The sequence below is a fragment of the Mytilus trossulus genome, chromosome 12, assembly GCF_036588685.1.
Source record: "Mytilus trossulus isolate FHL-02 chromosome 12, PNRI_Mtr1.1.1.hap1, whole genome shotgun sequence".
Taxonomy (NCBI): domain Eukaryota; kingdom Metazoa; phylum Mollusca; class Bivalvia; order Mytilida; family Mytilidae; genus Mytilus; species Mytilus trossulus.
In genome coordinates, this window is record NC_086384.1 from 43164091 (window position 1) to 43236179 (window position 72089).

The following is a 72089-nucleotide window of genomic DNA, read 5'->3' on the forward strand; positions in this document are numbered from 1 at the left end:
AAGAATAATGCTTATTTGGGCCCTTTTTTGGCCCCTAATTCCTACACTGTTGAAACCAAAACTCCCAAAATCAATCCCAACCTTTCTTTTGTGGTCATAAACCTTGTGTCAAAATTTCATAGATTTCTATTAACTTAAACTAAAGTTATAGTGCGAAAACCAAGAAAATGCTTATTTGGACCCTTTTCGGCCCCTAATTCCTAAAATGTTGGGACCAAAACTCCCAAAATCAATACCAACCTTCCTTTTGTGGTCATAAACCTTGTTATAAAATTTTATAGATTTATATTCACTTTTACTAAAGTTAGAGTGCGAAAACTAAAAGTATTCGGACGACGACGACGACAACGACGACGACGACGACGACAACGACGACGACGACGACGACAACGACGACGACGACGACGACGACGACGCCAACGTGATAGCAATATACGACGAAATTTTTTTCAAAATTTGCGGTCGTATAAAAACCACTGCACTAGAAGCATATTTTATTAGACTAATAATGGTCTATATATTCAAGCAGTTACATTTATTTCATGTTTGAAACGGTGCAAATTGTTAATTTGATTTGACTTTTACTAAAAGAAGCATTGTAGCAACATGAGCAAAGGAGAAGAATAATTGTGGTCTAAGGCCAGACACACGAAAATAATTGAATTTAACAGAAAGGAAACAAATGTCGGACTTTGGAAAAAGGGAGAGGGGTTTTGATACCTTTTATGAAATTCTTCATACATAATATCTTTTACAAAAATCATCCTACAACAGTCCACAAGCTGTATATGACCGCGATTTCGCGGGTGTGTTCTAGTTTTATAATAAAACCTACAGGGCAGGCTCCATAGACCCTGTATCACTCACATGGTTTATTTTCATGTTTTGTCTAAAATTCCAGTCAGTTTGTTAAAAAAAACCTGTTTTTTCAGTACCAGTATGTTTTAAATATCTTCACGGAGGGTTCACAATTGAACACTAAAGACAACATTTATTTTCATGAATTTTAATACCAAATGCAATAATAGATTTGCTAAATTCTATAAAGAGGGACATAGTAATGACAACAAGCATTCTGTGAGTATTGCATGGTAATACATTCTAGTCCCCTAACGGTTAAAAATTCATTGTATTGGAACAAAATTCTAACTTGATCTAGTTCTTGTTTTAATGTTAACTATATACATGTCACAAATATCATGTCAATATCTTCAAGCATGACGAAAAAAGTGTTGAAAACTGATTTTTTAATCAAATTTTCTAAGTCCAAGGACTATAACTCTGCACAAAATCACCAGACCAGAACAAAATACAAACTCGATCTGTAAGTTGTCATGATAAAAACAATATACCAAAAATCAAATCAATATCTTCAAGCATGAAAAACAGGTGTGGAAAACTGATTTGCCAGACTGACGGATGGACAGACAGACAGACAGAGGGAGTGCATACCAAGTCTTCTTCAACTGCGTTGGTCTGGGACTTATAAAACAGCTTTAAAGAGATTAACAGTAAAGTTCAAAAAAAACACCAAATAAAATAGGGTGAGCCTTAGAAATTTTAATTATCAATAATGCAATCTAACAAATTCAGTCATATCTTTGGAAAGAATATTTTCAAACGGAATTTTATGTTTCATAACAGCTCTTGCTGCAAGGCATTGCAGATTTCTATGCGACAACAAGAAAGGTTCCAGTGAAGTGCCTTTTGCAAGTTGTAGTGGTGTTTCATCTTCAAAATTGGCCATGTCCACATGTGCACCGGCCTTCACTAACAATTTAACCATTCGAAACAGTTCACTGCTTAAGTATTTCTTGACCACACCATGCTCATCATCCAAAACACTTGTTTGAACATCTCTGTAATATTTACAAAGAATGTTTAATGGAGCATCAATAAATTTTTCAGGGTATTTATTGAAAAACTCATTACAATCCTCAGGAGTGACACCATATTCGATTAGTTTTTCCAGAATAAAAATCCAAGCTGCATATCTGAATCCATGGACTTCAACATGTTTTCTATCACTAATATAATAGTTCAACTGCAGAAGATGACTATAAGTTTGTTTGACGGTTCGCTGTAACCATTCGGTAACATACGGTAGAGTTCTGCTGATAAAAGAGATTTCCATCAGTAAATTTTGTACTTGAATCTTCTCGTTATCTGTTAAACTTCTAGATACAATGTATGAAATAAATAAAATAGCTTTCTTTCCAACATCATTGGCTTCATCTTCATAATGAACATTACAAATGTTACTATCCCTTTTTAACCTGTTTTTTTTAGCCTTGTTTTCGTGTTCCAACAAAAAACGCAATTCTATCAAAAGGAGATTCACAAATTTCAAAATATCTATGCTTGATATTTTATCAATATTTCTTTCTAAAATTATTTCTGAATAATATCTACTATAATGGTCAAGAGAAATCCCATCAAGCCCTATTTCAAAATGGTTGATCATAATCTGTCTTCGAAAGAAATAAAACTGCATTGTCATGTTTATAAAAGCTTGATCCTTTTCTTCTTCAATCCAACATAATTTTTCTTCCAATTTTAAAGCAGCCATAAAAAAATGATGAGAAGTAGGTCCCATAACTCTTTCCATTATTCTACAGGAAAAAATGTTTAATAAAGGATTTGTTCTGGAGTCGGCTGATACAAGACTTTTAAAATCTGTAATACTTTTGGGTTCTTCTATAATCCAGGGAATGACAGACTTAAATAAAGGAAGCTCTAAAGCATGAACAGATCTCATTTCAAGAGCTCTTACAAACATTTCTTCATTAAATGTTTGGGCTACCAACAGCTCACATGTTAGTATTTTGGTCAGTGGATCAAGGTTAAATCGATCATCCAACCAGCGTTCAACAAGCCATGTCTGTTCAGTTAAAGCAGCATAATAAATAGGACTGATACCATTTTTATCTCTGGTGACAATGCTAGCGCCATTTTCCTCGCACCATACCAACATATCTAAATGTCTTTTATCTGAAACATTTCTCAATTCACCACTTCGTCTTTTCATTTTTTCAAAAAAACTGTCACCATCTTCCAAAAAATCTATAACCGAATAATCTGGCCTACAGTAATCAGAATAAAGAACAAACCAATGCAATGCTGTTCGACCATTGTCATCTCTGGAATTAATATCCACATTTTTCTCTTTCAACAGAAAATCTGCCTTTTGCCTGTTATTGCATTCAACCATCAAATGTAATGGGTATCTAAACAAAGTAATATCGGCTTTCCATATGTTTTCAAAATACATATTCTCATCTTCATTTTCTTGTACTAAACTTTTAATATATGCATTATGACCAAGATGACTATTTAAACGTGCTCTTAAAGATTTAAAATATACAGTCCCAATATCAGTGCTTTCAGTATAAAACTGGTGAATTAAAAACTTCTTTTCAAAGTCTGAAATTTGTTCCAAATCCTTCAGAATTTTTTTATTACTGGTACCTCCATTATGTAAATGTTTGAGTGTCTTCATCATTGGATTTATGCCATCCTTGTATGATGATTCTTCAGAAACAACTGTCTCAGACACAAGTTTTCCGTTATTTTTGTACTCGCTGAAAATACTCTCTAGTAGAGTATAATCCACCTTGTGTTTTTTTAATTTTACATCTTTAAGTATGCCTTCCATTTTTTACAGCTGTAGACTGAGAAAAAAATTTCTTGGAAGTTCAGTCAGATCTACAAAAAAAAGTTAATCAAGTAAATAAACTCATCATAAATACCAGGACTAAAATTTAGTATATGCCAGACGGGTGTTTCATAACATATATATCAACATGAAGTTTTTCAGGTAATGTCCTTATATATATAAAAATTAATCATGGTAAAATCGTTTAAAAAACAAATTAGACTAGCTAAACTTTACCAATTTTATGACCAAAAAGTATAAATGATACATGTTTCTAAATCCAGCAGTATTCTAATTTTGTCTAAAAACATAAAAAAAAAAAAAAATTCTTTCTATATCATGGGGCATAACTCCAAAATCTAGTCTACTATAAAATAGGTCAAAGAATAACTAAACATATATGAATTTGATATTTATAACATTGACAAATCTAAAAAGAATTGGTGAATGGTGAAACTCAAATGGACTTACAGCAGTTACCCTAATGCTAGAAAGTTAAGGTGTCACACCACCAATTAAAAATCCCTATCTGTTCAACCAAATTTTGCAATTTTCACAGCTTTCTAAATATTTTACCTTAAGTGTAACTTCATAGAAACCAGGTATATCCTTAATTGTACATGTATCAGCTTTCTACATGCCAATTTTCACCATACCTTTAAAGCCTTATAAAAAATTAAATGACCTTCAAACAGAGGTACTCCAAAAAGAAAAACCTGGTTTTCTGGAAATCTAAAATTAGTATACTATGGAGCGCATTAATCCTCAATTTTTAATGCAAACTCATAGACAAGTAAATTTTGGCTCAAAATGATCTAGATATATTTCTCTTTCACCAAAAGTTTCATTTCTGCAAATAAGTTGGTTAGTTAAAGTAAACAAGGACACCAAAAGCACTATTTTGTGTCAGAGTAGGGCTACTTTTACATACATTCTAAATTGGAGGGAGTAATTGGTGGTCTGATACCCAAAGAGCAAAAAAAGTTGATCAGAAATCTTTTGTTTTGTTTACTCTTAATCCTTAGTCAATTTGAATTTAAAAACATCCTTTCTGAGCATAATGCGACTCATATTACAAATTTCACAGCTCAATTTAAACTGACTGTAATGTAAGCCTTTGATAGAAAATACTTGAAAATCTCATTTTGGACTAGAGAAACATAAACTTTCAATATCAAGATCAGCTTTTGTTGATTTATCCTTGTTTGTTCTACTGCTTTAAAGACTTTCCACAATTTTTACAATGAGTTTAATTAATCAAAGTGATGGATATCACTCATGGAAAGATTAGAACAGTAGTTTGAATTATTTTATATTAAGGTAGGGTGGGGGAAAATGAACATTTATAAAACACTATTGCTGAAAATTGCATTTACAGCAGGTCTTTAGAAGGAAACTTGCTTTTCCAGTATGAGGATAAAGGTGCTCAAATTAAATAATATGGGTCTCTAAATTTGCACAATTTTATTTAAACTGCAGTTTATATCTAATTGAAATTATGTTGCCAGTTCTGAACATGTTTCAAAAAAACAAAAAAATGCAAAAATTCCTCAAGTAAATGTAACCAAATATCCTTGTAAGACATAAATTTAGACCAACAGCTAAAAGCTCTAAAGTGCCAACAAAAATAATCTAAAAATGTTGTTTTGGGGCATTTTTTAATTTGAAACAGAGGTTATATGGCATTGAAAATTAAAAGTTTTAGAGTGCCTTTTGATCAAATTTTAATGTATTTTTCAACACAGGGCATTTTCAATTTTATTTTTCAACGTAAACTAATTAAAAAATTTGTAAGGGTTCCGCAGAACCCAGTGTCTCGCCTACTTTTGCTGTAAATCACAGGCTCAACAAAATGAGGAAAAAAATCATTAAAATTATTCCTCTTGATATTATCTTATGAGAAGAAGCTTCTGTCCAAGTTTGGTACAAATCTATGATAGTTTAATGAATATAATAAATGTTTTGAAAACTTTAACTGCAGACTGTATGTAATTTTAACTGGAAGAAAATTGAAGTCCATTTAAAAGTAAAATACAGAAAAAATGAAGTTATGTTTTTACAAAATTTACTTCTGGATACTATCTAATGATCATAAATAAGCTTCTGTCAAAGATTGGTACAAACCCAGGATAGTTTAAGAAAGTTATTAAAATTTTAAAAACTTTAACCACAGAGTGAATGTAATGTTACCCCGCAGAAAAACTAAGTCCATTTAAAAGTAAAATACGGAAAAAATGGATTTATTTTTTTTACAAAATTTACTTCTGGATGCTATCTTATGATCATAAACAAGCTTCTGTCCAAGTTTGGTACAAACCCAGGATAGTTTAAGAAAGTTATTAAAATTTTCAAAACTTTGACCACAGAGTGAATGTAATGGTTCCCCCCAGAAAAACTAAGTCCATTTATAAGTAAAATACGGAAAAAATGGAAATTTATTTTTACAAAATTTACTTCTGGATACTATCTAATGATCATAAACAAGCTTCTGTATAAGTTTGGTAGAAATACAATATAGTTTAAGAAAGTTATTAAAATTTCAAAAACTTTAACCACAGAGTGAATATTTGTGGACACTGCCGCCGCCGACACCGACGACGGAATGTAGGATCGCTTAGTGTCGCTTTTTCGACTAAAGTCCAAGGCTCGACAAAAACTAATGTTATTTAAATGTGGATTCTTTCTTGATTGCAAAAATATATATTTACTTCTAATAAAAATTCAAATGACTAAAACAGACATAATGATTGATGGGAAATAAACTAATAAACAATGGGTTTTTATAATTAAAAGTTTATAAATTTTAAAACTGTTTCAAGCCAATTCCTGATAAAAAAAAGTGAACTAATCTAAATTGTTGATTAATTACAGATGATTATTGGAAATTTATCAAGTTAATTATAGGCCATACTTGAATACCTTTTATATATTCATATTTATAGTCATATTTCATTTTTTTAAGATCTTGCTAATCCATTAATCATTTATCTTTCAGATATAATTTATAGAATTACTTTATGTAATGTAGATCAAAAGTAATTGGCAATAATTAAATCTATCATCCTTATAAATATCAAACAAATAATACACACATTTGTGTAATCAATTATGAGGTCAAATACTTGTGTATTAAGAATTAGATGAATATTGGAGTGGTCTGTACAATTATGTAAGACTGATGTAGATAGGTAATGTGGTCAGTTTGATTGGCAGTTTAGGAGGTGGGGCATTGTAATTAAAAGTCCACCTTGTCTCTGATTGTTTAGTGATAATGACAGCTGTCAATCATACTAGATGAATCAATACCAACTTACCTAATCAAAATGTTTTTAAAAAAGCCTGCACATCAACACACATTAATGACATACATTCTTGAATGAACTGCTCCAATAATATACCCAGTTTTTTTCAGTTTATTTGTGTATTATGTGCACATACACGAGAACTATAGGGAACTATATTTTAGTGTGAATACATTTAGTAACAGTAGCTAACCTGTCCTGTTGTTAGGGAGGGTGGTGCCTAAGTAACGATTTAGAACAAGTTCTAATCTTTCCAAAAATCCAAGGTATTGAAGAGTGAAGGAATATTGACCCCCCTTTTTTACAACTGGTGTCATTTAACTGTTTTATTTACTATCAGTAAATACAATTTAAAGTATAAAACTTTCATTTGGGAAAATAAATGAGATTTTTGTGAGTTTATGCAGTGTTTATATCAGGCTTTATTAACTGCCATATACATGGTATGCCACAATGATACAAGGGGTAAAAATCAAATAACTTCATCAAATCTTCAGGACGACAATTTTTTGGGGGTAGTAATCAACCTATATTTAAATGTTTAACACCACAGAAACAATTTACTGTGCATTTATAACCATTTATAACATTTTTTATATGAAAGAATCTTGTCAGGGTGGGAAAAGTTTAACTTCATAGAAACCAGGTATATCCTTAATTGTACATGTATCAGCTTTCTACATGCCAATTTTCACCATACCTTTAAAGCCTAGTTAACTGACCTTCAAACAGAGGTACTCCAAAAAAAAAACCTGGTTTTCTGGAAATCTAAAATTAGTATACTATGGAGCGCATTAATCCTCAATTTTTAATGCAAACTCATAGACAAGTAAATTTTGGCTCAAAATGATCTAGATATATTTCTCTTTCACCAAAAGTTTCATTTCTGCAAATTAGTTGGTTAGTTTTAGTAAACAGAACACCAAAAGCACTTTTTTGTGTCAGAGTAGGGCTACTTTTACATATGTCCTAAATTGGAGGGAGTAATTGGTGGTCTGATACCTAAAGGTTTGGTTTGCTTGCTTGCTTTGTTTGTAATAATGTTTACTCAAGCATTGTAACTAAGATTGACATATCAAAACAATATAAAAAGGCAGGGTTTGACTTTATACATTATATTAAAATCTGATTGGACATTTTCAAATAATCAAATTTACTTATATACAGATTTAACTTCGCCTAATTCAATTGTGGTCTATAGACATTATTTTGCATATGTATTAAAATCTACATGACTGTTCATTGTAGAAGTGATAAATATTGTACCTTCAAAATCTATCAGCAATTAAATGTCTGGAAGTGAAGAAAGGGTCTCTAAACTTATTGAACAAATTTCAAACTCTTGATCCTTCTGAACTGGTTCCTGGAATAATACAAAATCCTTCTGAACTGGTTCCTGGATTAATACAAACGGAAGTTATCAGAACTAAAGAGCCTCTAAAAGCTGTAATTGTACATCTAACTATCTAATAAAAATATGTCATTTTGGTAGTTTTAAATTTTAACAGCAAAACTAGAGGCTTAAAGGAGAATTTATAACTCACACTGCATTTTGCATAAAATTGGGAAAGAAATTTAAGGACAATTTAAGTCACAAAGGCTGCCCTGGAGTTGACAGAAGATTTCAGTCATGTTGATAAATCTGAACATGGGACACAGATGATGCCTTGCTTGCATATAATATAAAGTTATAAAAAGACATAACTGAAGAACTGTTAAAGTGACCCATATTTGTACTCGATCTGAGTTTTGTGGTAATAAGTATTGAGTATAAGTTTTAAAAAATTTGGTGGAGGCAAACTTAAGTTAAAGAACAGAAACGAAAAATTCAGCATTTTTTTCATTTGTAAAGGGGCACAACTCTAGAATTGTTAAAGTGACGTCACCAAAATTCAAATATGATCAATTTTCAGTGGTAAAAAGCATTGTGTATTAGTTTCATGACATTTGGTTGAGGCTAACTAAAGTTAGAGCAAGGAGACCAACTTTTGGATGTACGTATGGATGTACAGACTGTCAAGGGCAAAACTTAATGCCCCCCTCTATTGTGTGGGCATAAATATAAACAAGGAATTATTAGAATCTGAAATAATTTTGAATTTTTAAAAAATGAGAAGAAATGAATGATAAACAAACTACTTTAAATAGTAAAAGCTTCTACAAGATGTTGACTTATTTTACTGTATATAAATGTAGTTGTCGTTTGTTGATGTGGTTCATAAATGTTTCTTGTTTCTCGTTTTTATCTGTAGATTAGACCGTTGGTTTTCCTGTTTGAATGGTTTAACAGTTTACACTAGTAATTTTTGGGCCCCTTATAGTTTGCTGCTCAGTGTGAGCCAAGGTTTCATGAGGTAGTCTACCTTTACCTTTAATGGTTTACTTTTGAAAATTGTGACTTGGATGGAGGGTTTGTCTCATTGACACTCTTACCACATTTTCCTATATCTACATTTGTATGAATCTTTTTTTCTGATCATTTTTTTTTTCATGTTGGAAGTTTATCTCTATCTATTATATTAATCAAAGAATAAAGGAATAAATTCAAACAAGAGTGCACCTACTGAAAATGTACTTCTGTCAATGCTTTTACACCCCCAATGAAGTTACAAAAAGAAGCCTTCAATTCTTAAATAAACCACAACTACAGGGACAGAGCCAACAAATCTCTGGAAATGAGATAAGCCAATGCTTATACAACTGGATACCAAATGGCATTGACCTACAACGAGTGATTACCAATGAACTGACCTAATGACAAACTTATACATTGCTGCCACCTAGCTGCAGAACCGTAGCTCTAAGGTCCTTATGTTATTTTTTTAACTATTTGCGGACCATAGTTACGCAAATAGTAACCAGATGCTCCGCAGGGCGCAGCTTTATACCACCGCAGAGGTTGAACCCTGAACGGTTGGGGCAAGTTTGGACACAACATTCAAGCAGGATCCAGCTCTAAATTTGTATTGTGATTAAATAGTTGACACAGCATAGGTTTCTGACACAGAATGAATGTGTTCTAATGATTTAAAAAAAAAAAAATTCTCTAAGAGCAATTCACTATGCTGTTGAATATTAATCCTCTTAAAAAAATGTTTGAAGCAATTTTCTTTTTATTTATGAAATTTCAAATGAGAAAAATTGAACTCAATTTTTTTAATCACATCCCCCTTTCCCTTATTCCATAACTAATATCAATTAAAATTTCTAATGGAGTTTGCAACAATAACTACTCATTTAAATACATCATAAAATATTAAGATGTAAAAAAACTGCTTGTTATCACTGAATGGTAAAGATTGTTTTAATTTATCAGTTGGTAGTAAAAAATGAATATGCATTGTATATTGTATATAACAAAGATTTAGGTTGATTCTGGACAAAGAAAGATAACTCCAATTAAAAAAAATTCTTGCTATTGCACAATTTAGTGCAATTAGATATTTCTTGCTTACTATTCTGGACAAAGAAAGATAACTCTAATTAAAAAAATAATTGCTATTTCACAATATTGTGCAATTAGATATTTCTTGCCATTGCGCAATACTGTGCAATTGAAAAGAGTTGCTATTGCACAATACTTAATATAATAATTTTAGATCCTGATTTGGACCAACTTGAAAACTGGGCCCATAATCAAAAATCTAAGTACATGCTCGGATTCTGATCATTCAGCATATCAAAGAACCCCAAGAATTCAATTTTTAATGAAATCAAACTAAGTTTGATTTTGGACCCTGATTTGGACCAACTTGAAAACTGGGCCAATAATCAAATTTCTAAGTTCATTTATAGATTCAGCATATCAAAGAACTCCAAGGATTCAATTTTTGCCAAAATCAAACTAAGTTTAATTTTGGACCCTTTGGACCTTAATGTAGACCAATTTGAAAACGGGACCAAAAATTAAGAATCTTCATACACAGTTACATTCGGCATATCAAAGAACCCCAATTATTCAATTTTTGATGAAATCAAACAAAGTTTAATATTGAACCTTTTGGACCTTAATGTAGACCAATTTGAAAACAGGACCAAAATTTAAGAATCTACATACACAGTTAGATTCGGCATATCAAAGAACCCCAATTATTCAATTTTTGATGAAATCAAACAAAGTTTAATTTTGGACCCTTTGGGCCCCTTATTCCTAAACAATTGGGACCAAAACTCCCCAAATCAATACCAACCTTCCTTTTATGGTCATAAACCTTGTGTTTAAATTTCTTAGATTTCTATTAACTTATACTAAAGTTATGGTGCCAAGACCAAGAAAAATGCTTATTTGGACCCCTTTTTGGCCCCTTATTCCTAAACTGTTATAGACCTCAACTCCCAAAATCAATACCGCCCTTCCTATAGTGGTCATAAGCCTTGTGTTTAAATTTCATTGATTTCTATTCACTTAAACTAAAGTTATTGTGCGAAAACCAAGAAAATGCTTATTTGGGCCCTTTTTTGCCCCTAATTCCTAAAATATTGGGATCAAAACTCCCAAAATCAATCCCAACCTTCTTTTTGTGGTCATAAACCTTGTGTTAAAATTTCATATATTTCTATTCACTTTTACTAAAGTAGGAGTGCGAAAACTAAAATTATTCGGACGACGACGACGCAGACGACGCAAACGTGATAGCAATATACGACGAAAATTTTTTCAAATTTTGCAGTCGTTTAAAAATTAGAGAAACGAATTCTTACATAGTTACTCATGGATTATCAAGTTAATCCAAAATCAATAGCAAAATTATAAATTTTAAACTTTAAAATTGATAACTTAAATATCTTGATTGGATAAATCCAATAATCCACTGATATCAATGAAAGTCAATCATTATGTATCAACCTCATCAAAAGTCAATTATTGTATAATAATGTTCACACATGTAAAATTGAGAATGAACATGGGGAATGTGTCAAAGAGACAACAACCCGACCATATAAAAAACAACAGCAGAAGGTCACCAACAGGTCTTCAAAGTAGTGAGAAATTCAGCTGGCCCCTAAACAAAATACCAGCTCAGTGATAATGAACGTAGTAGGATTAATTACATACATTGAATACTGGCAAATCACTCAATTCTGTGTAGTTTCTCTTGTTCTGGAGAAGAATATCTCTGATTTTTCTAATCTCCCAAAATTCTTCCTTTTCTTGCACTGGTTCGACACTACAAAAAAATATGGTCGACTATATATATATAATTGGCATGTAGAGTTTTGTGAAAGTAACAGTTTTTTTACCTGTTTGAAATGGATTGTACGTCTCTACAACATTATATAAATTGTATGCGACCGTCAACCATCCTCATTGATTTCATTGAAAGTGCATGTTTTTTTGTTGTCATTTTGTAAACCGCATGTTGTTGCCCTCATCCAATGAAATAATGAAATTTGAATCAGAAGCAGATTAAAAAAAAATCGTAAATAAAGAAATTCTTCTTTGGACTCCTTATTCAAGAGATTCTTTTTTTGATGGGAGTTACCAATATTTCAGTATTCTTTAATTTTTAAAGGCCATTTTCTCAAATTCTTAGTGTGTTTTGCCCATTTTTCTCTTATCCTTTAAATTTTAGAACTTCACCAAAAAAAATTCTCTATTCTTTATCTTTTATTCCATTTTTCTCTATACTTAAATATTTTTTGGCTATTATTCTCTATTGTGTTAGCAAAAGAAACGTACAGTGCAGTCCAGTGTATCAGCGCACCTAAGACTTATGATTTCACTTCATTCAACTGATAAAACTTTTATTTCATAAAATCTTCTGTTTGTATGGTTTCACTCTCAAGATTTTACGTAATGCGTGTCCAAAACTAAGGAATCCCTGTTCTGAGAGTTCCTCCAATGTCTGGTGATTGTGTGCATGCCTTCCAAATATAGCTTATTTTGAATAAAAGAAAGATTTTCTACTACGACTATAGCTGAATTTGAACAGAGCACACTGCCAAGGATGCAGAGCAAAAAGTCATTTCAATCTGATATAAATTTGACTAAAATAAACAAATTTTATCTGATGATGAAATTATTCAGTGGCGGATCCAGAGGGGGAGTTCCGGGGGTGCGCACCCCCCCTTTATTTTTGCCGATCAATGCATTTGTATCGGGACATATGTTTTGCACCCCCCCCTTTGCCCTGGGTTAGCACCCCCCCCTTTCGAAAATTCCTGCATCCGCCCCTGTTATTCTAATGGAAATTGGCCAAATATTGAAAATCATGGGATGAGTCTAACGCATGAACTTATCTATTAAATTCTTTTTTAACCCTTCATCATATTCATCATGTTCGTCACCCTTCACAAGGCTAAAACATTAACAAGACCAATTTTATTTGTGTTACGGTGTTGAGATGACGAAATCAGCTAATGCACAGTTTCATAGGCCGTGCGTACACCTGTGACTCCAATGTTCTCCATTATATAATAGGCATAACTGGTTAAAAAATACATCCCACTTATTTATAAAAGTGAAACTTAAGGGTACCCAAATTGCACCGAGTACCCAAATTGCACACGGTCTATTAAGAAAAGATAGCTATTGGAAAACATATTCTAGAGACTAAACAATTTGTATTTTTATGATTTGATACTATGCACGTCAAAACTCTTTCAACATAGGTAAACATATTTAGATATACACAAAACGTTCACAGTATTTATCAACAGATGGACTGTTTACTGAAAAAGCAAAATGTACAAAAACGTCACCATGCGACGTCATCAAAACGTCTATCTTTTTAAAATTAGCAAATGCAATATATTATAATAAGTATCCATTTCGTAAAATATGAAGAGTAAGCATGGACTAATATATCCAAATTCAAGGCCGTAACTACCCTTGAGGCAAGTGAGGCAATTGCCTCACTAAAATTTCGACACTGATTTTTTTTATACATATATATATATAAATATAATAGTCATTTGTCATGTTTGTTGTTCTGTCTCAACCTTCATTTCTATAACTTGTCATCATTCCTTTTAAACTATTCTTCCTGGATATAACTCAGCATCTCAACGGTCAATGTTTGTCGATTACATTAACCTAGTAACGATAATCATCATGGACCTCTAGTTAAAAACAGGCTCTTGCAGAAAAAGGAAAAGCGACACTGAAGACAAAGAAGAAATAATTCTAGTAAACTATCTTTGTGAACAGAGTCTGAGTATTGCATATAACTTCATTAGTATGATCCGAAAACGATAAGTAGACTGACAAATCAAGTACTGGTCTTTGGAAGGGGGCAGTCCTGTCTGCCTATTCATCTCTCCGTTTCACCAACTTTTGACAAATCAAGTACTGGGCATCGCAAGGGGCAGTCCTGTCTGCGTATTCTCTTCACAAACTTTAATCTTTCTCTTTACAGATAAATAAAATATGAATAATATGAAACATGCATATATTAGTTTTTATCCATGTTTCTTTAACCTTAAAAATTGAAAGAATATTCGATATTCCAATTTGATATTATTGAGGAATGGTAGAACCTTTAACACAGGATTTCGTCTTTACTTATTCGGGGCTACGGAATTTCGTTTCTTTATATTCAGGGTTTCTGAATCGGACACCCCAAACCCCTTACCCCTAAATTTACAGATTCTGGAACTAAAATACCAACAACTAATTACAGAAATAATTACGGACCTACATGTAAACGTCAAAAAGTCCATTCCAATTCCCCTTGTACCCATATCGGATATACTTACTCTTTAGATAGAATCATATACCTGAATCTTATTCTATCCCTAGTTTTTCTACTCTTTGTCAGCATAAAAGTGAGTTTAATATTTTGTAATTGCAACTGTATGGTGGTGCTTACAGGAAAGTTTAATTTCCTTTTGCAAACAAAACTGTTACTACCGATGCTGCTACTGAATTGCTGATGGAGAAGGAATTGGAATAAGACATTGATCATTGTGTTGATGATAATGTGCTAACTTGAGAAACACAGACTGACCTGAAACGACTGAAAACTTGGAAAAGAGCATGCATGAGTGGTGAGAGATTGTGCGGTCTTGCCATGCTACGTGCTACATGTGCATCGCGATAAGTATATCAGCAGACCAAATTATGATTCTGAAACGATGAACCGGCAATAGAAAAATTTGGCAAACTCTACTAAATCGATGTGTGTTCTATGTTCTGGCAGCAGACTCAAATCAGTGATATTTTGATGATTATCTTACATATAAATTTAAATAAAGTTTTTTAAATATTTCGTGTTAGTAAAAGTCTTAAATTTATATAAAAAGTGTCCAAATTCAATACACTATCAAACTCTCTAAAAATGCCTAGAATGCAGGATTTTGCACCATTCATTTCATACCCTCCAAAAAAAAAAAAATTTTGCCTCACTAAAATAAGATGCCTAGTTACGGCTTTGCCAATTGTTCAAAATATTTGAAGAAATTAAACAAAAGCTCGGTTATAAGACTTTTGACGATGTGAATTTAAGCATAGATGCAATTTGGGTACTCCTCTCGTTACAGAATCATGGGTAGTTTGGAGGTTGATTCAAACCCATTTTTGTATGACTCAATATGGATCAAAAATCAAATGTATTGTATTATATGTCTCTGCTTTGATTAACTATAAAATCCTTTTATGATATTATTATTTATTCAAATAATTTGAGTACATGTACCTTTGAACTGTATTCTTTTTCAGAGCTTGTGAAGAGTTTGGTACGAATCTTTCGTGACTGCTTATTTCAAGTATGTGTTGTTTATTTGTTGTTTTGTTTATCTTTTCGTTTTGTACAAGCACTGGTTTGTTGTTGGATTTGCGCTTCAAACTGAGTCCTTTCGGTCTTTTCTTGTCATTCACTTCCATCTGATCAAATTATCTCGTGTTGAGAGGTATGCGAAATGTAGTGGGGAGAGAAACTGATATTTCGTGTTCAACTATATATATATTCCTATATATTTTTAAAAAATATATCTTTATTTAATGAATGGCTAATATTTATTTTGAATTTATTGAACCATAAAATCAATTTTTGACTCTTTGCATTGAATAATCCGCGAAGCGGATTATGTAAAATGTAAAGAGTTAAAAATTGATTTTATGGTTCAATAAATTCAAAATAAATATTAGCCATTCATTAAATAAAGATATATTTTTTAAAAATATATAGGAATATATATCAATTAAGCATAAAATCAATTTTTAACTCTTTACATTTTACATAATCCGCTTCGCGGATTATTCAATGCAAAGAGTTAAAAATTGATTTTATGGTTCAATAAATTCAAAATAAATTATTGCCATTCATTATAAATAAATTTCTATCATAAATAAGGCTCAAAGAACTTTTGATAGTATTTATATTAACAATATAACAACGTACACACGTGTTGACGTATGAATACACAATGTCAGAGTGGGCGTGTCCCATAAAAATTGACAACATTGAAAATAAAACGAATACTTTCAACCAATCAGAAGACAGTAAATTCACCAAATTTATTTATTGATCTTTATTGCAAAATTACACCCATGAGGGTCAAGCAATACAATGAAACAACAATTTTATACTATACAATGCAATACATTGAAATACAATGTAATACAATGAAAAACAAAATAATACAAGACAATATATGGAATAATAGAACATTAGAGTTCAATTATAAATTTGACCAGGGGCGGATTTAGGCGGGGGCGTGGCGGGCGTGCGCCCCCCCTATAATTTGCAAAGCATGGGTTGACTTCAACATATCTAAGAATCAGAAGAGACCATTCAATATTTTTTAACATTCAAAGTATCATGAGTATATAAAAACGTCAGTTTAACAGAATCAACGTAATTACTAATCAACTGACCGTCTGCGCTTTATTAAAGTTCTATAAATAATTTCAAAGGAAGGTGTCAAACGCGGAGCTGCGTTTGATGACAAATATAATAGGTTTTAAGCAATTTAAAGTAAAAACAAATGTTGCATTGTATTTGCGGTTTTTATAATCAATTTGTTTGATAATCGAAGTTCCAAAACATCCCTTACTCACTTTCACGATTTCATCATGACACGGTCAAGAAAACAGTCGGCAGGTGAGATTCCTCTATAATATCTGTAATGAAAGATAGAAAAACTGTTTCAAGCGAAAGGTTAGTTTATTAATTTGAATTTCTGTGTCTATATCTATTTCTCACTTGCAACCTAAATATTTAGCCGAATTATGTACCATCTTACTGTATGCTTGAGATCCCAAGAAAATAAACATAACTGCGTAAATGCATCTCATTCTGAAGTTAGTTGTTTGTGGCGAGCCGACCACAAAAAAGTCTGGCACGACCTCCGATAGTCAAAAAGTAAAAAACAGAAAGTATGAAAGGACAATTAAAAATTGCTGGTAAAAGTAGAAATTTTCGTTTGAAAAACATTTTGGTCAGGTGAGCAATTGTGATCTGTCTCCGGTCTCAATTTGCGTCCGTCTATCTGTATATTGTTGCCATGGGTGGACTAAGTCACTAATTTTACCACATTATAGTTAGGGATATCTACATTTCACCCTTTTAGAAGAATATTTCAATAATTTGACCTAAAAAAACCTCAAAATATTTCGCCTCGCTCCGCTCGGCTATTCTAAAAAATTTGCGCCCCCCTAACTGGAAATCCTGGATCCTCCCCTGTTGACATACATGTCACAGAAACTGAATACTAAATTGAAATCCTCAGATGAACTTGTATACCAACAAAAATAAATTACAATTTTAATATTTTATCATAATCTACGTAGGTCCAGTAAGACCCCTTTTTGGTCCCAAAATATAGCAGTTTTACAAAATTGTTAAAATGTAATTTTTAGTTATTTAATGGACAGTAGAATGTCTCTGCTACATAAATGTGGGTTATTTTTTACAAATTCAATACAATGCACCTGAGACTACCATAAGTCTCAGAATGCCGTGATATATATTGGGTATTACTCTCAGTCTAGTATGACCAGGTTGTTGGTCACTTCTGTCATGTTCATTAGTTTCGGGGAAAACTAGCGGTAGTTTAGATAAAGTCCAAGTCGCTGGAAAGTTTACATATTTATTTCACATCCATATATTTCAAATATCAAAACATAACTGAATAACAACATAAAAACAAATATAAAATACAAATACAAAAGACTGATTGACATACGGAAAAGGAACCAATCAGACCCGACAATTGTTCGTTCAAAGTTCACATTTAGGATTTTGTATATTTTTATAATATTTGCTTTTTATCAATTATTCCGAGTCCTCATTGCGTTTTAATAATTTATTAGTTTATTGTATTTTACGCTATTCAAAAGTTACTTGTATTTTACACTTAACTATAATCCTTTCATTCAGATTAATTATCAAAGATTTATATCCGTCTTTATGATAAAAGTTTCTGTAACAAAGAATAAAGATAAATTGACACTAAGTGATAACTGCCGAAAGCCATTCTTGACGAAGCATGTTTTTAATCTGTAATCCCCGCTTTCGGCAAAACGCGAATTAATTATTTAATAAAAAGATATCTGATTGGTTCCTTTTCCGTATGTCAATCAGTCTTTTGTATTTGTATTTTATATTTGTTTTTATGTTGTTATTCAGTTATATGTTTTGATATTTGAAATATATGGATGTGAAATAAATATGTAAACTTTCCAGCGACTTGGACTTTATCTAAACTACCGCTAGTTTCCCCCGAAACTAATGAACATGACAGAAGTGACCAACAACCTGGTCATACTAGCACCAATAAATCATGCTAAATTACTGAAATCTTCATAATTCAAGCATTTTAGTTAAATTTTAGACGGTTTCCGGGTAAAACGAAAGTGGCCGCATTTGTGTTCTTCCTAAATATTGAAATGTAAGTTGTATTTGATGATAATACATAACATATATAAAGGTTGAGTATGAACACGGATGCGGCCACTTTCATTTTTGACCAAAACCATCTGAAAAGTGACATTTTTCGGCATATTTGGTAGATTTTCGGATCGTTTTTAATAACTAAATTAGTTAAAATCTTTCACATAATTTAATTGAATCAAATGAAATAGACAATTTTTATATTAAACACATCTGTATATAGTCTCTGGTTCTGGGAACAGTATACCTATGTATATGTTCCAATCCTCGTCTGTTTTAGCATAAAATCGTTTTGGACCGCGAAAACAACATTACAAGAATGACTGGTTGTTTCTTTTTAACGCTCGGTGGAGCTTTAATTGAACTATTTTCAGAAATATTGACACGGTCCAGTACTTGAAACTAATTCGATTTGTCACGTACAGTTGAAGTTTTCGTTCAAAATGTATAGGTCCAACTTTTAATTTGTTTCATAAAAATAAAATGAGTCAATGTATAAACAGACATATAATATGTATTATATGTCTCTGGTATAAACAAATATATTGTTGTATGAATAAGATGCTTGATGATTTTAAATGTCAACATTGTGATATTTGGTCAATCTGATTAAAATAACATTTCTTCTAAAATAAAAACGCCCATAGTCATCATAGTCAAAGCCTATTATACCTGATAAACACTTATAAAAATAACACTTTAATATGCTATGAGATACGCACACGACAGTGCAATATGCTGAGCCGGTTAAATTACTTACTTATGCATTCGTCTCAACTTGACTCGGCCGATTCCGTACCCTCATCTAACAAGAGTAACGGATTCTACTGATCATGAGGATTGCTGAATCATTACTTAAGCATACTTTTGAAAGACTTGTAGCTTGATAATTAGCACGGTGACCCATACTGTTTCTTATATTTTTGAGAGAAAAAAAACATAGTAAAATCTTCATTTTGGCAAAGTATAAGAAAATTCCCCGAGGAAAATTCTTTCTGAGAAAATATATACTGATGATCCACCTTAAGGTCGAGTGACTCTTTATAACAAATGAAGTGTGGGGATATAAATCAGGGGCTGGTTATAAGCGGATGGGGGACTGGGGCCCAGGCCTTCCCTCTTTCGTGGAAAAAAAAGGTTGGTTACATGGGGAAGTTCCACTGATGTATGACTGGAGCCCCCCCCCCCCCCCCCCCTTCCCCATTTATGTCAGTCAGCGCGCCCCCTTATGCAAAGTTCTGGGTCTTACTGTATATTTTGAGTATTTGAAGCTGGATACTTCCTATTTTGAAAGTTTCGTATCGGCATTTGCATCAACTTTGACTCACATATATATATATTGAGGGAGAAAGACATGATTTATAGATTATCGTTGATCATCTCAACGGGATTGATTTCCTCGCTTGATCTGGTAAGACGAAATTGTGAAAAGAATTGAGTTAATTTCATTGATAACGGCCACTTGCACCATTACAGTTTTCATAACTCTCGACTGTGCTGAGAAAAAATATTATTATACAGTTTGTATTGTCAGGTTATTTATTAAACATAGTACTGATTTTGACGTTAATTTTTAAGACATTTGAAAGGTAGAATGCAATTGTTGTAATATTTTACAGCCAACTCCATTGCGTGTGTAGGCAAAGGTAATTTATTTGGCTAGCTTGCTTGTTAGTTGAAACTTATATATATAACAGATAAATTGGTGACATTGGTTATCTATGATAGTTTACCTACTAACCTAACCTTGTCGTGAATGACTTCATGGTTCAGCTAAAAGGCAAGTTAACCAAATATATTACATTTGGCTACACACCCAATGAAATCGGCTATAAATGAAACGTCCCTGTTACTGCTCTTATGTTGTTGATAGTTTACATTCGTAGTACAAATGTCTTTTGTACAACTGTTTATACGTCCATTTAAAATTTGTCTTTATATACTGCTTCACCTTTCTAACTTTAAGCAGCTTATCTTTTTCGTAGTGGTAAACAATCCCGAAATCTATAAGTATTTATTATATGTATTTTTGAATTTCATCTTTGTAAAAAATAACAAAGGAAAGTTTTAAGATATCGCGGCACAATCCAAAGGCCAGCAAAATAAAATCAAATAACAGTGGTGTATGAGGCGCGGATCCAAAGGGGGGGGGGAGGGGTCCGGTTGTTGGAACCCCCCTTTTTTTGGACGATCAATGCATTTGAATGGGGACATGTACTTGGAACACCCCTCCCCCCTTTTAAAATGGCTGGATTCGCCCCTGTTTATAGGCGTCACAGCTCAGGGAGCTACCGTTTGATTTCAGGCTACGGGGAGGCTAGGATGAAATTCAACGAGTCAAGTTGAAAAGGGAGGACAAGTGTTTGGACTTAAAAATAAAAAAGGCAGAATGACCAACTTGACAAAAAAGAGATGATGACAATTTAGATCAATTTATGCAAAATAAATTCAGGATTAACTAAAAAAAGTAAGAAGGCAGGACCGAATAGAGTGAAAAATAAAAAGGTTAAGGCAGGACAGAGATTGCAACTAAAAAAAATTGATAAACCTTGTAATAATTTATTTTATCTTCCATGTATAATTACTTAGTACACAAAAATAGAGTGAACCATGAAACCTTGAAAAGGGAAATAAAAGCAATTTGACATATTTCGTCATGAGTGGATTGATTATTGGTTGCCTGATGTCCAGTGACAGATATTTCATGCATGTAAGCTATTCACTAGACTACCTATGGGTACATACCAGGGACATATCCCTCCATTTTTAAAGTGGTTCCAACCCAACATAGAATAAGGAGGGGTTCAACTGTATGCTCTCATTCAAAGCATTGATCACCCCCCCCTCCCCCCTAAATAAGCGTTTTCCACCATCCTCTTTTGGGATCTGCCACTGCAAACTATCTATATGTTTTGAAATTAATCATAGATATAGGAAGATGTGGTGTGAGTGCCAATGAGACAACTCTCCATCCAAATAACAATTTAAAAATTAAAGCACAGCTTTATACACATATACCAATAAACATACTTACATAAAATGAGTTACAGCTAGTCAGCCAAACAGTATTAATAGACTAATTACAGGATTAATCAAGTTGTAAATAAGTGCTGAATTGGATAGTGTATAGAAAGGTATACTGTAAACCAACTTATTTTCGCGAGCGATTTATTTTCGCTAATTTCGCGAGCATTAAAAAAACGCGAAAATAAATCGCCGCGAATAAGTCCATAAATTCTAATGGGGCATGTAACAAAATTTAAGATGAGAAATTGACAAACTTTATTACTGAAAGGAAATTGAAATAAAAACACAAACATCATTATGTAAACAAACAGATTAGACGACATAATTATTCAGGTAAGTCATGCCGCAGGTGTATACATAATCAATTATTTATCGACTGTCAACATTCCACTTCTCACCCAACCGTTACGGATTACACCTTTTTGATCTTTCACCTTTTGAATGGCTTGAATAATCCAATTAGCGTGTATTGGCTTTATGTTTGACAAATTCAAATTGATTTCAACGTTTTTGACAGTTTTACCAGCTTTCAATTGCGTACCAACTTGTTGTGCATACCATGCAGTGAAACACGATTTCACTACCTCCTTAATCTGATAATTACCAGATAAATCAAGGGGTTGAAGCTCTCCATTACACCCTCCTGGAACATATTTAATTAGTATGCCTGCTTTCTGTAACTTGTTAATGAACGATTCAACACGATGAGCAGCATAAACATCAAATATTGCTAGAGCTGGTTGTTTAAGTGGGAGATTTAAACGGTCACGTTGTTCGTGAATTAGTGTCAATAAATCTCAACATAGTTTGTTCGTTTGACCAGTGGTTTTCGGAATGATGAATATCCCAACCTTTAGGAAATTTCACAGGAGGGTGACATTGATCAGTTTTCCCTTGATACAGTAGTTGAGGGGGGAGTAAATTCCCTGCCATGGTGCATGTTAAAAGAGCCGTAATCTGGCGTTTATCCTCGAGACCAGTAATTTCAACTTGCTTTAACCCTGTAAATACAAAGGAGGGTCAATTTTAATTTCATTTAAATGGAGATGGATTTTATGTTTATTTTTTTGACGTTTATTGTTTTATATAGTGAATTATCATCAATATTATTGATATCGCGAGAAACAAAAATTTTCAACAAAATATTTTTTTTGTTTGGCCTGAATTGATCGTTACTATAAAAATAAAATAAAATAAGGCATAACAAAATAAAATAAAAACCTTACCTTCTTCCTCCATTGTCCAATTCCCACATGGAATTATACTGATATTTGTTTGGTCAAAGTTCATCACTTATTCTTCGGGAATGTTATTTTCAGTTATAATTTTTGAAACACTGCCGAGATATTCTACCCTAAGTTCATCAAAATTAGCAGGCACTTTGCGTGCTGCTTTTGACCTTTCCGTTTAACGAAACCGATTCTCCTAAGAAAAGACTCGGCCAAAGATCTATGAAGAGAAATATGTCCACCGTTCTCCTGTAGCATACTTCTGCACTTATGCTCCAAGATTCTCTTAGCACAGGCTATCAAAATTTGTTTGTTTACTATTGCACCCAGTGCACGAAGTTTTTTGACGTAATCCACTACTTCTTCGTCGTATTTTCCAAGTAATTTTGGGCGACCTTTCGGACTTCTGCTCAATTCCACAATTTTTTTCTCTGGGGTTTTGTTCATTTCATCGATATATTGTTTTTTCATAGATCTAACAGTACTTTCATTTATTGTTTTATACAACAATTTAGAAAAATGTTTTGCAGCTCTGGTATTCCCATGTTCGCAAGCATATCTTGCTATTTTAGCTCTCTGCTCGGATGAACAATTTGAATATTCGCCACTTTTTCTTTTTCGGTTAGGAGACTGCAAAACGTCTTTAACTGACGAATTTGCAACGGTGACAGTTTTCGCTGTTTCAGCGTCTTTTTCTACATTAGGATCGGGCAGTAATGAATCAAAAGAATTGTCTAATTCTCCACTTGTAGTTTTTTGTTTGATTAAATATTGCCGTAAAGACATCCTTAAACTGACAATTAAATTATAAGAATAAAAAATTTAGGAGTTGTACAGGTGCGTGAATTCAGTTCGGTCAAGTTTTAATTAGTGACAATAGACGTAGGGATTTTTATTGACATTTTAAAATACACTCTAGGGAGAGTGTTAATCGCGAAAATAAGTAGCCGCGAAATTGAATTGACTTCCGAAAACGCGAAAATAAGTAGCCGCGAAAATAAGTTGGTTTACAGTATACTAAGAAAATAAGAGCTTGGTGCAAAGCCCCGCGCTCTTATTTTCATAGTACATACCTTTCTATACACTAACCGACACATATTATGTAATTCTTAATTAAAGTTCTCTTGACTATGAAAAAGCACTTATACTATTGTACATGTACATTTGTGTATGTCGTACTTGCTTAGGGCATTTTACGATCTTATATGATCATAAGGTAGAACTATTCATTGATAATTGTTTTTCGACTATAGCTGGACGTAAAATATGCGACCACAAACACATGTTTTGTTTTTTCTCCTTAACATTTGTGGAAGATTGTCATTGGATTTCAAGGTAGTAGACCTTACTCACGATCACAGCAATACGACAATATACTGGCCCGGAAATCCAGAATATAACTTTACAATCCTAGCTCGTGGGAATACGAACGGCGAATATTGGTAAGTGAAATAAAAATACATTTTAACTTAAACTTCTGGCGCTAGTATTGAATGTAACATGAATGCACGAAAATTTTCGGGAGAAAGGTGGGAGGTTGTGCACATAATACATTGTATCTCAGGCGGATACAGTAACAGCTAGTACAACATACGAACGAACTATAAACTCAGATGAAAAAGTCTTATCTCATCAGATGAATACACATACAAATACATCTAACAAAAACAGAGTGGACGTTCCCGGCCACGTCCACTCTGTTTTTGTTAGATCGAGTTACTTGTATACATCCCGAAAAATAAAATGACGTGACTAAATACATATCTAAGAATCAGTATAGTAAAGCATAATAATTGCCATATATATACTAATATTTTGGGTTGTCAGAGATTCGGTCTGATGTGCACTAGTTTAAAACTCGTGCACATGATTTGGAAACTCGTTCGCACGTTTAGCTCGTACGCAAAAGAAAGCGTATACAAAAAAGGGTAAATACAATGTTGGGTCTACGTCTGTGAAGGAAAGTGCGTTCAAAACACTTGTTAGACCATAAAAATGAGAATGAAAATGGGGAATGTGTCAAAGAGACAACAACCCGACCAAATAAAAAAAAACAACAGCAGAAGGTCACCAACAGGTCTTCAATGTAGCGAGAAATTCCCGCACCCGGAGGCGTCCTTCAGCTGGCCCAAAAACAGTCCATGATTAACGGAAATGTTCTTTCTTTCGACGAACCATCAAAGATTGGAACAGTCTCCCTCCTGGGGTAGTGTAAGCCGACCATACATGTTATTTGATCATATGGGTTAAATTGAAGCAATCTTATTTTTAGTTTTACAAATTTTTATTGATAATTTATTACAATAAGATAGATAAAATGAACAAGCGAACAATTGAAATTGAGATATTTGTTTAATTGTATATCTGAATCCTATTTTGGTACTCTCGCCCAAGGTGACACAATTCAAGTAACGTAACATTTTTAGCATTTTCATGTATGCAGTTCATGCATGTTCTTTTGCATTTGCATTTTGTTTGGTAAAGTTTCTAAATATTCTAAAACAATTGAACTCCAACATTATAGAGGGCCCTCATGGGGTTTTTGATTATGTGATTACTTGGCCGTTTTTTTAATGATTATTTGATTATTAAGCCAGATATTTCATGATTATTTGATTTCCTATGACTGTATTTTAGTTTATGATTATATGATTACTAAAGATAAGCAAATATTTAATGATTATGTGATTATATTGGCAAAAAAATGGTGATTATGTGATTACTAGGACCACCACCCCCCCCCCCCCCCCCCATGAGGGGCCTCATTATATTTACTTCCGATATCTTCAATTTCAGTGTTCATAATACAATTAGTGTAGTACTGATCGACATGCTTATTACAAGAGATTAACATATTTAATTAGCGTAAATTAATAAAGTTTTTGTTTCAATTACAATTGAACATTTTTATATTAATTTGATAGTTAAGTAATGTTGATCTGCTGTATGCATTTGTATCTAATAAACTTGACCAACGTTTTAATATTAGTCAAGACCGTACGCCCACGGTCCGACCGACCGTATGAGTATTTTGAAAAAGTACGCATACGGTCCAAATACGCATACGGTCTGGAACATACAGTACACATGGTGTATATAGTCTCTGGTTTTGGGAATAGTATACCTATGTATATGTTCCAATCCTGGTCTGTTTTAGCATAAAATCGTTCTGGACCGTGAAAACAACATTACAAGAATGACTGGCTGTTTCTTTTTAACGCTCGGTGGAGCTTTTATTTAACTATTTTCAGAAATATTTATACGGGCCATTACTTGAAACTAATTTGATTTGCCACCGCACAGTTGAAGATCGCCGTTTTCATTCCCGTTAAAATTGGGTCCAACTTTTAATTTGTTTCATACAAATAAAATGAGTCACTGTATAAACAGAGACACATAATATTTTAACAGAGACATAAACTATGTATTATATGTCTCTGGTATAAACAAGTATATTGTTATATGAATAAGATCCTTGATATTTTAAATGTCAACATTGTGATATTTGGCCAGGCTGATTGAAATAACATTTCTTCTAAAATAAAAACGCCCTTATTCATCATAGCCAAAGCCTATTATGATCTATTATACCTGATGGACACTAATAAAAATAACACTTTAATATGCTATGAGATACGCACACGACAGTGCAATATGCTGAGCCGGTTAAATTACTTATGTATTCGTCTCAACTTGACTCGGCCGATTCCGTACCCTCATCTAACGAGAGTAACGGATTCTACTGATCATGAGGATTACCGAATCATTACTTAAGCATACTTTTGAAAGACTTGTAGCTTGATAATTAGCACGGTGACCCATACTGTTTCTTATATTTTTGAAAAAAACCTAGTAAAATCTTCATTTTGGCAAAGTATAAGAAAATTCTTTCTGAGAAAATATATACTGAGTGACAGTTTATATCAAATAAAGTGTGGGGATATAAATCAGGGGTTGGTCATAGGCGGATCGGGGGACTGGGGGCCCGGGCCCTCCCCCTTTCGTGGAAAAAAGGTTGATTACATGGGGAAGTTCCACTGATGTATGACTGGAGCCCCCCCCCCCCCCCCATTTTATGTCAGTCAGCGCGTCCCCTTATGCAAAGTTCTGGGTCTAACTGTATATTTTGAGTATTTGAAGCTGGATGCTTTCTATATTGTTATTTCGTATCGGCATTTGCATCAACGTTGACTCACATATACATTGAGGGAGAAAGACATGATTTATAGATTATCGTTGATCATCTCAACGGGATTGATTTCCTCGCTTGAGCTGGTAAGACGAAATTATGAAAAGAATTGAGTTAATTTCATTGATAACGGCCACATGCACCATTACAGTTTTCATAACAATCGACTGTGCAGAGAAAAGAAATTATCCTACAGTTTGTATTGTCAGGTAATTTGTTAAAGATAGTACTGTCTGATTTTGACGTTGATTTTCAAGACATTTGAAAGGTAGACTGCAATTGTTGTAATATTTTACAGCCAACTCCATTGCGTGTGTAGGCAAAGGTAATTTATTTGGCTAGCTTGCTTCTTAGCTGAAACTTTAAGTCATTATTGGGTCAGGTATACTACCCTTCTTTCGAAATTGCCTAGTCGAACAGTTAGAAAGATAAATTGGTGACAATGGTTATCTATGATAGTTTACCTAACCTAACCGTGTCGTGAATGACTTCATGGTTCAGCTAAAAGGCAAGTTAACCAAATATATTACATTTGGCTACACACCCAATGAAATCGGCTATAAATGAAACGTCCCTGTTACTGCTCTTATATTGTTGATATGTTTACATTCGTAGTACAAATGTCTTTTGTACAACTGTTTATACGTCCATTTAAAATTTGTCTTTACATACTGCTTCACCTTTCTAACTTTAAGCAGCTTATCTTTTTCGTAGTGGTACACAATCCCGAAATCAATAAGTATTTATTAAAGCCATGCTGCAGTGGATATAGTAAATCGTGAATGTCTAGATGTTTCATTATGGATGATACAATTATATGTTCTAGTGATTTACTAAGGATACAGGTTAGAGAGATGGGCCTGTAGTTTTCAGGTTTAGATTTTGCTCCCTTTTTGAAAACTGGTGTAACCAAGGCCTCTCTCCAGTCGTTTGGTACTGTTCCTGTATTTACTGATGAGTTAAATAAGTCAGATATTATAGGTGAGATTTCATGATGAACTTCTTTCAGAAAATGAGGTGATATTTTGTCTGGACCAATTGCTTTTGATGGGTTTAGGTTTTTTAGTAATTTAGATGTTCCTTCTGGGGTGATGTTTATTTGCTTCATTTCTAATTTGTGTGTTGCTGATTTTAATGATTTTAGTTCACAAATGTGAGATAATTTCAAAGGTTTAGGTGTGGTAAATGCTGAGTGGAATTGATGGTTTAGTGCTTCAGCCTGATCTTGGGGGTTTGTTTTTGTTATACCATTTACCTTTAGTGGTGATACACCTATATTTTCACTTTTTTGTTTTTTTATGAATGACCAAAATTTTTTGCTTGGTTTACTATCTTTTAGTTTACTGTCTTCAATTATAATGTTTTCTATGTAGTTCCAATATGATGTTCTAAGCTTTTGATGTACTTGGTGTTTTAAGGATCGGTGCTTTTTGATTGTATCCGATTTTTTTTTCTGATTTTGTTGCCTTTATTTTCTTATGTATTCTGTCTCTTTTTTTGATTAGTCTCTTTATTTCTGGTGTTAGCCAAGGAATATCTTGTTTTTGTTTCATTATTTTTGATGGAACCATCTGAAAAGTGACATTTTTCGGCATATTTGGTAGATTTGTCCTATTTAAGCTTGAATCGGATCGTTTTTAATAACTAAATTAGTTTAAATCTTTCACATAATTTAATTGAATCAAATGAAATAGACAATTTTTATATTAAACACATCTGTATATAGTCTCTGGTTCTGGGAACAGTATACCTATGTATATGTTCCAATCCTGGTCTGTTTTAGCATAAAATCGTTTTGGACAGCGAAAACAACATTACAAGAATGACTGGTTGTTTCTTTTTAACGCTCGGTGGAGCTTTAATTGAACTATTTTCAGAAATATTGACACGGTCCAGTACTTGAAACTAATTCGATTTGTCACGTACAGTTGAAGTTTTCGTTCAAAATGTATAGGTCCAACTTTTAATTTGTTTCATAAAAATAAAATGAGTCAATGTATAAACAGACATATAATATGTATTATATGTCTCTGGTATAAACAAATATATTGTTGTATGAATAAGATGCTTGATGATTTTAAATGTCAACATTGTGATATTTGGTCAATCTGATTAAAATAACATTTCTTCTAAAATAAAAACGCCCATAGTCATCATAGTCAAAGCCTATTATACCTGATAAACACTTATAAAAAAAAACACTTTAATATCCTATGAGATACGCACACGACAGTGCAATATGCTGAGCCGGTTAAATTACTTACTTATGCATTCGTCTCAACTTGACTCGGCCGATTCCGTACCCTCATCTAACAAGAGTAACGGATTCTACTGATCATGAGGATTGCTGAATCATTACTTAAGCATACTTTTGAAAGACTTGTAGCTTGATAATTAGCACGGTGACCCATACTGTTTCTTATATTTTTGAGAGAAAAAAAACATAGTAAAATCTTCATTTTGGCAAAGTATAAGAAAATTCCCCGAGGAAAATTCTTTCTGAGAAAATATATACTGATGATCCACCTTAAGGTCGAGTGACTCTTTATAACAAATGAAGTGTGGGGATATAAATCAGGGGCTGGTTATAAGCGGATGGGGGACTGGGGCCCAGGCCTTCCCTCTTTCGTGGAAAAAAAAGGTTGGTTACATGGGGAAGTTCCACTGATGTATGACTGGAGCCCCCCCCCCCCCCCCCATTTATGTCAGTCAGCGCGCCCCCTTATGCAAAGTTCTGGGTCTTACTGTATATTTTGAGTATTTGAAGCTGGATACTTCCTATTTTGAAAGTTTCGTATCGGCATTTGCATCAACTTTGACTCACATACATATATATTGAGGGAGAAAGACATGATTTATAGATTATCGTTGATCATCTCAACGGGATTGATTTCCTCGCTTGATCTGGTAAGACGAAATTGTGAAAAGAATTGAGTTAATTTCATTGATAACGGCCACTTGCACCATTACAGTTTTCATAACTCTCGACTGTGCTGAGAAAAAATATTATTATACAGTTTGTATTGTCAGGTTATTTATTAAACATAGTACTGATTTTGACGTTAATTTTTAAGACATTTGAAAGGTAGAATGCAATTGTTGTAATATTTTACAGCCAACTCCATTGCGTGTGTAGGCAAAGGTAATTTATTTGGCTAGCTTGCTTGTTAGTTGAAACTTATATATATAACAGATAAATTGGTGACATTGGTTATCTATGATAGTTTACCTACTAACCTAACCTTGTCGTGAATGACTTCATGGTTCAGCTAAAAGGCAAGTTAACCAAATATATTACATTTGGCTACACACCCAATGAAATCGGCTATAAATGAAACGTCCCTGTTACTGCTCTTATGTTGTTGATAGTTTACATTCGTAGTACAAATGTCTTTTGTACAACTGTTTATACGTCCATTTAAAATTTGTCTTTATATACTGCTTCACCTTTCTAACTTTAAGCAGCTTATCTTTTTCGTAGTGGTAAACAATCCCGAAATCTATAAGTATTTATTATATGTATTTTTGAATTTCATCTTTGTAAAAAATAACAAAGGAAAGTTTTAAGATATCGCGGCACAATCCAAAGGCCAGCAAAATAAAATCAAATAACAGTGGTGTATGAGGCGCGGATCCAAAGGGGGGGGGGGGAGGGGTCCGGTTGTTGGAACCCCCCTTTTTTTGGACGATCAATGCATTTGAATGGGGACATGTACTTGGAACACCCCTCCCCCCTTTTAAAATGGCTGGATTCGCCCCTGTTTATAGGCGTCACAGCTCAGGGAGCTACCGTTTGATTTCAGGATACGGGGAGGCTAGGATGAAATTCAACGAGTCAAGTTGAAAAGGGAGGACAAGTGTTTGGACTTAAAAATAAAAAAGGCAGAATGACCAACTTGACAAAAAAGAGATGATGACAATTTAGATCAATTTATGCAAAATAAATTCAGGATTAACTAAAAAAAGTAAGAAGGCAGGACCGAATAGAGTGAAAAATAAAAAGGTTAAGGCAGGACAGAGATTGCAACTAAAAAAAATTGATAAACCTTGTAATAATTTATTTTATCTTCCATGTATAATTACTTAGTACACAAAAATAGAGTGAACCATGAAACCTTGAAAAGGGAAATAAAAGCAATTTGACATATTTCGTCATGAGTGGATTGATTATTGGTTGCCTGATGTCCAGTGACAGATATTTCATGCATGTAAGCTATTCACTAGACTACCTATGGGTACATACCAGGGACATATCCCTCCATTTTTAAAGTGGTTCCAACCCAACATAGAATAAGGAGGGGTTCAACTGTATGCTCTCATTCAAAGCATTGATCACCCCCCCCCCCTCCCCCCTAAATAAGCGTTTTCCACCATCCTCTTTTGGGATCTGCCACTGCAAACTATCTATATGTTTTGAAATTAATCATAGATATAGGAAGATGTGGTGTGAGTGCCAATGAGACAACTCTCCATCCAAATAACAATTTAAAAATTAAAGCACAGCTTTATACACATATACCAATAAACATACTTACATAAAATGAGTTACAGCTAGTCAGCCAAACAGTATTAATAGACTAATTACAGGATTAATCAAGTTGTAAATAAGTGCTGAATTGGATAGTGTATAGAAAGGTATACTGTAAACCAACTTATTTTCGCGAGCGATTTATTTTCGCTAATTTCGCGAGCATTAAAAAAACGCGAAAATAAATCGCCGCGAATAAGTCCATAAATTCTAATGGGGCATGTAACAAAATTTAAGATGAGAAATTGACAAACTTTATTACTGAAAGGAAATTGAAATAAAAACACAAACATCATTATGTAAACAAACAGATTAGACGACATAATTATTCAGGTAAGTCATGCCGCAGGTGTATACATAATCAATTATTTATCGACTGTCAACATTCCACTTCTCACCCAACCGTTACGGATTACACCTTTTTGATCTTTCACCTTTTGAATGGCTTGAATAATCCAATTAGCGTGTATTGGCTTTATGTTTGACAAATTCAAATTGATTTCAACGTTTTTGACAGTTTTACCAGCTTTCAATTGCGTACCAACTTGTTGTGCATACCATGCAGTGAAACACGATTTCACTACCTCCTTAATCTGATAATTACCAGATAAATCAAGGGGTTGAAGCTCTCCATTACACCCTCCTGGAACATATTTAATTAGTATGCCTGCTTTCTGTAACTTGTTAATGAACGATTCAACACGATGAGCAGCATAAACATCAAATATTGCTAGAGCTGGTTGTTTAAGTGGGAGATTTAAACGGTCACGTTGTTCGTGAATTAGTGTCAATAAATCTCAACATAGTTTGTTCGTTTGACCAGTGGTTTTCGGAATGATGAATATCCCAACCTTTAGGAAATTTCACAGGAGGGTGACATTGATCAGTTTTCCCTTGATACAGTAGTTGAGGGGGGAGTAAATTCCCTGCCATGGTGCATGTTAAAAGAGCCGTAATCTGGCGTTTATCCTCGAGACCAGTAATTTCAACTTGCTTTAACCCTGTAAATACAAAGGAGGGTCAATTTTAATTTCATTTAAATGGAGATGGATTTTATGTTTATTTTTTTGACGTTTATTGTTTTATATAGTGAATTATCATCAATATTATTGATATCGCGAGAAACAAAAATTTTCAACAAAATATTTTTTTTGTTTGGCCTGAATTGATCGTTACTATAAAAATAAAATAAAATAAGGCATAACAAAATAAAATAAAAACCTTACCTTCTTCCTCCATTGTCCAATTCCCACATGGAATTATACTGATATTTGTTTGGTCAAAGTTCATCACTTATTCTTCGGGAATGTTATTTTCAGTTATAATTTTTGAAACACTGCCGAGATATTCTACCCTAAGTTCATCAAAATTAGCAGGCACTTTGCGTGCTGCTTTTGACCTTTCCGTTTAACGAAACCGATTCTCCTAAGAAAAGACTCGGCCAAAGATCTATGAAGAGAAATATGTCCACCGTTCTCCTGTAGCATACTTCTGCACTTATGCTCCAAGATTCTCTTAGCACAGGCTATCAAAATTTGTTTGTTTACTATTGCACCCAGTGCACGAAGTTTTTTGACGTAATCCACTACTTCTTCGTCGTATTTTCCAAGTAATTTTGGGCGACCTTTCGGACTTCTGCTCAATTCCACAATTTTTTTCTCTGGGGTTTTGTTCATTTCATCGATATATTGTTTTTTCATAGATCTAACAGTACTTTCATTTATTGTTTTATACAACAATTTAGAAAAATGTTTTGCAGCTCTGGTATTCCCATGTTCGCAAGCATATCTTGCTATTTTAGCTCTCTGCTCGGATGAACAATTTGAATATTCGCCACTTTTTCTTTTTCGGTTAGGAGACTGCAAAACGTCTTTAACTGACGAATTTGCAACGGTGACAGTTTTCGCTGTTTCAGCGTCTTTTTCTACATTAGGATCGGGCAGTAATGAATCAAAAGAATTGTCTAATTCTCCACTTGTAGTTTTTTGTTTGATTAAATATTGCCGTAAAGACATCCTTAAACTGACAATTAAATTATAAGAATAAAAAATTTAGGAGTTGTACAGGTGCGTGAATTCAGTTCGGTCAAGTTTTAATTAGTGACAATAGACGTAGGGACTTTTATTGACATTTTAAAATACACTCTAGGGAGAGTGTTAATCGCGAAAATAAGTAGCCGCGAAATTGAATTGACTTCCGAAAACGCGAAAATAAGTAGCCGCGAAAATAAGTTGGTTTACAGTATACTAAGAAAATAAGAGCTTGGTGCAAAGCCCCGCGCTCTTATTTTCATAGTACATACCTTTCTATACACTAACCGACACATATTATGTAATTCTTAATTAAAGTTCTCTTGACTATGAAAAAGCACTTATACTATTGTACATGTACATTTGTGTATGTCGTACTTGCTTAGGGCATTTTACGATCTTATATGATCATAAGGTAGAACTATTCATTGATAATTGTTTTTCGACTATAGCTGGACGTAAAATATGCGACCACAAACACATGTTTTGTTTTTTCTCCTTAACATTTGTGGAAGATTGTCATTGGATTTCAAGGTAGTAGACCTTACTCACGATCACAGCAATACGACAATATACTGGCCCGGAAATCCAGAATATAACTTTACAATCCTAGCTCGTGGGAATACGAACGGCGAATATTGGTAAGTGAAATAAAAATACATTTTAACTTAAACTTCTGGCGCTAGTATTGAATGTAACATGAATGCACGAAAATTTTCGGGAGAAAGGTGGGAGGTTGTGCACATAATACATTGTATCTCAGGCGGATACAGTAACAGCTAGTACAACATACGAACGAACTATAAACTCAGATCAAAAAAGTCTTATCTCATCAGATGAATACACATACAAATACATCTAACAAAAACAGAGTGGACGTTCCCGGCCACGTCCACTCTGTTTTTGTTAGATCGAGTTACTTGTATACATCCCGAAAAATAAAATGACGTGACTAAATACATATCTAAGAATCAGTATAGTAAAGCATAAAAATTGCCATATATATACTAATATTTTGGGTTGTCAGAGATTCGGTCTGATGTGCACTAGTTTAAAACTCGTGCACATGATTTGGAAACTCGTACGCAAAAGAAAGCGTATACAAAAAAGGGTAAATACAATGTTGGGTCTACGTCTGTGAAGGAAAGTGCGTTCAAAACACTTGTTAGACCATAAAAATGAGAATGAAAATGGGGAATGTGTCAAAGAGACAACAACCCGACCAAATAAAAAAAAACAACAGCAGAAGGTCACCAACAGGTCTTCAATGTAGCGAGAAATTCCCGCACCCGGAGGCGTCCTTCAGCTGGCCCAAAAACAGTCCATGATTAACGGAAATGTTCTTTCTTTCGACGAACCATCAAAGATTGGAACAGTCTCCCTCCTGGGGTAGTGTAAGCCGACAGTTGATGCTTTTAAAGCCTCGGTGACAAGGCTGAACTAAATTAAAAAAAGGGAGGGGGGGTTCGTATGCGCTCTGACGTCATTACAGAATAATCAGTTAGTTGAGTGTGGCCTTTATCCGGTAGAAGTAGAATGCTTTAAAGAGTCAGCATCTAGAATCTGTAACTCAACAGGAATAGATATTATGAAAATGTAAAATTATGTTTATAACAAAGTTGCCAGTGGAACTTCGGTTAGGCGGAACAACTATACGATCCTATACGTTGATAACCCATCCTGTATTGTTAGTTATGTAGACTGAAGGTTATCTTTAGGGGTTTGGCCATGGAGGAAATGGTTACACAATTTACAAACATTATTTGTTTTAGAAAATACAAAGTTTCTATAAATATATAGAATCAGTCTTTTTAATACTATTTCTAGGTATGAAAGTAACTACATTGGAACAGCAGAACATGGTGGAACACATCTAGATTCACCTGCACATTTTTACAAAGATAGACTACGGACACACAGCATTCCGATAGAAAAATTGGTCGGTCCTGGAGTAATAATTAACATTAAAAATAAAGCTGCGGCAAATGCCGATTATCTGGTATCGATTGAAGATTTGAAACAATGGGAAAGCATTTACAACCAGATTCCGGAAAACGCCATTGTAATTATGAATTCAGGCTGGAACGACCGCTACCCGAACGCATCCCTTGTGTTCAATACAGACAGTCCCACAGATCCAAGGACATTTCACTTCCCCGCCTGGCATGAAACAGCAATCGAATGGCTTATCAATGAACGTTCTGTAAACATCGTTGGTGTAGACACACCTTCAAATGACTTTGGACAATCTAAAACATTCCCGGTTCATATTCTCTTAGGTCAAGCCAATATTCCGGGTGCAGAAAATGTCGCAAATCTTGACGCTATACCAGAAGCAGGGAGTATTATTTTTGTTGCCGTGACCAAGATATACGACGGAAGCGGAGGCCCTGCAAGAGTATTTGCAACTATTCCCGTCAATGACACAAGTTTTGGATGTTCACACAGACTTAGTTTTGTATTGTTGATTTGCGTCTTTTGCCTTAATGTTGTTTATTCATATCTTTTGAACGACTCGAGTGATATGTAATTCAAAGCATGTTGTAATACTCAAATTTCTTTCGACTTTCTTTTCGGCCCAAAAAATGAATTGTAATACATAATAATCATGGGAGGCTTACTAGAAATTGTTACAAATGAATTGAAGACTAATTGCATCAGATGACACTTACAACAAAAAAGTGTTTGACAAAATCTTAAAGTTATTCTAAAACGGTGTGTTTGACTTCCATTTTAATAATACATTTTTCAAAATAAGTTTACTAGTATGCTTAAATTTTACTTTCATGTTGTGTCAAAGAAAAACAAATGTATAAGAACGAAGTAATTTCTGTACCAGGTTATGGTTTTCTAAATGATGAATAATTCAGGCGCGGATCCAGAGGGGGGTTCCGGGGGTTGGAACCCCCCTTATTTTGGACGATCAATGCATTTGAATGGGGAAATGTAGTTGGAACATCCCCCCCCCTTGTCCTGGGTAAGGACCCCCCTTTTTTTTAAATGGCTGGATCCGCCCCTGTAATTTTATGTCAACATGCAACTTTAAAATACAAAAATAATTTAATCTGAAGCGAGATTGGTATATCCTTTTGATTTGTGCATCTAAAAGTAAAGAAGTGTACTCGAACATGCTTGAATGTAACAAAAGGTTCTCTTCGGAATAAGGTTGTAACCGATTTCCCAAATTTAAAAAAAATGTTTTGATGAAGTCAGGGTTGTAAATTAATGCCTTTAATATATCAATCTAAAGATACGTGGAATTCTGTCAACGGTAATAAATAATATATGCATCCCGAAGAATAACAGAGTTCACACGCTAAAATGTTTCGCCTTCTTTACTGATCATTGATATTGTGTTGATAGTCCTTAATATAAAGCTTTACTACGATTATCACAAAAACTTAACATGATTCAAGAAAATGAGGTGAAGGTTATATAAACCAAACAAGAAATACATATGTACAAAGATACCTTACAATCATTCAATACACTGAATAAAGTTGACCTACTGCTTATAGTGTCAGATGAACCATGCCAGGCAGACATGTACAACTTACAATTCTTCCATACAACAAGTATAGTCGACCTATTGCTTATAGTTTAAGAAAAACAGACCAAAACATAAAAACTTAACACTGAGCAATAAACCATGAACATGAGGTCAAGGTCAAATTAAACCTGCCACATTGACATGCACTACATAAAATATTTCTATACACCGAATATAGTTGACTCATTGCATATAGTGTTAGAAAAATCTCAAAAACTAAACTTTGACCACTGAACCATGAAATTGAGGTCAAGGTCAAATGACACCTGCCAGCTAGACATGTACATCTTATAATCATTCCATACACCAAATATAGATAGCCTATTGCATACAGTATAAGAAAAACTGACCAATCTCAAAAACTAAACTTTGACCATTGAACCTTGAAAATGAGGTCAAGGTCAGATGGCACCTGCCAGCTAGACATGTACACCTTACAATCATACTAGATACTAGACCTATTGTATATAGTATCTGAGATATAGACTTGACCAACAAAACTTAGCCTTGTTCACCTATCCATGAAATGAGGTCGAGGTCAAGTGGAAACTGTCTGATGGATATGAGGACATTGCAAGGTACACGCATACCAAATATGTCTTTTTTGAATTGAATATTTCGTTTCACACAATTTATGACACAAGAGCCTCAGGCGTTTGTGGGAAAAGCGAGACGTAGCGATCCTCCATTCCGTGGACAAAAAACGACATGCATCACAGTAAATCTCGCAAAATCTCACCGGTGTCTTCCTCGAATGCCAACATTTTATATGATACCTATTCCTCGAATGCCAACAAAAATATTTTAATAGATGTTTATATAATAACAATAGGTGTTTTTAGAACTATCTAAATGTTTTTAAAAGTATAAAATAATTAGTGAACTTGATAAAATTGCAACATTTTATTACTTTTTGATAAGAAAAATGGTAGATTTTAAGGTTAAAATTATTACATGTAGTAGAATTTTGAATAAATAAATAAAATTAAAACGTTTTTACAATTCCTTGCTTTCTATTAAAAAAAGATAATTTGGTAATGGAGGTGTTTATTTACATAAGACTTATTAGTTTTGAATATTTTATAAGTAAATAAAACTATACGAAGATTTTAATTGAACAATTTGTTTAACTTTGAAAATCATCAGAATTAATTGATTTATAAGTAAAGTTAATAATTTCCAAGCTGGAAATGTTACAAGGTTTAAAGAAAATCCATAAAATAGGGTAACAAGAATTCTGATGATTTGTGACCATAACGAATCACCTTCACAATGTTATTCTATGAAACCCTACAATAGAAAATTCTAAAAGGTTCTGCGGAACTAGATACTAGCTTTTGATCATAAACAATGTTCTATCCTGGTTTGGCAGTAATCAACTACAGTTTGAGAAAGTTATTATCATTTTTAAAGCTTTTACCAAAGAATGAATAGTTGTGGAGGCTGCTGCCAACTAAGACGGACTGTATCGATTTTGCGACAAAAGTTGCAGGCTCGACAAAAAGGGAGAAATATTAAAAACAAGAAAAAAATCTGAAAAAACTGAAGAAAATAAAACATAGTAAACTAAAATTTCAAGAAATTCCATCAAGTAATATGGGAGAATATTACAGCACACACAACTATATAAAAGTTGAAAAATAAACTTTGAAGTCCAAAGAGAATTTGAGCAAACTGGATTTCATGACAATATGCACATGTTGACTTTGTTTCATTTTAAGATAACAAATCCATATTTATTTAAGTACAAATGCAGTAACAGCAACACATGATTTTCAAAAACTTGAAAAAGATGAACTTTTTTTAGCTACCTGTATTTACCTATCTGTTTAATTAGTATGATTGTTTTGATAAGCATTCATTTTTGTTGTAATAACTACTTGCACCTATTCCTTGAACGCCAACATAATTTTACAGGTAAATTGTCGGTAGATCAAAGGATGTTGGCATTCAAGGAATAAACCATCTCACCATATGCAACTTATTTCGGTGTCTTCAACCTATGCCAACATTTGATAAAAATATATTCAACCTATGCCTACAAACAAAATACAATAGGTGTTGTTATAACAATTATTAATTAATTAAAGGTAAAATACATTCAGCATATTTAAGCATTAAATAATACTCTTTAAAAATTCACAAACACAAATATTTAGTATATATTTGCAAAATTGTGTTGTAGTAAAAAATGGAGTAATAAAAAATTCTAAATAGACAAAAATTGTTAAAAAAAAAACCTTGATACTAGCAAAATTAAGTTGAAATAAATATTAAATCATTGTAAAAATGAAAGACTATTTTTTTTTTAAATTGATCACATAACAATACTTGGGAAAAAAGTGACAAAAAAATGTTTCAATTGTACAATATTTTTTTCCCCATTATTTTGTTGTTTTAAATATGAAACATACTTTTAACAAGCAATAGAATATACAACTATAACATACTTCAACAGAAACTTTTTTTTAATCAAATTAATTTTGCAATATAAAATTAAAAAAAAAATATTAAAAAAAATGATTTTCTGGTTCATTTACAGGCGGCAACTTTCCAAGCGGACATTGCACTATTTATCAACTTTGTTTTACAGATAGTTTAGAAAATTTAAGTACTATGTGTTTTTTTTTTTATTCATTACATATTGAGTTGTGAGCTTCTGTCCAAGTTTGGTACAAATCCAGGATAGTGTAAGAAATTTGTTAATTTTTTAAAAACTTTGACAATAGAGTGAATGTAATGTTTCCTGACAGAAAAACTAAGTCCTTTTATAAGTAAAAGACTTTTAAAAGCAAAATACGGAAAAAATGATTTTTTGTTTTACAAAATTTTCTTCTGGATTACTATCTTATGATCATAAACAATCTTATATCCAAGTTTGGTAGAAATCCACAATAGTTTAAAAAAGTTATTATTAAAATTTCAAAAAACTTTAACCACAGAATGAATATTTGTGGAGGCCGCCACCGCCAACAGAATGTAGGATCGTTATGTCTTGGTTTTTTTACTAAAGGATAACAACATGACACCTGTTGCTTGTGCAGACGCAGCATTAATTCATATATCTTAAAGTATGACTTTTGAGGCAATCATATTAGTGAAATTTGTCTAATTCTCTGAATGTGTTGGAATTAATAATGAACATTTAAAATAAATATTTTACATGAGTCAGTATCTATGAAATTCATGAGTTTCAATAGTGGTGTATGCCTTTTTAATTTAAGGAATCTATTTTACATAAAATTGAATATTTTTATCATATATTTCTATATTATTCATAAAAATGGCACTCATAGATATTCAATATGACTGGATGATTGTTTCTTAAATAAAAATTCATAAAATCCCTTTTCCCCCATTATTTCATTATACTAATTTTAAACTTAGTCCTTTATGAAATAGAGATCCTCAATACAAACAATTACCTACATTTTCACTATTACTTGTAAAAAAAAAAATATATTGAGTATATTTTACATAAAATTGAATATTTTTATCATATATTTCTATATTATTCATAAAAATGGCACTCATAGATATTCAATATGACTGGATGATTGTTTCTTAAATAAAAATTCATAAAATCCCTTTTCCCCCATTATTTCATTATACTAATTTTAAACTTAGTCCTTTATGAAATAGAGATCCTCAATACAAACAATTACCTACATTTTCACTATTACTTGTAAAAAAAAAAATATATTGAGTAAACATCAATGCTAGGTTTAAACTGGTTGTAGATTGAATAGCCCCTAATAAATTTATGTTTTTATAACACTTAATCTGTAACAAATTATTCAACCTATGCCAACATTTTTTCACACAATATTATACCTAAATTTTAAAATGTTGGCATTGGTTGAATGAACTCTTATTTCTGTTCAGAAAACGCTTAATCCCACTTAACGTATAAACTGTATAAATCCATAACCAAAATACAAACGTTAGGTAGTTTTTAAAATAACTGAAACTATTTCAAATTGCTTGGGCATCAAGGATTCGACACCAAAACAATGTGGGAAACAAAGATGCGACACCATACCAATGTCTTGTTTGCCAGCGTCCTCATCAGCTTCAGCGTCTGCATATGTGGAGGATCACTGGATTTTAAGGTTGTGGACCTCACACACAATCACAGCAATACGTCAATTAAATGGCCCGGAAATCCAGAATATAATTTTACAATCCTATCACGTGGGAAAACAGCCGATGGACTTTGGTAAGCGAATTTAGAAAATATATTTTGTTTTATTTTGACGAGCGTGGAAAATTTCAGAAGGGGTATTTGGGGGGGGGGGGGGGGATTGATGAAGACATTTGAAGATAAATGTATACTTCATGTCCTTGTGTAAATGTGTTATCAAATATTTTGCTTTGTGACGTCTGCAAGTTTGCTTTTAACATCTGACGGATCCAGAACTTAATTATAAGGGGGGGGGGGGGGAGGCGCACTGACTGGCCTTAGGTGGACCGCTCCAGTCATGCTTCAATGATTCCCTTTATACCCAACCAAAATTTTCTCACAAAAGGGGAGGGGCTGAATCCGCCTATGGCTCTCAATAGAAACCGTGTGGTCATGATGTTACCAAGGAACGGATTCATGCGAAGGCTTAGCAGGCATGTGCCCCCTTTATTTTTATTTTTTTTACATAAAACGCCAAACAAACATCAGCCTCGCTCCGCTCTGCAAAATTATTGAAGTCTCGCCTGCCGCTAACTCAGTTCATGGATCTATCCCCTGATTAGTAATTTTAAAATATAAGTTGTCACCTTGGCTTTCTGGCGTTAATTCCTGATTGTCCAACTTTTTAAAATTTAGAGTTCTGATTGTTGCATGGAAGTTCTAGTATATACTTTTTTTACTATTTTAAATCAGATTCATTTCACTTTTTATAGGTTAGAAATGAACTATTTTGGTACCGCGGAACATGCTGGAACACATCTAGATTCACCAGCACATTTTTACAAAGATAGAAACCGAACACACAACGTTCCGCTAGAAAATCTGATTGGTCCAGGAGTAATTATTAACGTCAAAAATAAAGCTGCGATAAATGCCGATTATCGGGTATCGATTGATGATTTAAAACAATGGGAAAACATGTACGGTAAGATTCCGGAAAACGCAATTGTCATTATGAATTCAGGCTGGCACAAGCATTACCCGAACGCATCCCTTGTGTTTAATACGAACAATTTCACCGATCCAAGTACATTTCACTTCCCTGCCTGGCACGAAGACGCCATTGAGTGGATTATCAGTGAACGCTCAGTGAACGTCGTTGGTGTTGACACACCGTCAACTGACTTCGGACAAACTAAAAACTTTGCAGTTCATACCAGCTTAGGAAAAGCCAATATTTCGGGTGCAGAAAATGTTGCAAATCTGGACGCTTTACCAGAATCTGGAAGTATGATTTTTGTTGCTGTGACCAAGATTTTTGATGGGAGCGGAGGTCCAGCAAGAATATTTGCAACTGTTGCCATCAAGGATACGAGTTTTGAATGTACACACGGACCCTGTTTTGTATTGTTTTTGTCCGCTTTATGCATAATTATCCCATTGTTAGCTCACATGTATCATAGGACCATGTAGACTGTTGTCATTACTTTGCCGCGGAGTCCTTCCGCCCTTCGTCGTGTTGTGTATATGTATATGGTATATGTATGATTATATGATTTTTTAGTTAAGAATGTCTGCTTGTCATGTTTTGGAATTTTTGCCAGATTTTCGGAATCCTCTGGTTTTATCCATTTAAATGCCTTAAAAAAATTTCCCCATGAACCCCCATTTTTCTTTTTATAAATCTTTTACATGTATAATAATTATAAGTCATTTGTATAAGTCTTATAAAATGTTATTTATTTTTAAATAGTATTTGAGAACTTTAACTGGTTAATGAAAAAGCTATGAAAAATCCAGAGAGAACATTTTCCCGCCAAAATTTCAATGGCTAATATCTCGAAAACAAAAACATTGACCCCTATATTTTTTTTTGTTGCTTTTTTTATTCCTCAATTTATTCCCTATCAATACATACAAGTTTTATGAAAAGTTATTTATTTTGAAACTGAGCAGCGATTTGTGTCCCTTTTGTATAATGATGCATTTGTCATGTGATGTTAACAAACGTATGGTGGCATACTACGGAAGCGTATATTACCCTCGTTTTAATACTTATAATCAAAGATGGCGATATAACTTTTAGCGAGAAAATGCTTTATTTCTCATTACTGCGATTTATTTTTTTCGACAAAATGCCTAACAAGGCATTAAGCCGATTTGTTTTTTATCGCCTTAAAAATAAATCGTTTTAAATAACGCGACATATTATCAAAACGAGAAAAAAAATTACGATTAATTTATAAGTCAATAAAAATATCATGCAATAATAATAAATTGCCTTTTTTTCTTATTACTGCGATTTATTTTTTTCGACAAAATGCCTAACAAGGCATTTAGCCGATTTGTTTTTAATCGCCATGAAAATAAATCGTTTTAAATAACGCGACAAATTATCAAAACGAGAAACAATTTTACGATTAATTTATAAGTCAATAAAAATATCATGCAATAATAATAAATTGCCTTTTTTTCTTCGATATATTGTTTTATAAAGCAACACATTGTTTTAAATTAAGGCGAGCAACGGGAAAGTTTACAGCTAAATCGAGATAAATGTGGCACGATTTTAACCTGTTCATTTTCATTTTGACTTTGGAAGGATCAGGGGTGGTGTTCTCGAAAGTATCCTAAAATTCGTCCAAAGTCGTAGATAAGACCAATTTTAGGACGGACTTAAGACCAACTTAGGACACTCTTAAGTTGTGTCTCGAAGCTATCTCAGACGAATCTTATGTTAGGACGTCCTAAACATATCCTAAGTCGAAATTTTAATTTGTTAAAGATATTTGTTGATAAAACATTTATTAATGACGAAAATATTTAATAAAATCGTTTACGAATTTTATAATAACATGTACAGAATAAATTGCATAATTACCAATGTAATTATAAAAAAAATAGATTGTTATTTAAACTGGAACACAATTTGTTTTGAAAAGAGAATAAAATTGTTAGTATAATCGTATCGTGAAACACGAAGTTAAAAGTTTAAAATCATGCACATTTTCTTTATATACGAGTTAATAACTGGCCGATGGTGCGTTTCATTTCATTTTCATTTTCACGTAAAATAATGAGCAAAAAGCGAAATACAAACTTTATTACACTAGGATAAAGATAGGATGCTCTTAAGACACCTTGTTGGGTGTCCTAAAGTTAGGACGAAAAATGAGATATATCATAAGTTAAGAGAGCTTCAAGAACACGACTTAGGACAAAGACTTGTCATAAGATAGACTTAGGACACGTCCTAATCCTAAGATAGCTTCGAGAACACCACCCCAGGTCGCCATCACATTTGAGCATTTTATTTCAAGCAAATTGAGGTAAGATAAGAAACAATTTATTAAATGATATCTCGCCGCGATATAGCCTTGTTGTGCTCATGTGGCGTTAAACAAACAACAATCAATCAATCAATCATTAAGTTATTGTTGTAAAAAAACTTCTATAAAAAGGCTTTTCCACGTGTCTGCCGTAGTATACACACGTTAGGGGAATTTTGTTTTTGATGCAAAAAAAAACACAACCCTTTTTCTCCAGCTGTGAAAGTAAAATGGTCGCCTCATAAAATAATCAGGTTTAACTATAAATTAACATAGGGTGTCACGAAATTTACGTTGGAGAGAGCCAGTCGAGTTCTGATTTTTTTAATTCACAGTTGCGGCAAAATAAGATCCTTTGATGTTTTAATACTGAGTCACTACGAGTTCATTTGAACTATATAGACCCCCTCCCCCTATATAAAGTTCCAATGACTGTTCTTGTGACTCTTGTTACTTCGAAGTGTTCAGCGAGAAAAAAAATCTCGTGCAGTACTGAAAAAATGACGGGGCAGATTAATTATAATTGTTCGGTTAATATAAAAAAGAAGATGTGGTGTAATTGCCAATGAGACAACTCTTCACAAGAGACCAAATGACACAGAAATTAACAACTATTATAGGTCACCGTACGGCCTTTAACAATGGGCAAAGCCCCTACCGCAATGTTTTTGTGTGTGCAATAAACAGTACAAAGACGACAAATTTTGTCAACTGTTTTCTGTTCTTTAGTCAGGTTGTTGTCTCTTTAGCACATTCCCAATTTCCATTCTCAAATTTAGTAAACAAAAATTTCCCTCTATGATCTATCCTTATTTTCCATATTTTTTTTACAATAAATACTGACATGACGTATTGTTAACTTCGTATTAAAAATAAGCTGTTTTAGTCCGCCATACCAGGAATAAATAAATGACTGTCTAATCATGTTGAATATTACAGCCATCGGATTTGACTATGTACGTTCAATCAAAAACTTTGATTACCTTTCTTGCTAGCTGAAGCGTAACATCGTTCTTAGGTTTACCTTTACTACCCTAATTTGAGAGTGGACTAATCAATTTATCGTCTTTTGGACTAAACTACTTCAAAATAAGGGTAATAAAGGTAAACCTTATAAGCTAATAACGACTTTACGCTTTAGCTAGCAAGGTTGCTAACAAAAGATTTTGTTTGAACCTGTACATACTCAAGTCCGATTGCTGTAATGTCTGTATTATAAGCTAGTTTAAAAAATGAGGGAAATTTGATGTCACACGCCAAGCTGACAAACTATGGCACTTTATAATGTGATTAAATCTTTTGATCTGTTCTTGTATTTTACAGGTCAGCTTAGAGATCCCTTGCAATTACTGTAAGTATAATATGTGTATGAACAGAGATGTGGTAACGTTATATCATCGTATATGGCAAGCAGTTCTCGTCAAAACTATGTTTAAAACATTTTTCGAAAAATTAACACACTGAGAATTAAAAAAAAAACACAGATTAAAAAACCTGAAAACACACACTAAGAATAAAAACATACACATTGAGATATCAAAAAGACGCACTGAGATTACAAAAATATAAATAACACACAGTGAGCTTTGAAAATTACACACTGAGACTTCAAAAATTACACAATGAGATTTATGTACATGTTGTGTGCAAGTTGTAAAAAGTAAAATAACAAAAAATCCGAATTCCAAGGACAATTCTAAAGAGAAAGTCCTTATTATCACATGACAAAAACAAGGGGATGGCTCATACACATCAAACGAATGGAGAGCAACTGTCATATTCCTGACTTGGTACAGGCATTTTATAATGTAAAAAATTGTGGATTAAACCTGTTTTTAAAGTTTTAAATACATACAGATGCATTAGAACTCTCGAGTTTCCTAATAATGTCAATTAAAGATAAAGGAGATTTAGGGAAATTCTTCACATCTTTACTAATCGTAACTTAAACAGACCTTGGACTGCTGATGACATAAACTTAATCGAAATAACAATTTGAGCCATGAACTCAGGCTACAAATTAAAAGCGAGTTCTGTCTCCTAGTTGTTTAAGATTGTAATAGATACAGATTAGATATGCAAATTAGATCTGTGCGCAGAAAAAGTGCGCACAAATCTCATTGTGTAATTTTCAATTCTCAGGATGTGTTTTTCAGTTTATTTCATCTCAGTGTTTTTCTTTCTAATTCTCAGTGTGTAAATTTTTCGAAAAATGGTTTAAACATACTGAGTTTTGACGTGAACGGCTTGCAATAAACGTGGCAATTATGGGTATCCCATACCTTGTTTCCATATCAAACGTGGAATATTAGTAAAATTAATTAACATGAAAAATATACATAATTAATTTATCAATATCTAAAATTGGTGAATGTTGCATACTCATTTCTGAGTAATTTACCTTTGAACCATGGTCTCCAATCATTGGAGTTTTTTAACATAAAGTGTCTTGAAACTTTATGTGAGTCACTGAGTGGCTTGATATATATTTCAGTGCAGATATCTAGCTTCTACTTCTTTTAAAAACAGCGACAAAAAGACTCAAGTCAACATCATTGGAGGTTTTATTATGTTATATTTTCCATTTGTAAACTCAGTTAAAATGTCAAAATATATCTATAACTTTTGAAGCTATTGATACATTTTAATTTTGTTTTAATTTATAAAATGGCAAATATAACAAAACAACGCTCTTCGGTCTTCACCTGAGCACTCGTACATATAGAATAAAAGTATATTAGATTCTTGAAAAAATAAGTATGACATTTATAAAATATAGGTGTTTGCAATAATTCACTTGTTTAATATTTTCAGCTAGTCTATTAGACCTTCCTGAAGAATTAGTGATAATGGTACTTAGTTATATTCCTGTGTCGGAGTTACTTTATACAGTCTGTAAAATATGCAGAGGTCTAAAGGATGTTGTGCGAAAAATGCAAAGCTTGTGGACTATTGTAGAATTTGACGATTCCTATACTATAGACATTGCAATGATGGAAATGATCGTGAAAAATAATCAGCTTGTATGTCTCAATCTAAGTAACCAAAATATTACTTTTGGGTCACACAGATTTACCAAATTGATGCTAAAGCTTACTCCTACTATTCAAGAATTGTATGTAGCAGAAACACCGCTAAACAATCTTGCATTTGTAATGTCCTTGCGAAATTTAACCACCCTTGATATAAGTGGGACATCAATAAATGATAACCAAGTAGTAATATTGTCACATGCTTCACAACTGAGACACCTTTATATTTCATTCACTAAGGTTACTGCTGCAACCATTGCAGATTTGTCTCGAAATTTCAAATTTCTTGTCATTTTTGATGCATGCCAAATTTATTTTATGTTTACTGATATTTGTTTGATTGTATCATCATGTGAGCAACTTAGATTTTTACATGTTTCATTCTTTTCACAGTTTGACATAGATCAAGCTGTTCAGTATGTAAATCAACAGCTTTCAATTGAAAGACAATTGAAGCTGACTGTATTTTAAGTTATATATTGTCGCATATATAGGGTATGAACTTTAAGTTTATATATGTACAGTGTATAGACATATTTTGACAACAAATAAGTAAAACTACGCCACTACTCGGTTCAAGTAGAAAAATATGTTTTTTATGACGTTTTTAGACACATATCTTCTTGCACCAGTTGATACAAGTTTATCTTTTAAAACGTATCAACCCTATGTTCTTACTTCAAATCCTAGCATTTAGTGCTGGTCGTTTTGTCCTAAAACTGCAAATACAGATACTTGAATGGTTCAAACAATATTTTTATGTTTACCAAAATACTAAAATCATATGATATGAATCAAATATCATTTTTTGCATTTATATTTTTTTTTAATTGTCGAAGTTCAAATTATTTGAAAATATTTTTATATGGGTATTTATCTGTGGTCACTACGATAAAGATATATATGTGTATAGTGCATATATCTTAAATGTGTTGCATCAAATTTGGAGAGAGGAAATCTCTTATTTTTTAATTTTATTAACAAAAATGCATTGTTTGAAAGAATTCACGGCAATTTTTGAAAGCGTGAAATAAATTATGAAAGTGCTGCTCAGAGTAGGATTGGGAATGATAATCTAAAATTCAGATTTTCAAGATATTGTTTCTCCTTTATTAGTTACAACTGCATTTACTGGTAGTATTAAACTTCAGGGATTTTTTCTATATGTTTGTAAGATGTATGTAGATATGTTTGCTGAATTTGTAAATAAACCAAAAAGGTAACTTCCATGTTCGTTGGCTCATATTTTGTTTTCTGCAAAAAAAGTTGTGAATTTGCGATATCTGCAACATATTCAGAAAATAGTAATGTAGAAGGAACTGATAAATAAACAAGGTCATAACGAAAGTATTCAAGTACGTGCAGTTGCGTCAACAAAAAGTCATCATGAAATGTACAATACAATATGAACCCCTAATTTAAATAGAATGAAAAGTTGAACTTTAAACTGGCTTTATTCTCAATCTGTGACCTCCAACATGCTTGCCTCATTATAAGCATGTTTTAGTTACGATTTTGCTTTTGAAGTATATAACCGTTTACTTTTTTTTTCAGAACATATTATAAAATGGCTGACACTGTAAATCCTTTGCGTTACCCAGGTGACACTGCTTCAACGGATGAGTTAGTTGCTTATTATTTTACTTCTTCATATACGGCTAAAGAAATAGCTGGATTTTTACTTTTCGTTCATAATAAATTTGTTAGTGTTAAGACAGTCTACAGAATGATGAAAAGACTTCGACTGAGAAGATATGGTGCAGAGAGTCCATTGATTAATATCGTTCAAAAGATAATTCAACTGCACAAACAAGGATACTCTAATATTGGATATAGAGCAATGTGGAAAATACTTAATTCTTGCTGTGGCATCAATGCTACTCAGGAAACGGTGAGAATTGCACTGAAAGCTATACATTATGATGGTGTAGTTGCAAGATCTCGACGTCGACTTGTGCGAAGAAGATATTGTAATCTAGGACCAAATTTTTGTATTCACATAGATGGATATGATAAACTCAAACCCTTTGGAATATCAGTGCATGGAGCAATCGATGGCTTTTCTCGAAAAATCATTTGGCTAACTGCAAGTCATACGAATAAAAACCCACGTAATGTTGCGCTTAATTTTGTAGAATTCCTTAGACAATCCAAGCGTGTTCCACGATTGGTTCGGTCAGATGCTGGTACGGAGAACGTTATTATAAGGTCGATACAAATAGCGTTACGTGCAGTTCACAATGATAACATGTCAGGGTACAGAAGTTTTTCTGAGGGGCGATCAACTGGGAATCAAAGGATTGAGATGCTGTGGAGTTTTCTGTGTCCTTACTTCACCACATTCTGGAGAAATATGTTTAAAGACATGATAGATAACGGAGAGCTCAATAACACAAATCCAGTTCATCTAGAGTGTGTACGTTTTTGTTTCCTGCCAGTTATACAACAACATTTAGATATTTTCAAAAATATGTGGAATAGTCATAGAATTCGGTCACAACGTCAAGTTGATCAAAACTATGGCGTCCCGGATGTTATGTACAACCAGCCACTACTTTATGACGCTGTCGACTATTCCTATGACATACCATGTGACGAAAGTATCTTTGATGACATTACTAGGCTCTACACCAAACCAATGCTGCCCAGAGGCTGTTCAGAAGAGTTCTGTCAATTCATCCAGCAAATTACAAATGTGAATCTGGATGATTTCAACGTCGTGGACACACCACAGGAAGCAAAAACACTATTTTGTATGCTTACTTCTGTTCTCCCTTGAGATACGAATCATAAACCTTTACTATTTTGAAAAAAAAGTGTTTATGAAAGCTGTGTTTTGCTAGGTTTTTGATTATTGATTTTAGTTTATTTCTCATCAACGTGTGAAAATGTTCGAGATATATATGAATTCATGGGTATCGACTTTTATTATTCTATCAGAAATCAGTTTATTTTGGAAAATTGTTAACCAACCCACATTTCTGTTTTCAATAGTGAAGAATTAAGTAAACTTATATTATCGTTATGAAAATTATTTGTTATTTGCCGCTGTAAGTAAAACAGCAATCAATTTAATAAAGACATATAAATATATAACAAAACAGTTATCGTTATGCCACAGACCGTGATGACGACAGCCTAATACATTCCATAATGTACAAATTGTTATATAATTAAACAATATACTAGGTGTCTAAATCGCTCATTCGATGAATCTCTGTTATTGGGCTGTGAAATTGAGGCCAAGATAAGGTCACACTTTAACGATTTCCGGTAATCTAACTTTACTCATAGGAGCCTGAATCGCTAACCTGGTTTTCAAAGCTATATATATATATATATATATATCAATTTGCAGGAATTGACCGAAAAGCAACAAGAGTGGACACACTTATATTTCTCGCCTGTTCTAATATTCTCATTTTGATTTATGTTGATAATACAAAAAAAAAAAATTTCTTCAAGCATTACTTTAAATTAACATGTAAGTGATAAATGTAATGCATTAAAGTCGAACTAAACCCTTTCACACAGACATGTAGGCTTTACAATCATTCCTAACATCGAATTCCGTTAGCATATTGCTAAAATTTTCTCAGAAACAAACCTCATAGAAAAAAATGAACCATGAAATGATGTCAAGGTAAAATGACACATGCCGGACAGATTGGTACACCCTACAATTATTAAATACGCCATACATAGTTTGACTATCCTAAAGTATCTGAAAAACAGACCAATTCAAAGAAATCCAACATTGGCATATGAACCATGAACGTAAGGTAAAAGTTCGACGAAACAAAAATATTAATTTTAAATTACCCATTTAGGTTGCAAAATCCCGGCAATTTTACCAGGAGTAACGAGAGTTATTGCCTGTTTTATATATACTAACAGCATTACATTTTTATCCTATTAAGTATGCAAAAACAGCGTTAAAAATACACAATTCCAATACTTGAAATTCAGCTGATTGGTTGATCTGTCGTGATCCCAAAGATTCACAAAGATACATATAAATACATTTCCTCCGCTGAAATGTAACTCCTCAGTGAAGCTATTGTAAAGGTAATATATTAATGTTGACGTAATCTTCAATATCAAATGACGCTGAAACTGTATACCAAGAGAAGAGAAGACAATGAAATGGTTAAAAAAAACATGAATGAGACTTCGTAGACTTGAACCATTGTGCACCTCTTATTGGATCTGCTTATCCTTCCGGAGCACCTGAGATCACCCCCAGTTTTTGGTGGGGTTCGTGTGTCTCAATCTTTATTTTTCTATGTTGTGTTAAGTGTTGTTTGTCTGTTTGTCTGTGTCTGCTTCTTTTTTAACCATGGCTTTGTCAGTTTTTTTGTTTTTTTTAATTAATTATGAGATTCAACGTCCCTTTGGTATCTTTTGCCACTCTTTTTCTTATTTCGTTTTAGTTCAATATAATTTTTGGGATTTCTATTTAAAAAACATGGACTTTGCCATTGCCTAAAAATGAGGGTACCAATGTTGTATCCGCAACTTCTCCTGAACCACTTAATATTATTTGATAAAACTTTCTCAGATTCTTCATGATGTAATGCTATTGAGCACCTCCTATTTTGTTTTTGCTCAAAATAATTTTTGGGTTTTCCCCTGCAAAACCATAGACTTTTCAATTGTCCAAAAAACAATCAATACCCAGGGATTCTTACATAAGGTGTAATTAAGAGTAAAATTCAAATCGGAAAGTCCCTAATCAAATAGCAAAATAATAAGCTAAAACACATTAAATGAATGGATACCACCTGTCATATTCCTGAATTGGTACAGGCATTTTCTTATGTAGAAAATGGTGTGAACTAAACCTGGTTTTATAGCTTGCTTAACCTCCCACTTGTATGACAGTCGCATGAAATTACATTATATTGATAACGATGTGTGATCAAAACAAACAGAGATAAAAGAAAAAAATGTCCAAAATAGGGGTACAGCAGTCATTATTGTGTTATAATCTTAATCACTATAAAAACAAACAACTATGTCATCAAAGAAGCGGGAAAAGACATACAGACACAGCACACCAGCAAAAAATACAAGCATACAAATTTCACCAAAGCACAACAACACTATATGACGGGATGTATAAGTACCGAGCCACGTCAAATGGCCATTATCAAAAATTAACTAAACAGTGAAGGTAACAATACACAGTTAGAAGATTAGTTTCGCATTTTGGCCATGTGTAAGCATAAAAGATTTTGTACAATAAAATTGAATTTAGATAGTTGAAGAATAATATAGCCTTCCAATATAAAAAAGAATATATGGTGTAATTGCCAATGAGACAACTCTTCACAAGAGACCAAATGACACAGAAATTAACAACTATTTGTCACCGTACGGCCTTCAACAATGAGCAAATCCCATACATCATAGTCAGCTATAAACGGTCCTGGAATGACAAATGTAAAAAATTCAAACGAGAAAACTAACGACCTACAAATAAATGTACAAGAAACATATATGTAACACAGCAACCAACGACAACCACTGAATTACAGGCTCCTGACTTAAGACAGGAACATACATACATAATGTGGCGGCGTTAAATATGTTAGCGGGATCCAAACCCTCTCCCGAACCTGGGACAGTGGTGTAACAGTACAAATAAAAATCAGTTGACAAAGGCTTAACTCGTCAGATGGATACACATAGAAAAAACAAAAAAAGAGTGATAGTGGCTGGGCACTTATACATCCCAAAAACAAAAAGGCCATTAGTAAAGATCTGAGAGTACTCACAGTAACTGACAGTAGCTTTATATGTCTAGAATGTTTTAGCATGTTTTATATGCTATTTTGATTTTCACATCCGTACCGCCCATAGGTCCGGAAATTACTGTAGTATTTTTCAACAAAAATTTTACCCTCGATCTTTTCAATCGACTGTACCCAGTCTATATATATATGTTAGGTGACCAGAGGTAACCCCAGTTTATATCCATAAACGGTGACCAGAGGTAACCCTAGTGTATATCTGTGTCTATATCTAGATCTGTGTAAGGTGATCATAGGCAACCCCATTCTATATCAGTGGGTGTGTTTGGATATACGCCTGAGGCGGCCTATGGTTACCCATAGGTACCTATGGTTTGATATTTTATACACAAAATATCAAACCATAGGTACCTATGGGTAACCATATGCCGCCTCAGGTTTATATCCAAACACACCCAGTGTAAGGTTACCAGATGTAACCCGTCTATATATGTGTTAGGTGACCAGAGGTCAACCAAGTCGATATACATGAAAGGTTACCACATGGAAACTAATGTCTATATCTGGGTAATGTGGCCGGATACACCACAAGTCTTTATCTAAAACTGTGTAAGGTGACCAAAGACAACCCCCAGTCTATTTCTGTTTCAGTGAGAGACCAATAGATTTTTAGGTGGCGGTAGGTTCGGATGAAATTTGAAAAAAGTCGGGACATGATTTTTGAGTTAAAAAAAGGCAGGATGAGCAACTAAGTAAAAAAGGTTTAACTTATTAAAAAGGCAGGACCATTATAGTTTAAATAAAAAAGGCAGGACAAGAAGAAAAGAAGATAGCAACTAAACAAATGCAGGACAAAATGTTTCATCCTAGCACACCCAAACCCACCCCACGGCCCCACCGCCCTGAAAATCAAATGGTAGCTTCCCAAGGTGACAAAAGGAAACCCAAGTTTATATCTGTGTAAGGTGACCACAGGTAACCTAAGTATATATCTGTATTGAGTAACCAGGGTTTATCTTATTTTATATATGTATCACTTAACCAGATTTTGATAAGATGTTTTGATATAAGACCAGACATAACAATATATCGTCTGTTTCTGTGTCAGATGCCCAGATGTTGCCAGTCCCCCCTTTATTGTTAAGTTAAATGGTTGTTTTAAAATAATTTGCTGTTTATATGATGAAATTAAAGAAAATAAATATATAGCTGTGTAAGGTGGCCAGAGGTAACCATAGTCTGTATGTGTTAGTTGACGCTTTGTAATCAATACTTTGAAACATCATTTGGTTATACCTTTCTCGTATGATAAAATGGTTATCGTTTAAAGGGATATACAGACATTGGCTGGTTATCTGTTATCTCCAAACACCGATTATTTTTTACATTGCCCTTGCTAATACACCGATATTGACATCGGTTACCTCTGGTCACCTTACGGCAGAATTCTATTTTTAGAACCTTAATATTACTACGCAAATAGCACTTTTTCAGAGGTGACCTGTGGGCACCTTTCAGCGTAACTATTATACACGTGTATAACTATTGGAAATCTATGGACGATGCTCTTTCCATAAATATACTTAACGATTGAATGCTTCTATTTGTAAATGCATTGGATTGTAAAATGCGTATATTTTGTATGAAGCACGCTTCCTTCTATAAAAATGTGCGCACGGTCAACGCTTTTACAACTCTATAGAACTACTAAAAAAAGCATTCAATACTTCTTATTACATTTTTTTTGCTCGGATCATGAAAGTACAATTTCTATCAGGTTCTTTCTTTTATTTATCTGTGCACTTTATTGTGGAAGCCAATAGCCTACATATACATTCATGTGGAAGGTCATGACATCATGAATGTTACATTTCATTTTGAAATGAAGGTTAATTTCAGAATAATTATAAAAAAAGAAGATTTTGGTGTAATTTCCAATGAGACAACTCTTCACAAGAGACCAAATGACACAGAAATTAACAACTATAGGTCACCGTACGGCCTTCAACCATGAGCAAGCCCATACCGCATAGCCTGTCAGCTATAAAAACACGAGATTGCTGTTTGCTGATCAAATTAACGTATTATAATGAAATACTAGAACACACCCGCGACTTCGCGGGCATTCTATCACATGAATAATTTTAGCGCATATCTGTGTATTATGAACATTCATATTACTATAAATATAAAGTGTATTTGCTTTTTACTTTCAATTCTCAGTTTACTAATCGATCTACGGCGGTCATTGATACATTTCACAGACCCTGTCTATTTAATTAACTCTGTGACCGCCGTGGAAATGATATCAGATAGAAAATACACTTTATTCGTAGTATATACATGTATGTTCAAAGTATACTCCCTGGAGGTAACCGTAGCCAGTGCCTATTCCATAACGGTCAACCATCTCGTGATGGCGTCCGTAAAACTTACGAAGAGATGACCTCAACTTCACCACTTGGAACCCTTGACTTAATAGTTTCCTTGTTAGCAGCAACCCTCTATCAAGAAAATCATGATAGGAAACACCAGCCCTGGACTAGCGTATCAACTGGGAGATATATACTCCGTACGCAGGTGCTGCTGGAATGTTGCTACATAGAAATGGAAAGTTCACAATTGGAAAGCTGAAATCATCTCTTTTATCGTAAAGTTTTGTTTTCAACCGACCCTCATTGTTAATTTCTAGATGTAAGTCAAGATATGAGGCAGACTTTACTGTATCTGTTGTATCCTTTATCTCAAGTTCAATGGGATAGATGCGTCCAACATAGTCACCAAATTTTGAATTATTTAGTGAGAGAACATCATCTATATAGCGGAAAGTAAAGTTGAAGGATACCGCTAACTTCTTTTCTTTCTTCTTAATGTGCGGCTGCATGACTATAAGGCGATGTGTGACATCTTTAAATGACCTTTGTGTAACCTTAACCTTCTACATCATGGTCAAATAATAACCTCTTAATAAAGTAATATATAGAGACGTTATGTTTTAGTCATCTAAATAAGTGTTCTCTAGTTGTAGTAAATATTTATCACTTCCTGAAAGTTGACGTTTACGGATTAATAACTCCTACAAGGGTTATCATAGAACCGGGCCCAAATAAAGATTGTAAAGCTTAAAAAGAAAGGTCTCCTCAATTTTCCTTTATATGCAATTGTTTGAGAGTTTTGCAAATAACTCGAGTTTCCCACCTATTTTGGGGAAAATAAGGATCTCAGAATTTACTGTTTGTCACTTGCTTAACCACAATATTTTCAATATTTTCTCAGAATCTTTTATAAAGAAAATACCATACCCCTGTCCCCCCCTTAAAGTAAGATGGTCGGTCTTTTAATACATTGTTACTTGGATGGTGAATTGTCTCAATGGCACTCATACCACATCTTCTTTTTATGAAAAAAGGTCAAGGATTAATGACACATGTCAGACTGATGTGAACTAGTGGAGCATCTGTATACCAAATATTAAAGACCATGCCTCATACTTCACGAGATATGGACCTTAGCAATAAAATTAGATGCAACAGTTATACCACCATCGTCAGTAAAACAGTCCTATGTATTGTAGGCGAGACATAAACCATTGTACTATCAACTGAATGGGGACTTTAGTTTAATTCAGTATTAATACCCTGTCAAGTGAAAGAAATACATACATATTAAATAAAATTACACAAATAATATCTTTATTATCGTGGTCTCAAAACAATAAAATAAATGACAATTTCTCCTTGCACTAAGGGGAGTTTTTCTTTTAAAAACTCAAAAAAGTCAAAGCATTAACAGAGAACAATATAAAATATTGCAAAAATGTCTTTCAATACATGAATAAACTTCTAAATTAAAAAAGAAACCAGAAATGATCCCCTAAACATTTTAAAACATTTTTTCATTCAGAGACTGCTTGAGGAGCAATAACATTAACTTACAAATAGAAACTTGACATGAATATTGGTAGATATCAAAACCTAGTGTACAATTGTTTTAGATTTTAATTTTATATATACCAACTGTCAATCTAATTGTCTTATGCTCATCAGGAACAAAACATTCATTAAACCAAAATGTGTGGTTGATACACAGCTTTAAATAAATTTTTGATAACTGTTCAGACATTTTATTGGGTCTTACAAGTTCAAACTAATATTTGAAACATAACCATGTGTGAAATATAGATAAGGATGGTTTAATATTGGTAAATAGCATTATGCTATCTAATAATTATGCAAAATATAATGTATTAGTTTAAAAAGTTATGCAGATCTTAGATGAAAAAAATCTTGGTCCCATTGAAATTTTGCTTTTAAAAAGTCCATGTCCCATGCTAATTTGCACCGGTCCCATGCCTTGAGAAATTTGACCGGTCTCTTTAAACTACATATTATTATTTCTCAAAAACATTGTTTTGTGTCCAATATCTAGAATTTAACAATAAAATATTGAGCGGACATTTTCAATGTTGCCTCTGCATATTGGGCATTTCCTGCCATGTTCTTGTATCTGTAGTCCACATACCAGACACAGGCTGTGGAAACATGGCTGTATGACGGCATCAATTTCCCGATCAGCACATATGATACATTTTCTCGCCGTATTAGGTAGTTGCATGGTTACCTGTTAAAATAAGATTAAAAATGATGTTAAGTGACAGTCTATGAAGAATCAGGCAAATAATTCAAAAATTGAAACATGATGAAAAAAAAGTATACTATTTTATAGTAAATAACCTCCTGAGTTAGAAATGTTAAGTCTTTTGTTTGGAAGTGTCTGGTAATAATAATTAAATAAGTTATAAAATTGGTTAGAAGGACAGCAAATAAGTTGAAATTACAGAGTTATTTCCCCTTATCTGTTCATTTCTAATGCATTCAACCAAAATGTATCTTCTATTACCAAAACAGAATACAGAAACACATGTTATTTTTGTGTATAACTACATATGATAAGGTAAATAAAATAAACAGCTGTGCCTAGAGTGCATGATACACCTGTATTGCGCATATAGAAATTGGAAAAGACAGCATTAATAATTTCCTTTAATTCACATTGTTTAAGTCCTGTAACTCCAGAACAACAAATAAATAATAAAAAATCAAAAGGGAGCTTCATTATATCAATCCCAACAGTAATGTAAAGTTTCAAGGAAATCAGGAAATTTAGAAACACTACAGAAAGTGTGAAAAATGGGGAAAATTGCCTGAATTCAAATTGTTAAAAATTCTAATTACTCTGAAACAACACGGCAATTGCTTTTTCTAAATCAAAAGGGAGCTTTCTTCTGTAATTCCTAATGTTGTGTTATTATAATGTGAGGAAATATAAGGTTAAAAGGAATTTGAGCTATAGTCCGATAAAGTCCCATTAATCCAAAACACATAATATGAAATTAAAAAAAAACACAAAGGGAGCTTACATCAATAGACTTTAACAATTCACCAAAGTTTCATGGACATAAGCTTCTTTCCAAGTTTGGTACAAATCCAGGATAGTTAAAGAAAGTTATTAAAATTTTAAAAACTTTAACCACAGAGTGAATGTAATTTATCCTGGCAGAAAAACTAAGTCCATTTATAAGTAAAATGCGGATTTTTGTTGTTGTACTAATTTTACTTCTGTATACTATCTTATGATCATAAACAAGCTTCTTTCCAAGTTTGGTACAAATCCAGGATAGTTTAAGAAAGTTCTTAACATTTCAAAAACCTTAACCATAGAGTAAATATTTGTGGCCGCCGCAGCCGCCCCGACGGAATGTAGGATCACAATGTCTTGCTTTTTTGACAAAAGTTGAAGGCTTGGGTGGGTGGGCCGGATCCCAGTCAAAAGTGGAATACCCAATGGAAAAACATCGATTTTGGCCGATTTGATGCCCTTTTTATTGACCCCAAGCCGGAGGGAGGCTGGGGAGTGGGTTTGTTTGTGTTCTATCCCGAGAGTGGTCCATGGGGAGCAAGTTTATATATATAGAGAACACGTTGAGAGAAGAAATACGTTGCTGCTGTAGTTTACACAATGTCACTTTACCCAAAAATGGCCGAATTGACGATTTTCCCGATTTTTCGACTTGACGTGGTCCCAAAACCGGAAGTAGGCATTCCGTAGCATTCAACGTCTAATGACGCTTACACTAGACATATGTCTGCATGTTTGGAACCTTAGGGAACCCCTTAATCCCTTTACTTGGGTGTTTCAGTGCAAAAAGTGTACCCCACCCCTCCAAAAATGGCCAATTACGGAAACCTTACAGTACAATGTCTGAATTTTCGTTCTCCCAGTCACTATATAACACTATATAACACTCAGTGTTATAGATAGATAGCTTAAAGATGTTGGCACAGGCACTTGTCTCAGAAAACGAATCCTATATTATGTAGGGTTATTGTATGAATATTGGGGAATTGTCCGGAGTAGAATTTAATATTATTGCACGAGCTTGTGAGTGTACAAGGGACAATATTCCCCAATAATCATGCAATAACCCTCATATTTTTTAGCAATATAATATTTGAAAGTGAAAATTGGTTTAAACTAAGATTCTGTCGTTGATGAAGTCATTTTTGAAGATTTATTGCACTAGTGCAATATTGGAATTTATTGCACGCTAACTTTTGGTTATTTTCTGTGGGAAAAGTTATATTGCTATGCAATAAAAAAGATATACGTACGCCAATTTAGTTGATTATATTAGGAATCACTGAAAACTGAAGCATGACTGGAGTGGGTCCCTCCATGGGCGGATCTAGTTATTTTTAAAAGGGGGTTCACAACCCAGAGTAAAATGGGGGGGGGGGGGAGGTTCCAAACATAATGTCTTAATACAAATGCATTGATCGTACACAAAAGGGGGTTCCAACCCCTGGAACCCTAACCTATTCCGCCACTTCCCATTTAGGTCAGTCAGTGGGCCCCCTTTTATAAAAAGTTCGGGATCCGCCACTTCCTCTCTTAGGTCAGTCAGTGGGCCCCATCTTATAAAAAGTTCGGGATCCGCCACTGCTCTGACTTTTACCTTATATTTTAAGCATTAATTTGGTGTTATTTGGGTCTCAAATCGTAAGAAAAGAAATCTACAGTCTCGACTCTGCTTAAATTTTGTTTCTGACCTTATATAAGCTATTTGAAGATTTCTAAGAAATGAAAAGTGGGTGTTATGGAGCAAAATATTTTACCCTGTATCTAAGGAAAAAAAGGAGTCCGAACATTTGACCAAATCACAAAAACCTCACCTAAGTACATCCTTAAGGTATACAGATTTTTTTCTGAGACAAGTGCCGGTATGTGTACATTGTATGGCATGGGAACAGTTTAACAGTCAATATATATATTCCTGGTATGGCGGACCAAAACAGCTTATTTTCAATACGAAGTTAACAATACGTCATGTCAGTATTTATAGTAATAAAAATATGGAAAATAAGGGTTGTTATTGGCTTTGAACTAGCTGTCAGTAACTGCGAGTACTCTCAGATCGGTACTAATAGTCTTTTTGTTGTTGGGATGTATAAGTGCTGAGCCACTCTGTTTTTGTTAGATGTATTTCTATCCATCTGATGTGTTAAGCCTTTTTCAACTGATTTTTATAGTTCGTTCCCATATGTTGTACTGTTAGACCACTGTCCAAGGTTAGGGGGAGGGTTGGGATCCCGCTAACATGTTTAACCCCGCCACATAATGTATGTATGTGCCTGTCCTAAGTCAGGAGCCTGTAATTCAGTGGTTGTCGTTTGTTGTTGTGTTACATATTTATTTATGTTTTGTTCATTGTGTTACATTTGTCATTTAGGGCCTTTTATAGCTGACTATGCGGTATTTGTTTTGTACCGTACGCGTACGGTGACCTATAATTGGTAATTTCTGTGTCATGTTCTTTCGTTCTTATGTTGTACTGTTTCACCACTGTCCCAGGTTAGGGGGAGGGTTGGGATCCCGCTAACATGTTTAACCCCGCCACATTATGTATGTATGTGCCTGTCCCAAGTCAGGAGCCTGTAATTCAGTGGTTGTCGTTTGTTGCTGTGTTACATGTATTTGTTTTTCGTTCATTTATTTGTACATTAATTTGGCCGTTAGTTTTCTCGTTTGAATTGTTTTACATTTGTTATTTCGGGGCCTTTTATAGCTGACTATGCGGTATGGGCTTTGCTCATTGTTGAAGGCCGTACGGTTACCTATAGTTGTTAATTTCTGTGTCATTTGGTCTCTTGTTTAGAGTTGTCTCATTGGCAATTACACCAAATCTTCTTTTTTATATATATCATAGAGGGAAATTTTTGTTTACTTAATCTGAGAATGGAAATTGGGAATGTGTCAAAGAGACAACAACCTGACTAAAGAACAGAAAACAGCCGAAACACTGATAAAATTTGTCGTCTTTGTACTGTGTATTGCACATACAAAAACATTGCGGTATGGGCTTTGATCATTGTTAAAGGTCGTACGGTGACCTATTATAGTTGTTAATTTCTGTGTCATTTGGTCTCTTGTGAAGAGTTGTCTCATTGGCAATTACACCACATCTTCTTTTTTATATTAACCGAACAATAATTAATCTGCCCCGTCATTTTTTTAGTACTGCACGAGATTTTTTTTCTCACTGAAAACTTCAAAGTAACAATAGTCACAAGAACAGTCATTGGAACTTTATATAGGGGGGAGGGGGTCTATATAGTTCAAATGAATTTGTGGTGTCTCAGAGTTAAAACATCAAAGGATCTTATTTTGCCGCAACTGTGAATTAAAAAAATTAAAACTCGACTGGCTCTCTTCAACGTAAATTTCGTGACACCCTATGTTAATTTATAGTCAAACCTGATTATTTTTTAAAGCGACCATTATACTTTCACAGCTGGGGAAAAAGGGTTGGGTTTTTTATGCACCAAAAACTTAATTCCCCTAACGTGTGTATACTACGGCAGACACGTGTAAAAGCCTTTTTATAGAAGTTTTTTTACAACAATAACTTAAAGATTGATTGATTGATTGATTGTTGTTTGTTTAACGCCACATGAGCACAACAAGGCTATATCGCGGCGAGATTTCATTTAATAAATTGTTTCTTATCTTACCTCCATTTGCTTGAAATAAAATGCCCAAATGTGATGGCGACCTGGTCCTTCCAAAATCAAAATGAAAATGAACAGGTTAAAATCGTGCCATATTTATCTCGATTTAGCTGAAAACTTTCCCGTTGCTCGCCTTAATTTAAAACAATTTGTTGCTTTATAAAACAATATATCGAAGAAAAAAAGGCAATTTATTATTATTGCATGATATTTTTATTGACTTATGAATTAATCTTAAAATGTTTTCTCGTTTTGATAATTTGTCGCGTTATTTAAAACGATTTATTTTTATGGCGATAAAAAACAAATCGGCTAAATGCCTTGTTAGGCATTTTGTCGAAAAAAATAAATCGCAGTAATAAGAAAAAAAAGGCAATTTATTATTATTGCATGATATTTTTATTGACTTATAAATTAATCGTAATTTTTTTTCTCGTTTTGAAAATATGTCGCGTTATTTAAGACGATTTATTTTTAAGGCGATAAAAAACAAAGCGCCTAAATGCCTTGTTAGGCATTTTGTCGAAAAAAATAAATCGCAGTAATGAGAAATAAAGCATTTTCTCGCTAAAAGTTATATCGCCATCTTGGATTATAAGTATTAAAACGAGGGTAATATACGCTTCCGTAGATATTATAGCAACAAGTCGACAAAAGATATCTCGGCAACTCGTCTTGAGGTCGAGATGAATGCCCGTAACTGCCCTGGTCTTGTTGAGTTGTCGAATTAATTATCACAACAAGTCGATCAACATGCAACGGGGTACGTCAATTGAAATGAGATATGTTAAAAAAATCCATCGTAAATGGATGAATAATTGAATTCTACGTACCATGTAAATGAAAGTATGAATTTTGGACCCCTTGACCCCTTTTATCGCGTAGGAGCTAGCACAAATCTGATTTAAAATACAGGCAGGAATTGTTGTTTCGCCTAAGCGAGACTATTGATAGTGATCCGTCGTCGGCGGCGTTAGCTCTTAACTTAAAAGCTGTATATTTCAGAAGGTTGAAGACCTGGATGCTTCATACTTTGTAAATAGATGCCTTTTGTTACGAACTATCCGTCTGCCATATGCCCATTGTCCTTCATCTCATTTTCATGGTTCAGTGATTACTTGTAAAAACTTTGTTTTTTTGCAATGTTAGTTTCTCACTTATTATAAGCAATAGGATAACTGTATTTGGTTTGTGTGTACCAAGGCCCTCATGTCGGTCAGATAGTTTTCACTTGACCTTGACCTGATTTCATAGATCAGTGAAAAAGGTTAGGTCCATACCCCAGAAACTAAAACAAAAGGTCTTCCATATTTGGTGTATGAAATGATTAAGGTGAACATGCCCAACTGGCAGCTGTCATCTGACCTTGACCTCATTATCATGGTTCAGTGGTCAAAGATATTTTTTTGTGATTTGCTCTTTTCTCAGATACTATAAGCATCCAGTCAATTATATTTGGTGTATGGATGGTTCTAAGGTGTATATATTTGTCTGGCAATAATCATCTGACCTTGACCTCATTTTTATGATTCATTGGTCAAAGTTATTTTTTGTGTTTTGGTCCTTTTCTCAGGTATTATAAGCATCCAGTCAATCATATTTGGTATATGGAATGTTTGTAAGGTGTACATGTCGGTCTGGCAATAATCATCTGACCCTGACCTCATTTGTATGGTTCATTGGTCAAAGATACAATTCTAAGATTTGTTTTTTCCCAGATACTATAGGGATTGAACTATATTTGGTGTAGGGAATAAGTGTAAGGTAAATGTCTCATTAGCAGGTGTCAGTTGACCTTGACCTAATTTTCATGGTTTATTGGTCAAGGTCATTTGTTTATGAGGTTAATTTCGTAGATGCTTTTAGCAATAGGTTAACGGGGCTCGCGGATCTAAATCATTTTTTTATATAGGATTCGATATTTGTTTCTATAAATAAACTTTATCCTATACTTAAAAGAAAAATGAAATAAAAATATGGGGTCACCGTTCAATTAAGCTCACAATCTGCATTTGAAGATAAGATAAGAGTTTATTTCCGATAACCTTTGCAAGTACAATGGTATACAGAAAATAATAACAACAAAGTTACCCTCAGTCACAACTGTGAAACATGAGGTTTACATAGAAATATTTAAATATGTACCGGATTGTCTATAAAATAAAAAGTTTGATAGCAAGGTAATATTTTGACGACATTAAGTTCCCTTTTCACTTTTGAATTGAACAAACTTGCTTTCATGTACAGCACATGTTAGTTAAGAGTTATGTAGATTCAGATTCATGACTTGGTGTTAGTCTTTTGTTACAGTATCGTTGTGTAGTTTGCAGATTCATGATACTATCGGCACATGCGTATTGTAGTTTTTCGTTTCCAGATCTAGATGTTTCCATATTCGGTTTGAATAGATTACCATCGATATATAGCTTGTCTCTAACCAACAGTACTTTCCTCTTTTCTCTTCTGGCCTTTTTTGCCACCGGGTATAACATTTTTCTTTTTTGTTCTATTTCTTTTGGAAATTGTTCTTGTACTCCAAAATGTGTCCCTTTTAATTTGAATCCCTTTTTTAATACAATTTCTTTGTCCTTAGTTGAAATGAATTTAGCAAAAATTGGACGATTACCTTCGCGACCATTTTTCCCGAATCTGTGAACTGTAACGAAGTTGATTTTTTTGCCAATGTTTAACTTTTGTTTAATAAAGGAATTAATTGTATCTTCTGTGTTTTCTTCTGAGTGAAATTGAATTCCCGTAAAGATTAGGTTGTTTTTCATTGAGCGCCACTTTAGTCCAATAACATCATCTTCAGTGTTACTTAATCTGAAATCTACGTTGTCATTACGATCTTTCTGTTGCAATTCTGCAGTTTTTAAACTTGTTATGTTTGAAATGTTTTCTCTACACCTGTCCACCACTTTGTGCATTAAGTGACCCATGTTTTCAGCGCTGGTTTCCATTTCATTGCTCCTTTTCATGACAGACTCTAAATTATTTTCTATATCATCGACTCTTTGGGCAAGTGAGTTAACCGTGCTTTGTATTACAGTAATCTTCTCAATTTGCTTTTCAAATTTCTCGAATCGATGCTGAAGATCGCGAACAACTTCTAATAAACTGTTTAGAACCGTAGCAGTTTTGGTATCTAAACTATATTCAGACATTATTATTTCACAAAAAGTTTTTCTCGTACTATACAGTTTTACTTTATTAACAAGTATAACATCGGTATTATTGTATCAATGCATTGTATCTAAGGCGCCATATTCAAAACAATCTTCAGAACAATAGGATACTATTGGAGACGGTGCTACGTTGACGTCGTCAAGATAAAGGTATCGCTGATTTACAATTTTCCCAAATTCTGTTAGTTGGCATTGATTTTTATATATACTAAGTTTGAATTTTAACGAACTGTCCTTTAACTGAATACTGTTGCCCTTTTCATTCAGAATAAGTTCTTAAATTTACCGTAAAATCCTCTTTTTTCGGGAGCTCAAATTTCGCTGCCGTTCCTTAGCAGTACATCCGGAAAGAAGCATGCATTTATGTTAAGAAAACTTTTTTTTCTGTTGAACTGATAGGAGAAAAATAAGGTAAAATCGAAATAAAGAAAAAGATCTAAATTACAGAAATCGTTTAAATTTTACAATAGTTTAGTTGAAGTACAGTATAAAAATTTAGGTCACCGATGATTTTAAAAAATTATTTGAATTTAAATGCAAAAAATTGCATTTTTTCACAAAAAGGAGATAATTTGGAGCTCTTTCAAAGATATAAACATTTTAAGAGTCATCTTGGGCCAAAACGAGTTGATTTTTTGGATTGATTTTTGTACCATACCATAAAGTAACAACTTATAGTGTAATAAATAAAATTTGTAATAAAAAAAACCCACAAGTTTCAATTTTTGATGATTTTTTTGTTCCCTAGAGCCTCTTTAACTAGATTTGTTGTATGGAATGATTGTATGACCTACTTGGATTAACTCACCTTGATCTTATATATATTGGTCATTTAAATGTTATATTTTAGTTAAATGTAACGCGTGTGGTCTAAAATTCTTATTTTATACTTCAATATAAATTATATTATTAACACTAGAAAAGGCGAGACATTCAGTATGTCAACTCTTGGTATAAAGAATTAAATGGGAAAAAAAAACTATCAAAATCGGACTTAAAATAAAAAAGTTATTATTGGGGGTTTGACACCAAATGGGCCTATTTTATCTTGAAAACCAAAAGAGCTTTGTGAAATCTGTTTAATACTACCGAAAAATCCTGTCAAGAGGTACTCAATGATAAAAATTCCGTCGAAATTGGATGCAAAATAAGAATTCTACATTGTAACCTATCTCGTCTCGATCTACCCCGTTGCATGTCGATTTGTCAAGAAAATAAAGCTGACTTGTGATAATTTATTCGACGACTCAACAAGACCAGGTCAATTAAGGGCATTCATCTCGACCTCAAGACGAGTTGCCGAGATATCTTTTGTCGACTTTTTCGCGCTTAGTATGTCGACATGTTGTGTTAACTATCATCTAGACAAGTCGATTTAATGCTTCCATAATGTCGACTTGTTGAGATAATAAAGTCGACATATCGAGATAATATGTCGACCTTATCGTTATAATATATCAATATCTGGGCAACTGGTCATTTCGATGGCAGCTGTATGCCACCATACAAACGTACAAGAGATCTGTAAGCAAATAAAGCTTGAGCGGCATTGGGAGGCAAGTATTATGTTACCCCGTGTACGTTATAATCGTTCGTAAAATTTTAAACCGATATGTGGATGGAGCCATCTTGGTCAGGTTTTACCATTTCGACCCTCTACATGACCCCCGTGATGAAAACGTAACATATGGATATCATGGGATCAATCAGCTTATAATAGTCACGAGTTGAACAGTTTCAGCTCAACTTGTTGACATAAATAAGTGGTAAAGTTGCATTATATCCAACCTTGTGTACTTGGTAGTGTGTACTTGTTTAGTTATTTTCTAAACTTTCCGACTTTCAGAAAGTGTACTTGTTAACTTCTTCTGAACAAGTTGACTTTGACAAAGTGAACAAAAAGTATACTCTCCTTGTGTGCATGGTTTTTGTTCACTTATACCATACAACTAGTGTGCTAGTAGCATTGCAACATAGCTTGTATACTTCATTTTGTGTACTTGTTTAGTTGTTTTCTTAACTTTCCGACTTTCAGAAAGTGCACTTGTTAACTTCCTCTGAACAAGTTTATATCAACAAAGTAAACAAAATGCTTATTCTCATCTTGTGGTGTTGTTTTTGTTCACTTTCCTTGCTAAATATATTTTTCAGCGTTTCGCAGTATAGCGAAAAAATACTGTCTTAAAGTTTCTATAATATTTTGTATGGGTCAATGATGTATGATTCGATAGGTCAGGTGACCTAATGTTTTGTTATGTTAATTTGTTTTTTCGCGGGTTCGTGAAAAAATTGTCTAGGTGGTCATTCTAGCCGTAGACATCGTATAGTTAAAATGTCGGAGCCGGTACAGCTAGATTCTTTGATTAAACAGCGTGTGCAAGAAGCTGTTTCAACCGCAAAGAATGATATTGTACATCACATGGACAGGATTATCAAAAGCTGTTTTGACGCTTTCCAAAAGTCGACGAACGAAAATCAACGACAACTGTCAGAAACACAACTTGCTAAGATTGAAGAGATGAATTCGGACAATTATGTGTTTAAAAGGAAGGGGAATGAAGAACAATTTAAAGTCAATTCCAAGGTTGCCAACAAGATGAAGGAAGCTAGATGTTTTTTGAGGGAAGACCCGGAGCAAACCGAACAGACCCAAAAGGCAGCACAAAGTATCAGTGAAGGTTTGGATATTTTACGGCATAGACAAAAAATAGTTAAATTGGCAGACCAATCTGAAAGCGGCTGGAAAACAGTGACAGAATACGAAACTCAGAGTCTGGCCGACGACTCTGAAGATGAGAAACGAATCATCAGAGCCGAAAACAAAGCTGCACGTAAAATCAAGAGCGAGAAACAAAATAAACAACATAGATCAACCCCTTACAGTACCTCTCAGTCGTCGAGATTTAATTCCAACGCACCTAGAAATAATGTTCCAGTTCAACGCCCAGGGAAATGTTATGAGTGTGGTATTCCCGGACATTGGAGGGTAGACCATCAAACTGGTGCTTTTGGTGCAACTATGCAAAGAAACAAGATTGACAAGATAATAAAAATGTAAATAGTTTTGATAAAACTGTAGAAAACTTTGATAGTTTTGACAAAAGCACAATTGTAAAAGATACACATTCACAATTCGTCAAGCTTGATAACACATTTAAAAGTACAGTTACAAAGGTGAACTCTAACGATTCAACGGTAAACAGGTTACGCAACGCGTACACTTATTGGCAAAGCAAACGACTATATTCTTAGTATTATTAGAGACGGTTACAGAATTCCGTTTTATACAGAACCTGAAAGCTGTTGTTTAAGGAACAATAAGACAGCATTCGATAATGCAGAGTTTGTTGAATCCGAGATTACTAAGTTAATTAGTCGGGGTTGTATATCTCAAGTACCCGAGTTACCTAAAGTAGTCAATCCTCTCACAGTTGCGAGGAATAAAGAAAAATTCAGACTTGTTCTTGACTGCAGGCATATAAACCCCCACTTACACAAATTTGGGTTCAAATATGAAGATGCTGTTGAAGCTAGTCATATGTTCGAAAAGGGGGACTATCTATTTACATACTGTGGATTCATTAATATTCGTTGGATACCAATTTTCGTGGATTTCGTGGGTACAGGAGAACCACGAATACAAATGTTCAACGAAATACAAATTTTGTAAAGGAATGAGTGTAGACCTTGCCAAAACCACGAAATTAAATATCCACGAATATGTAAGTTTTCCTCAAACCACGAAAATTGGTACCCACGAAAATAAATGAATCCACAGTACGATCTTCGATCGGCATATCATCATATTGAGATATTTGAAGATCACAAAACGTACTTAGGTTTCAGTTGGTTTTATGAACACGAAAAAGTAACAAAATACTACGTTTTTAACGTATTACCTTTTGGTATAAGTACAGCAGGATACATATTTACAAAGGTTGTTAGATGCATTGTAAAATATTTAAGAGATCAAGGATTACAGATTATAATGTATCTTGATGATGGCATAGGTGGGGCAAGTGAAATTAGTAAGGCTAATTTTTGAGTTTAACTGTGCGTTATGCTTTAAGGTCGGCTGGTTTTTTAATTGCCGAAGAAAAGTGTAGTTGGGAACCAAGTCAATCAGTTACTTGGCTAGGTTTGGTGTGGGACATGAAAGATGGTATTGTTTATGCGACAGAATCTAGATTGAATAAGTTGAAAGATACGCTGAATGTGATTATTCACAGGTTGGGAAAAGGTGAAATAAAAGTAACAGCCAGGTTTTTGGCGTCCATTATTGGACAGATTATTTCTATGAAAGGGGCAATGGGCCCAGTAGTACGATTGCGTACAAGGAGTATGTACGATTGCTTGTTGTATAGAGCAAGTTGAACGCTCCTGTGCTTTTGAATAGCAAAGCATTAGATGAAATTGTTTTCTGGAAGGAAAACGTAGCCATACTGAATGGCAGAGATTTGAGTATAGTGGAACAGTACTCTTGAATTGTTTACAGTGATGCCTCCGGTATAGGTTTCGGAGGGTATGCTGTCAGTATCAGTGATACTGAAGTTATGGGTAGTTGGAATTCAGTAGAAAGTTTGAAAAGCTCCACATGGAGAGAGTTAGAAGCGGTATATAGAGTTTTGTTGTCATTACTAGTAACATTACAAGGTAAAACTATTAAATGGTATTGTGATAGGGAAAAATGCACCATCACTTTTCTTATAGATCTTTTACATATTTTTACGATAGTTTTAATAGAAATGAGTTTTGAATTATTTTATAAATAAAAGAATTTCACTGTGGTCATGTCACCCAACTTTTATAAGTTAATTTTAAAAGAGATTATATAGAATACTAGAATTTGACAAAGAATTAAAATAGCTGTTATTTGACATTTTTCTACAAAAGAATTACAAAAGCTATAAATTAGAGTATAGTATATTATCTATTAGCGATAGCAAATATTATGTAACCTTTAACAATATGTTGGATTAGCATGTCCGGATTAAGACCACGCTATCCTAGAATTGAGCTCTTAGGTGACATGGGGCCAGTGACAGGGTTTATGAGATATTTTCCTTTGTGTACATAATTATTTTACCTTGATTGGGCCTCACCTGGGAATGAAACAAAACTTGTATTTTATGAAATTGTGGTCACTTGAACATTGACCAGCAATTAATAAAGATCTATTATTTTACAAAGAATTGGTTTTTCATTCCAGGTGAGTGTCACTTTATGTTTTATAAGTTGATATTTTTAGATAAATATTTTCATGTTTATGCTTGGATATTTTAAATGAATATTTTCTACATGTTGATATATTAGAAACTAAAGAGGGTATAGTTGCATCCGTAACAGCTTAATTGAAGTTAAAAGTATTTTTACATTTACAGAATTTTCTAATGTAAATAGTTATTTTTAGAGACAAAGTCTTAAGTTTTCTATTATTGAATTTAGCATTTTTATCATTCGTTTTAACTATCTAATTGTAATGTTTTAAATAAAGCGACTTTGTACATATTTTTGATAGCCGTAAAGTTTAATTATTTGAAAGACAAGACTTTCTCATATTAGTCATTTGCTTTATCATGTAAATATTATTTAGCGTTGGTGTTTTTATTATGTATATTAAGTAGTTGATTTGAATATGATCATAAAGCGCAAGTAGTTATTGTACGTTTCATTCCATTATTTATTTCAATTAACATAGCGGTATTAGCTATATTTTAAAGAGTTATCTCCCATTATAAAGAATAAAATAAACAGCGTCAAATGCAAAATTATTGAGAATGTGTATTTTATTAACTATGAAGGCTAAAAGCAATTATAGCCAAATACCAACAAACCAACAAAAACGAACTATTCCACGTTCACAAATTGGTAGAGGACTGACTCTTTCCTGTTACCTAGCTCTACTATCTACATGCCATACAAAAACACAGCTGGTGCCAAGTCAACGACAGGGGCAACACCGTCCAATTACAATACAAGGGCCAAAGCACAAGCCGCCGAGGACATATACTCCGCAAATCTAGAGGAGATTCTGCTCAACATTACAGAAAATCTACAAGACGCTGATTAATCAGACATTGCAGATATTGTCAGCACAACCGAACAAGAACCATCAGCAAATAACCAGATAGAAGCAGAAATAGAACCAGAAGCTGAACAACAAATAGTGCCAATTAATCCTATAGGTTTGACAACTAATACACAAAGAGTAATGTCGAGTATAAATTTAGCCCATTTTCATGATGAAAATAG

The 72089-nt window shown here is 33.5% G+C and overlaps 5 protein-coding genes across 10 annotated transcripts in view; 4 read left to right on the forward strand and 1 right to left on the reverse strand.

Moving 5' to 3' along the window:
* Window positions 1–757: 757 nt before the first annotated feature.
* LOC134692143 (uncharacterized) lies at window positions 758–21905 on the reverse strand. Of its 3 annotated transcripts, none has more exons than XM_063552581.1 (4): window positions 21826–21905; window positions 12014–12125; window positions 8224–8353; window positions 758–3705 (listed from the first exon to the last, which is right to left on the reverse strand). In XM_063552581.1, exon 4 carries the CDS (start codon window positions 3653–3655, stop codon window positions 1568–1570), a length of 2088 nt encoding a protein of 695 aa, XP_063408651.1. In that variant the 5' UTR covers window positions 3656–3705; window positions 8224–8353; window positions 12014–12125; window positions 21826–21905; the 3' UTR covers window positions 758–1567. The 3 variants fall into 3 exon arrangements, with proteins under 3 accessions (XP_063408651.1, XP_063408652.1, XP_063408650.1); XM_063552582.1 differs by lacking the exon at window positions 21826–21905 and adding an exon at window positions 15594–15843 and having other exon boundaries at window positions 8224–8320; XM_063552580.1 differs by lacking the exon at window positions 21826–21905 and adding an exon at window positions 15594–15843.
* Window positions 21906–34116: 12211 nt separating this feature from the next.
* On the forward strand, window positions 34117–38335 carry LOC134692144 (isatin hydrolase-like). Its single transcript, XM_063552584.1, has 2 exons — window positions 34117–34435; window positions 35622–38335. Exons 1-2 carry the CDS (start codon window positions 34260–34262, stop codon window positions 36322–36324), a joined length of 879 nt encoding a protein of 292 aa, XP_063408654.1. The 5' UTR covers window positions 34117–34259; the 3' UTR covers window positions 36325–38335.
* A 2930-nt stretch (window positions 38336–41265) lies between these two features.
* LOC134692147 (isatin hydrolase-like) lies at window positions 41266–43039 on the forward strand. Its single transcript, XM_063552589.1, has 2 exons — window positions 41266–41563; window positions 42241–43039. The coding sequence occupies exons 1-2, from the start codon at window positions 41358–41360 to the stop codon at window positions 42938–42940; spliced, it is 906 nt and encodes a 301-aa protein (XP_063408659.1). The 5' UTR covers window positions 41266–41357; the 3' UTR covers window positions 42941–43039.
* A 2948-nt stretch (window positions 43040–45987) lies between these two features.
* On the forward strand, window positions 45988–50871 carry LOC134692145 (uncharacterized). Of its 3 annotated transcripts, none has more exons than XM_063552585.1 (3): window positions 45988–46147; window positions 47611–47835; window positions 49383–50871. In XM_063552585.1, the coding sequence occupies exons 2-3, from the start codon at window positions 47822–47824 to the stop codon at window positions 50605–50607; spliced, it is 1239 nt and encodes a 412-aa protein (XP_063408655.1). In that variant the 5' UTR covers window positions 45988–46147; window positions 47611–47821; the 3' UTR covers window positions 50608–50871. The 3 variants fall into 3 exon arrangements, with proteins under 3 accessions (XP_063408655.1, XP_063408656.1, XP_063408657.1); XM_063552586.1 differs by having other exon boundaries at window positions 47611–47819; XM_063552587.1 differs by having other exon boundaries at window positions 47611–47648.
* Window positions 50872–72034: 21163 nt separating this feature from the next.
* The window catches only part of LOC134692146 (uncharacterized), a 13194-nt gene continuing 13139 nt past the window's right edge, over window positions 72035–72089 (forward strand). For both annotated transcript variants that reach the window (XR_010102239.1, XM_063552588.1), the window contains exon 1: window positions 72035–72089. This exon is cut by the window's right edge and continues 683 nt beyond it. Coding sequence is in view for 1 of the 2 variants with exons in the window: in XM_063552588.1 (XP_063408658.1) it covers window positions 72049–72089 (41 nt within the window). In the remaining variant the exon portion in view is untranslated.

Coding starts and splice junctions, on each gene's coding strand:
- LOC134692143 (XM_063552581.1), bottom strand. CDS start 3,655: ATGGAAGGCATACTTAAAGATGTAAAATTAAAAAAACACAAGGTGGAT.
- LOC134692144 (XM_063552584.1), top strand. CDS start 34,260: ATGCGACCACAAACACATGTTTTGTTTTTTCTCCTTAACATTTGTGGA. Junction 34,436..35,621: donor AATACGAACGGCGAATATTG/GTAAGTGAAATA, acceptor TACTATTTCTAG/GTATGAAAGTAACTACATTG.
- LOC134692147 (XM_063552589.1), top strand. CDS start 41,358: ATGTGGGAAACAAAGATGCGACACCATACCAATGTCTTGTTTGCCAGC. Junction 41,564..42,240: donor AAAACAGCCGATGGACTTTG/GTAAGCGAATTT, acceptor CACTTTTTATAG/GTTAGAAATGAACTATTTTG.